At 40.2% G+C, this 60,948-nt stretch overlaps 2 protein-coding genes across 8 annotated transcripts; one reads left to right on the top strand and one right to left on the bottom strand.

Moving 5' to 3' along the window:
* Positions 1 to 593: 593 nt before the first annotated feature.
* Positions 594 to 44,782, top strand: POGZ (pogo transposable element derived with ZNF domain). 7 transcript variants are annotated; one of them, XM_058539155.1, is made up of 19 exons: positions 594 to 876; positions 15,313 to 15,437; positions 16,442 to 16,600; positions 23,572 to 23,747; positions 24,714 to 24,822; positions 26,078 to 26,368; positions 26,477 to 26,668; positions 28,823 to 28,929; positions 30,117 to 30,454; positions 30,845 to 30,999; positions 35,746 to 35,846; positions 36,389 to 36,535; positions 39,016 to 39,150; positions 39,256 to 39,428; positions 39,587 to 39,727; positions 40,213 to 40,269; positions 40,472 to 40,584; positions 40,851 to 40,875; positions 41,006 to 44,782. In XM_058539155.1, exons 2-19 carry the CDS (start codon positions 15,314 to 15,316, stop codon positions 42,675 to 42,677), a joined length of 4,215 nt encoding a protein of 1,404 aa, XP_058395138.1. In that variant the 5' UTR covers positions 594 to 876; position 15,313; the 3' UTR covers positions 42,678 to 44,782. The 7 variants fall into 7 exon arrangements, with proteins under 7 accessions (XP_058395138.1, XP_058395141.1, XP_058395139.1 ...); XM_058539154.1 differs by having other exon boundaries at positions 595 to 876; positions 26,450 to 26,668; XM_058539158.1 differs by lacking the exon at positions 16,442 to 16,600.
* A 1,197-nt stretch (positions 44,783 to 45,979) lies between these two features.
* Positions 45,980 to 48,389, bottom strand: PSMB4 (proteasome 20S subunit beta 4). The gene is made up of 7 exons (XM_058539152.1): positions 48,225 to 48,389; positions 47,802 to 48,008; positions 47,384 to 47,530; positions 47,123 to 47,204; positions 46,598 to 46,714; positions 46,289 to 46,377; positions 45,980 to 46,097 (listed from the first exon to the last, which is right to left on the bottom strand). Exons 1-7 carry the CDS (start codon positions 48,362 to 48,364, stop codon positions 46,085 to 46,087), a joined length of 795 nt encoding a protein of 264 aa, XP_058395135.1. The 5' UTR covers positions 48,365 to 48,389; the 3' UTR covers positions 45,980 to 46,084.
* Positions 48,390 to 60,948: the final 12,559 nt, after the last annotated feature.

Genomic DNA, 60,948 nt, shown 5'->3' with positions numbered 1-60,948 from the left:
ACATACATGAATCACCTTGATAAGCAATCATGTGTGACTTCTTTCCAGAATCCAGAAAGGTTCAGGGTAAAAATGGTTTTTAAAATTTCTTCACTTAAGGCTACTGCCATAAGACTACTTGGTTGAATGTCTCTTGAGGAAAAGTGAGTGCCATTTTGCTGCCTTTGTTCCAATGACAGTTCTTGGTGCCATTGGGCCTCACCATCTGGCCTGTGGCATGAAGTTCCCCTCTTGCTTTGAGTGGAAAGTGGGGAGATTCCCAAAATTTCCTGGAAAGTCCAGGCAAGTGAATTGGGGAATATTTTCTTTAGAAATTCCATTTTTCTCACCCAAACCTAGATATTGTTTCTGAAGCTAATTATTCTTTATTTCATTTAAAAAAATGTTTTTATTTATTTATTTATTCGCAGCCCCAGACAAACTTGACTAGAAAAGAAGCCCGGGCAGGGGTTAGGATGAGCCCATGACGTGTCATGCGCTTCAACCAATTGAAAGGCCACGAAAGGGGGAGGGCGGAAGTGACGAGCCGTATCCCTCCGCGGGGCGAGAGGGTCGGTGGGGGGAGTCGGCGTCTCTCTCCCCCGCGCCAGCTCCCGTACACGGAGCCGCATTCCTTGGCCCCCCCACCCCCCTCCCTCGGGGCCCCCCCCCCGCCCCCCTCGGGAAAAAAATCCACCCCAAGTCACTCGAACCTGAGGGAGGTTTCCTTTCACCCTCCGGGAGACGAGCTTTCAACGGTTCCCTCTTCTCCGTCTACCCCCAAGCCCCCGTCCCCTCCCCTGCTCCCACCCCCTTCTCCCGGCGCCGGGTGCAAGGTCCCTTTAAGGCGACGGCGCCTTCCTCGGGTCAGACTACCGGCGGCGACGACCACGGGAGGTGAGTGAGCGAGCGAGCCTTCTCTCTCCCCACCCCCTGTTCCCGGGGGTTCCGTTATCTTTTCGCTCGGCGAGGCGTTCCGAGGCGAGACAATGAGAGGGGGATGGGGCGGGTACGAGGGGTGGGGGCGGGGGCCCGGTGGCGCGCCCCTCCGCCCCCCGCGAGTGGCGGCGCGGCCCGCGGCGGCGGCGGGCGTGGGGTGCGGCGCGGGAGCGCGTGTGTGTGTGCGTGTGCGCCCCGGGAGCTGCGGGAGGTGCGCGGCGGGCCGGCCGGGGAGGCCCCTGCCGGCCACCCCCGCCCCCCGGCGCCCGCCGCGGCGCGCGCGCGCGCGCACTCGGGCCCCACGGCCCCACACACACGACGTCCACACGCACGCCCGGCGCGAGGCGTCTCGGAGGAGTGGGCGGGCGCGGGCGCGGGCGGCGGCGGCCCGCTGGGGAAGGGGCGGGGGCGCGGGCGGCGGCGAGGCAGCGGGCGCGGCAGGAGGGGCGGGCGAGGGGGCGAGGCCGCGCGCGGGGAGGGGGGCGGGGTCACGTCCCCCGACGGAGGTGTAGTGCGCGGCCCTGCCGCCTCACCCCCGCCGGGGAAGGAGTGGGGCGCTCTTTTTGAGCGTGAGCAGCAAAATGAGTGATTGGTGAGCCGCTCCCCTGCGTTATGTAATCCCCGCTCGGACCAATCGCACATCCCAAGCTTTAGTGCACTGCAGTTAGTTTACAAAGTCTCCTCCCTCGGCCCTAAAATTTCTTTGGGATGGCGCCGTGATTTATAAAATGGGATGGGGTAGAGAATTTTTATTTTCTGATGGTTATATCCTGCCGCGGTGGGCGCCATGTTTATCCCAGGGACTATTTTCTGGAATCTTAGCACCTACTGAAAAGGAGTGACGTCGCTGATCCACCTGCGGTCCCTCTTTTCTGCGAGTTGTCCTGATTTCCTCTCCCGTTAGAGGCGGGATTCTCTCAAACTGTTGATAACGCTGGACGTTTCTCAGCTCTCTTATATTGGACATTCTTAGCTCAGAAAAGGGTAGAGCTGAAAAGAGTCTTCTAAGTTGTTTAGCCCAGTCTCGTTTTCCAGATGGAAATCGAGATAAGTTGTACTATCTCAGAATAGCTGTCTTCGTGTTGCAGACTGGAGCCCAGCCCTTTACATTCTTTTAAAAAGACACCTCCCACCGCAGCTCAAAACCCCACAGAAACGGAGTTTTACTTTCTAAGGAATTTTCCCATGTAGATGAAAGGGAAAGGACGGGGGCGGGGAGGGTTGCTTCTTGGCGAATGACACTGAATTTGGAATCCGTTGCTCTTGGGACTGGTAGTTGGACTCTGAATTCGAGGTGTTCACAATCGTTCTTAACTTAGGGGTGCATAAAAAATACCTTGTAGATTGCTGGAAGTGCGGTTGTGAGGGCCTCATCCCCAAGTCTCTTTGGGTGAGATGGGGAGGGGGGTGTCATCTTCTCTACATTTAACCTGCAGTCCTTCGTTGAGAATTATTAGTTTAGCATAGAAGTGCTCAAAACATAATCTTAAAACAATGAAATTCAATCTGTGCCCTCTATTTCCTTCCCTTTTTCTGTATTACGGTTATACCAGCTGTGATGTTGGTATATCTTAAAGTAAAGGAACTGACAAAATGAAGAGTCGAGATGCACAGGATTTTATTAGAGTTTCTACACTCACTTTGAACCAATGGTATAATCTAGGAAAGCAGTTCTCAAAGTGTGGTCCACTGACCCCTGGAGATCCCCTTAGACCTTTTCAGAGGAGCCACGAGGTCATATAAGATGCTATTTATTTTTATCACTGTTGTTTGCACTGATAGTCCTAAAGCAGTGCTGGGTGAAACTACTGGTGGCGCTTTAGCACAAAGCAAGGCAGTTGCATGAAACTCTGTTATTAGTTACTTGAGAATGTTGTTGATAAAGCAGTAAAAAATGATTGATTTTATTAAATCTCAGCCCTTGAGTACGTGTCTCTAATTTTTAAGAATCTGTGACCAAATGGGAAGTAGGCATAAAGCGCCTAATGCTGCCTACTCAGATATGAGCCTTGTCATAAGGAAAAGCACTTAGGAGATTGAGTTGAAAGCTGCTCATTTCGTGGAACAGCGTTTTTACTTGAAAGAATGACAAACGACAGTTTTTCACACTTGAGTGTTTGGCGCGTGTTTTCTTGAAAATAAATAAAGTGAGCTTATCACTTTGAGGAAAACACTTGACGGTATTTGTTACCAATGATAAAAATTTGAGAGTGAAAATGAGAATTTTTAAAAAGTTGACATCTCAAGTTTGACAGCTTTATAGCATTTGAAAGATTTTTCTTATAATATCGGTGTTAATTAATGACTGTGATTTTTTAAAAATATTGTATAATGAAATGTATCAACATTTGGAAGATTGGCATAACTCACTAAATCTCTATTTTCCCAATGACCAATGCATGACGTTTTAAAATCACCGTGGGTGAAAAGAACCTTTCAAAATGTAAGATACACCAGTAGATTTTAATGTCACGAAGTACGAAAAGTTCATTGATATGGTTTCAGATCCCAAGATGCAATTATCCTTTAAGAAACTGCCATTTGTTGAGTTTTAGTATTTTGTCAATATAAACAGTTATCTGAAAAGGTTTATAGAATATTTCTCCCTTTTCCTACTGTGTGAGGCAAGATCTTTGTTATAAACTTAACCAAAACAACATATAGCAACAGACTGAATGCAGAAACAGCTATGAGAATGTGACTGCCTTCATTAAGCTAGACATAAAAGATTTGAGAAAATGTAAAACAGTATTACTCTTCTCACTATTTTGGGGAAAAATAGTCATTTTTAATTGAAAATGTTATTTATGTTAACATATAATGGGTTTGTTTTTAAATGTACTGATAAGTGTTTAAAGTTTTTCTGTTTTAATTTCTAATATGGTAAATATCAAAAGATATAATCCACATAAATAAAAGCTCTTTGGAGTCCTCAATAGTTTTACGAGTGTAAAGGGGTCCTGAAACCCCAAAATTTGAGAGTCCTTAGGTCTTTCCTGTGCTTCTGCTGCTGTGATCATCTAAGTCTGCCTCCATTTAGTAACTTCTGGAGAACTGATAAATGTTAGTTTGAGTTAATAATGGAAGAGGCAGTGACTTGGAGAAGAATTCTAGAGCAACAAAGTGTGATTTGAATCCTGGCTGGAATATTTACTAACTGGGGCAAGTTACTTAATCTCTCTAAACCTCTGTTTTGACCTCATCTGTAAAATGTAGTACTTAGGGTATATAATTGTGAGAATTCATGGAGATAATGAATGTAAAGTGCAGAATAATGCCTGGCCATATCACAGTAAAAAAAAATGTAGTCCAGATAGTTTTTCAGTCTTTATTCTCCATATAAGTCTTTTTGTTGAAGGTGGAGATTTCTGATTTAAATCTCAAATCCTAGAGCTTGTTGGTGCCTTTGTCGTAATATCAGTATGGTAAGACTTTGCTAGATTCCTTGGCATTCTGGTTTGTGATGTTAAGCCATATCCACAAAAACATTTTTACATATAATTCAGGGGAGAAGAGGTGGAGGGAAATAGACTAACGTATTGCTAGTATTTGGCAGAGTAAAATGAAATCCAGAGAGTAGAAGTAGAATTGAGACAACATACAACTGTGAGTGAAGAAAAGCTTTTCTTGGGATAGGAACTCCTGAATATTGAACCTTTTAAAAATAGAGAATCTATTGCTTTCTTTAGTTGTTTTAGTAAAGAGCACATAACTAATTTTTGGGTGCTTATTAATAGGAGATTTGCTGCCAGAGAAGTGGAAAGTATTTTGTGTTTGGAAATATTAGCTTATTAAGACTATTTAAGGACCCATTGTGAATATTATGTGAGGTTCTACAACAGTTAGATCCTGTGAGGGACAGAAAGGGCCATGCAAAAGACTGGATAAATAAAAGCTGCTTGTTACAAGTTTAACAATAGTTAGTTTTATAGCCATATTAAGTATTCAGCCCTATAGGTTTTCTGGAATTAGTCCTTTTTTTTTTTTTGGTGAGAAAGATTGGCCCTGAGCTAACATCTGTGCCACTCTTCCTCTGTTTTGTATGTGAGCTGCCATAGCGTGGCCACTGGCTGACAAGTAGCGTAAGCCCCATGCCTGAGAACCGAACCTGGGCCCCTGAAGTGGAGCGCGCCAAACTGAAACCACCAGGCCGTGGGGCCGGCCCCTGGAATTAGTCCTTCTTAAAGCTAAAAAATGGTAATTTGAAAACAAATACCAGTTATTTTGAGAATTATTGTTTTCTCAACCTGGAGCAAGAGAGAGTGGTATTCTTACAATTTTTGTTTGTCTTATAAAACGTTTTTCCTGTTCCAAATGTTCTTTTTATCTTGATTTATGGTCGGGTATGTACTAACGGTGAATTGAAGATGTTAGTTTCTGAATTCCTCATTCTTGGAATTTACTTTATAGCTTTGAAAGAACCAGACAAATTACAGGAATTCAAAGCTTCAAGAGCCAAATCTGTCTGGAGAGTTTTGGTAGAAACAGATGTTTTCCTAATCTTATTTGGGATGAAGATAGGTAAACGTTTGCTGCCCATTAGATATCTCAAAAGTAGACTGACAGGTGTATCTGCAAGATTCTTTCTGCTGCTTTTGAATAACAGATCGTAGAGTCTGTGTGTGTCGTACCTTTTTAGTTATGTAGGCTTTTACTGATTAGCTGATTATGTAGGACCTGCGTGTAAAGTAGAGTTTATTTGCCATATTTACCAGCATTTAAGATACAATCCACTCCTCCCCAGAAAGGTATGTATCTGGTACACCCATATTAATGAATGGAAAGATCAATGCCAAAGACTTAAGACTATGGAATTGCTAATAGTCCTGTGTGAGCTGCAGTGTTGAGTAAAGCCTACTGAGTACACAAAACTCGTGTTACAGTATAATTACTAGTGCAAAATGCAGAAATCAAGTAGGTTACCAAGATGTCAAATAATGGCTTGGATTAATGGAAAATGGCAATGTTGATTATCACATCTTACAGTATCTCCTTGGTAGCCTATCTATATCCCATCTTAGATTCATTTCTTTTTTCTAATATTATGTAATTTTTTTGCTACATCCTAAAAAATCTGTATATATAATCTATGTGAAAATTGCTCCTAGAAATAAGAACATGTTAACAGAAAATTCAACCAACAGGGCTACCAGTTTGATTTAGTAAATGGCAGAAAGAAAATGGCAGAATCGAACAACCAAAATATGAGTAGGTAGTTTTCCCCCCAAGTTTTTTTTCTTTTTTTTCCAATTTCAGCGTTGTTGAGGTATAATTGACATATAAAATTGTAAGATATTTAAAGAATACATTGTTGGGATTTCATATACATAGCGTTGGGAAAGGATTTCTCCCGTCTAGTTAACACATCCATCACCTCACAAATTTTATTTTTTTGTGGGGGAGTGGACATTTAAGGTCTCCTTTCAGCAAATTTCAGTTTACAGTACAGTGTTATCAACTATAGTCACCATGTTTCACATTACGTCCTCAGACCTTATTCATCAGCTTCCCCCAAGTTTTTATTAAGAAAATTTCATACAGGTGAAAAAGGTGAAAAAATACTTCAAGGAGTACCTACAGTGAACCCACCACCTAGACACAACAATTTTTAACATGTTGGCATATTTGATGTCTATAAGAAAACACCAAAATATCTATATATTTACTGAACCAGTTGAAAGACACAGTCATGACATTTCCGCTCAATATTTCATGTATTTGCTAAGAATAAGTACATTCTCCTACATAGCTCTAATACCACTATCCTTTCTAAGAAAATTAAAAATAATTCCCACATATCATCTAGTGTGTAGTCTATATTCAAATGTTTCAGTTGTCCCCAGAATGTCGTTTCTATCTTTTTTATGAACCACAATCCAGTAAAGGTTCACGTTACATTTTGTTGTCTCTTTTTTGTGTGTGAGGAAGATTGGCCCTGAACTAACATCTTTTGCCAATCATCCTCTTTTTGCTTGAGGAAAATTTGCCCTGAGCTAACATCTGTGCCAGTCTTCCTCTCTTTTGTATGTGGGATGCCGCCACAGCATGGCTTGATGAGTGGTGTGTAGGTCTGTGCCCGGGATCCAAACTCGCAAACCCCAGGCTGCTGAAGTGGAGCATGCGAACTTAACCACTATGCCACCGGGCTGGCCCGTTATGTCTCTTTAGTTTCGTTTAATCTAGTTTGGTCTTCTCACTCTGTGTGTGTATGTGACTGATGTTTTTAAAGAGACTGTGTTAGTTGTTTTATAGAATGTTCCATATTTTGCATTTGTCTGATTATTTTCTTATAGAATGTCCTGCCTTCTGGATTTATCCCATTATTTTCTTGTGGTATTGCGTAACTTATTCCTCTACTGCTGTATTTCCTATAAACTGGAAGTTAAATTTAAATACTTGATTTGATTTAGGTTAAACATTACAGTCAATGGCTTTTCTTGTTTGTTTGTTTTAACAAAAGGGCAAGCCACACACCAAACAGCTGATGACAGGTGGAGTTTGGATTATTGGCTAACATTTTTCTATGTAAACTTGTTACTGTCATAACTTTTGGTTTTGAGATATAGAGCTACTTCTGTAACTTTATTTTATTTTATTTTTTGGTGAATAAGATTGGCCCTGAGCTTATATCTTTGCCAGTCTTCCTCTATTTTGTATGTGGGACGCTGCCACAGCATGGCTTGATAAGCGGTGTGTAGGTCTGAGCCTGTGATCCGAACCAGTGAACCCTGGGCTGCTGAAGCAGAGCATGCAAACTTGACTACTACGCCACCAGGCCAGCCCCTCCATCTGTAACTTTAAGTTCAAGCATTACAATAGTACCTTGAGAAAAAACACAGAAATAGGTTTGCATCATGTCATTTTGGTTCACAGCCCTCTGAGAAAATGATTGGGAAGTTGAAGAGGCAAGAAAAGTTGGTATATTTAGCAAAAGCAACCCATAAAGGAATTGTAAAGGAGTCACAACCAGAAATTTTAGAAATGGAAATTAGATTAAAGGACTTTGAGAAATTGTTTTCACAAAAATTATTCACTAGTCAATATTGATAATAACAAATACTGATAGTAACCATAATTTTAGAGGATTAACATCATGATGCTCCAGTTTTATGAGGAGAAATTATATACTTGGGCAAGAACAAGAATGGCACAAAAGTTGTCAGATGGATATGAAGATAAAATCAGGTTTCACAGGTAGATGATTATAGGGTGAAACAAACTAGATGTATATTAGTTTTATAAAAATGTTTTTACTCCATAAGATGTACCCATTTGAACAATTCATAGGAACCTTGCTCTGCTCATCTTTGTTGCAGAGAAGATAAATATTTTTAAAAGAAATGATAGTTCTTTATGCATAGAATGTGGGATGATTTTTTAAAAAAATTTTCCCCTTCAGAACATGGATTCGGTTTGATCAGGGTTTCTCAGTATTGGCACTATTGACATTTTGGGCCAGATAAGTCCCTGGCTGTCCTGTGCATTGTAGGATGTTTAGTAGCACCCCTCCTCAACCCCATCCCTAGTTATGACTACCAAAAATGTCTCCGGACATTGCCAAATGTCTCATGGGGGGCAAATTAACCTTGTTTGAGTATCACTGAGTTGGATAAAATCCACTGGCATGTGTGAAGAAGATTCCTTAGCAATGTCCTTTGTGATCTAGGTTTCCCTTTACGTAACCTACCTACAGCTGTTCAACCCAAGTCCCTTCTGCAGATATGCTGCATAGCTTGGCCTGTGCCTGGTATATGTTGGAGAGCACTGGGATATGATGAAATTTCTTTAGCTTTATTGGAAGTTTTATTGAAGGTAGAAATGAGCTCTTCACTTGTAAGTCAAAGTGTAGGCCTTTACTTTATCTGATCCCTCCCCACCGACCCAGTTTGTTTGGAAAAGGACCTTATTAGCTATGTGCTATGGATAAAGTTTTTGTTAGGAATAGTTGACAAATTTGTTTGATATCTTTGAGGTCATCTTTGAGGTCTATATCTTGGCATTCAAGAAAAGACAGTCTTTAAAAAAATAGTTACTTGCTAAAGGGCTTGCTTAAACTTAACGTGTCCTCTTTGTTAACCTTTGGTTGTCCTTAAAAATTTTTAACTATAGGGCTGGCCCCGTGGCTTAGCGGTTAAGTGCGCGCGCTCTGCTACTGGCAGCCCATGTTTGGATCCCGGGCACGCACCGACGCACTGTTACTCCAGCCATGCTGAGGCCGCGTCCCACATACAGCAACTAGAAGGATGTGCAACTATGACATGCAACTATCTACTGGGGCTTTGGGGAAAAAAAAGAAAAGGAGGAGGATTGGCAATAGATGTTAGGTCAGAGCTAGTCTTCCTCAGCAAAAAGAGGAGGATTACCATGGATGTTAGCTCAGGGCTGATCTTCCTCACATAAAAAAAAAAAAATTTTAACTATATGTCAATTCTACCAATCAGGAAAATGATCTAGGCATCTTGTTAGGGGAAAGGAAAGGGAATACATACAGGTGGGGTAGAGTAAGAGTGGAAGTAATGAGAATTATTTAATAAATATAAGTTACAAGACTGAAACATCTCAAGTAAGAATTTCAGGAGAAAATAAGATTTTGTTTTAAGTTTCTAAGACATATTATTTGTGGATGTGGAATTTTTCTGCCAAAGGAGTAAAATTAAAGATAGTTGACTAATAATAGTTGAGAGTTGATATGGAGATAATTTTATATTTAAAATGAGCAGAAAGGCCCCTAGCATCTAGACTGTGGTCTTGGAGTATCATTCCCCACCAAAAGGAATCAGGGTTCCTTGGAGAAATGGCTGATTCTAGTTCTGGGGTAGGAAATGTATGAGATGAGCCTGGAATATTTTGTCTATCAGATAGCAAGGATTTTATCAAACGCTGCTAAGAGTTGTGTCGGAAGGACTCAGTAGCCTACTGAAGAAGTTCCCACTGGCCCAAAGTAGGAGACTTTGAGTATCGGTAAAGATAACTGTAGTGGATCAAAACACATCAGATACATTTAAATCGGTGGTGTCATAACAGTAGTTAAAGAACAGGCTTATTAGTCACTTGGGGGAAATGCTAATGAAATGAATCTTTTTTTTTTTTGTGAGGAAGACCAGCCCTGAGCTAACATCCGATGCCAATCCTCCTTTTTGCTGAGGAAGACTGGCCCTGGGCTAACATCCGTGCCTATCTTCCTGTACTTATATATGGGACGCCACCACAGCATGGCTTGACAAGCGGTGCGTCGGCGTGCCCAGGATCCAAACCTGTGAATCCCGGGCCACCGAAGCAGAGCACGCGCACTTAACCACCGCACGACTGGGCCGGCCACAATCATTATTTTGAAAACTGGCAGATGAAAGGAAAAAGAAGCAAGATATTTTCTATGAACTGCACTACTGGGTAACCAAATAGTATGTTTTGTTTTTATTTAATAGAAGTGTTCTATTTAATAAGTGAAGAAGGAATGATAGATTTAGAATGTCTCCTCATGGAAGAATACATCACCCTTATGGGTAGTCTTAGGGAAAAAAAGTTAAACCTGTATTTAATCATGCCTCTAGATCCAACTATCAATTTCAGGATATACAGAGGACAGAGGCATATATTAAATGCCATGTGTATATGATCAACAATATCCAGACTGTAGAAACTACAGGAGGTGACCTGGTTCTTCAACAAATAAATTGCAAGGGGAAAAAAAAAAGATGAAGGAGGACTTATAAATTAAAAGAGACTTAAGAAGCTTATCACATAACTGTAGTGTGTAGACTTTATTTGGATCCTAATTCAAACAAACATTTAAAAGTATAGTCTTTGAGAGAATTTGAAATTTGAATGTTGACTAGATATTTGATGTTAAGGGACTATCAATTTTTTAGGCATGTAATGGTACTATGATTTTTTTTTTTTGTATATGTTCTTTTTGTCTTTTTTATTAGATATCATCCACATACCGTAAGATTCACCCTGTAAAGTATACAATTCGGCGGGTTTTAGTATCTTCACAGACTTGTGCAGCCATTACCACATCTGACTTTAGAACTTGTTCATCACCCTAAAAAGAAAGAAAGAAACCCTATACAGCTAGGAGTCATTCCCCATTCCCCTCTCCTCCTTGCCCCTGGCAACCACTAATCTACTTTCTGTCTCTATGTATTGGCCTATTGTGGACATGTAAGTGGAATCATAGGATACATAGTTTTTTGTGACTGGCTTCTTTCATTTTTTCAAGGTTTATCCATGTTATAGCGTGTATCAGTACTTCATTCTCTTTTTTTTAACGTATTTATTTAATTCGGGTAACATTGGTTTATAACATTATATGTTTCAAGTGTACGTCGCTATATTTTGACATCTGTATAGACTACATCATGTTCGTTCACCACCAAAAGTCTCGTTACGAGGTATATGATCTTTTCAAGTCCTTATCTTTTAGAATTACATAGTAAAATATTTACGAATATGATATTAGGGATTCGTTTCAAAATAATATGAGGGAGAGGGGGTGTAGATGAAACAAGGTCCGTTTTGAGTGATTTTTTTTTTTGCTGGGGAAGATTCACCCTGAGCTAACATCTCTTGCCAGTCATCTTTTTTTGGCTTGAGGAAGACTAGCCCTGAGCTAACATCTGTGCCAGCCTTCCTCTATTTTGTACGTGGGTCACCGCCTCAGCATGACTGAGGAGTGGTAGGTCCGCGCCCAGGATCTGAACCTGCAAACCTGGGCCACCGAAGTAGAGTGTGCTGAACTTAACCACTGTGCCATGGGGCCGGCCCCCCTTGAGTTGATAATTTTTGAAGCTGGGTGATGGATGCATGTCTACTTCCATATTTCATTAAAATTTATATCACATTTTATTATTATTTTTTGTGTGTGTGAGGAAGATCAGCCCTGAGCTAACATCCGTGCTAATCCTCCTCTTTTTGCTGAGGAAGACTGGCTCTGAGCTAACATCTATTGCCAATCCTCCTCCTTTTTTTCTCCAAAGCCCCAGTAGGTAGTTGCATGTTATAGTGGCACATCCTTCTAGTTGCTGTATGTGGGATGTGGCCTCAGCATGGCCGGAGAAGCGGTGCGTCGGTGCACACCTGGGATCCAAACCCGGGCCGCCAGTAGCAGAGCGCGCGCACTTAACCGCTAAGCCACGGGGCCGGCCCTATGTCACATTTTAAAACTAGTGGAAAAGGAATCACTACAGTCTTGTTTCAAAGACTCGTAACTGTAATATGATCAGTGTTTGCCCCTTCGCTTGGCAACAGTCTGATTCTCAAATTTACTGCCCATCCAAGTTTTCATCTTGATGTAGCACTGTGTTCCCTATGTGCTGGCCTTTGATTTCTGAAATTCACATTTTTACTTGACAATTTTTTAGAAGGAATGAAAATGTCGCTTAATTGACTAAGGATTGAATTTCAACATAAGTTTGTTTTTTGGTGAGAGAAGTATTCAAATCTATGAGTACATTTATCTTTTTTTTTTTTTTTTAAAGATTTTATTTATTTTATTTTTTCCCCCCAAAGCCCCAGTAGATAGTTGTATGTCATAGCTGCACATCCTTCTAGTTGCTGTATGTGGGACTCAGCCTCAGGATGGACGGAGAAGTGGTGCCTCGATGCGCACCCGGGATCCGAACCCGGGCCACCAGCATCGCAGCGCGCGCACTTAACCACCAAGCCACAGGGCCGGCCCCACATTTATCTTTTATAGCAAAATAATAGGGAAGAAAGAAAAAAATTCCAGGTGTTTTTTTCCTTATGAGAAACTAAGTTAAAGCTTTGGTGTGGAAAGAGGTTAAACATGAGTAGAATGATAGTTTGGGAACATCTGTACATTTTAGTACTGCATATTTAGTAATTCCTGTCTTCTTTGATCAAAAATAGTTGAAAGGTGACTACATGCCATGCATCACTTGAAAGACCACAGAGAATGGTGGTGTTTCTTTCTTGAGCATCTTGGTAGAGATATTAAATACAGCATTTTATCATATTAGTGAAGATTTCTTTTTGATAACTGGAAAACTACAGGAAGGATGCTGTATTTTTATTTTTTGTTTTTAAAATTAGCAGAATATTTAATTTAGATTGATATATCTATTGTGGCATGGCTGGTCTTTTCAGCAGAGTTAATTTTTTGGCCCTGAGCTATAGATCAGCATGTGAAATTAATGATCACATTCTGAGATAACAGAGTCTAGGTCAGAAATGAGGACTGTTTGAAAAACTTGATTTCAGTGTCTTTCAGAGATGTTTTGGGTGTAAGTCTGTAAAATATGCTCAGTCAGCAAATTTATTATTTTCTGGGTTGACAAGCCTTAGTGGTTAACTCCATCTTCTACACTTGTAAAAAAACTTGAAAAATATTTTCTAAGTTGGATTTGTGTTCATTTTGAATCTTTTAATTTACGTTGGTTGCCTTGGCAGAGCATATACCTGAGGAGTTATTTTTCTTTCTCATTTGGTAAAAAGTAGGACACAAACATCGTTCTTTGCCATCTTTTCAAATATACCCTTCCCACTCTTTCTCTTTCTTAAGAGTACGTTTTTCATGGGAGAAATAACATAAATTTGACTTTGGTCAGAAAGAAGAAACTCACAATATTCTTATTAAAATTCATTGTTTCCCCAAGTAAAACACAACTCAGTTTCCTAAGGTAATATAAATAGTTGAGATAAAAGACCAGCCTTCTGGATATGCTATTAAAACATCCACAGGCATGACATTGAAAACCACAGTTTGCATTCAGATAGCTCTACTTATTCCGAAGGAAAGTTTTCTACAGATTGTTCAGCATGTGTATGGAGAGTTTGCTTGCAGTTGGTCAGAGCTGAAAGAAGGTCCTTGAAAACCATCTGTAGAGGTTATCATCCAAAGTTTATATTCATTCTGCTGGGTGTTTGATATTTATGCATTAATTATCTGTTAGCTGTGGGCTCTAAGAAAGTTACATAGCAAAGAACAATAGTATAAAATTAAGTAGAAGAAAAAGTTATTTAGAATGTTATCTTTTTCAGTGGAACTAGACTGGAAAATACAGAATTGTGTGTTGTGTAGTCTTGCCTCAAAGAATGCCTGTGATATGGATTTGGCTTCTTTTTAATTCATTTCTGGCTAGCATTGTCTTTCATATATAAATTAAATGTGAAATTAAGAAAATGTAAGTTGATATCTTAAATCTTTTTCTCAGCTTGCTCATAACTTTTCCCCTTTGTGGTTTTGGTTTGGGAAGACAAATAATTAAAGTAGAATAGTAGAGACCAGTTAGAAGCAAATTAAGCACTTTACCCATTAAAACTGTGGGCACTTGGCTATAGCTAACTCTCTGGAGGCATTGCTGGAATATTTTAAATTTTCAAGGGAACACTGCCATCTGTTGGGCACCTCTCAAACTAATACTATCAAATTGTGTGGACCTAATTAAATAGAACGGTTAGGTTGGTGGTTTTGTTTTGTTTTTGGCTTAGAAGTGAGGTGAAAAAATTTCTGCGATACTAAGGGCACTGAGAGCCTTTTTGTTAAAGGCTTTGTCTGAACATTGAGCAGTAGTGCTACTTCCCCTCTAAGACAAATTGACCTTTAGTCAACTAATATTGGAGGGCAGAATAGCTAGCAAAAGCTCTTTCTTTGCGTTGCAAAGATGTAGGCTTTATTTTTTAAAAGAAGCATGTAATTTAGGCAGTGTTTTCAAATTAAAGGCTGACTCCAAAATCGTGGTGGAGTACAAGGTAGTAGTAGGGCCAGGACTAGAGTGTGACAAGGGAGGTTCTCATTTGGGTGCAAAATTTAAGGGGTTGCAAAAAGGCTCAGTAATCAAGATATGTAGTATTTTAATTTAGCATTTTAAAAACATCAATATTAATGCAAAAAACTTCATAATGAACAAGATAGCGATTTTAAACAAAGACAGGATCTGATCCTGCACTCGCATGATTAGTCTAATCTCAGCACTGGGTGTTATAGATTAAACTTTTATAATCCAAATTATTAAATAATGTGCTGTGGACTTTTCCACAGTAATTTTTTTTTTTTTCGAGAATAAAAATTGTAATTCTGGAACCTTGGAAGTATAGAGAGATTAGGGAAAATGATAGAGGGAGCAGTAGGGAGTGGGTTCCAGTATATTCAAGAATCTGATTCCAGGCCTGGCTCCATGGCCTGGTGGTGAAGTTCAGCTTGCTCTGCTTCAGTGGCCCAGGTTCGGTTCCCAGCGGGGACCTACACCACTGGTTGGTGGCTGTGCTGTGGCAGCGACCCACATACAAAATAGAGGAAGATTGGCACAGATGTTAGCTCAGGATGAATCTTCCTCAACAACAGCAACAAAAAAGAAGCTGATTCCATATTTTGTATAAAACTATTTCTCCCATTCTGAGGTTAATATCTTATTTAATCTTTTTTTCTTGTAGCATGGCGGACACCGACCTGTTTATGGAATGTGAGGAGGAGGAGCTGGAGCCATGGCAGAAAATCAGTGATGTCATTGAAGATTCTGTAGTTGAAGATTATAATTCAGTGGATAAAACTACTACAGGTAACAAAAACTCTTTTGATCTTCGATTGTTGTTTAAATGGACTCAATTGAATGGCACTTTTGTTAAGAAAGTGTGAGGTGGAGAAAGACTTTAAGAATCCAGAGATGCCTGCACTGGTGCTACCTTTTTTTTTTACCATGCTGTAGTCTATAAATGCCTCAGTTTCCTTATACATAAAGCTAGAAGCACTATAGTTAATTCATTAAAACATTGGGAGTTGGATTAACCAGTGTTTCTCAAACATCTAGCAACCCTCTTACCAAATGATGTATGAATGGGAATGCGAAGTGGTGGTGTGTGTCAGTGTTCATTTATGTACCCAGTCAAAAACAGGTTCCTGTAGTCTTGTGGTTTTTTTTTTTGTTTTTTTTTTGCTTTGTTTGTTTTACTTGAACTTGGATTCCTTTGTGAGCTGAGCAGAATTTGCTTTGTGTCTGCCTTCCTGGACAGTTTACAAACTTAGGCTTGTTAGCTTCTCTTTCAAAAAAGTGATGTTGCAGGGTCAAATTCTAGATTGCCCTGAATTTAGAATGTGGGTGGTAGTTCTTTTCTCCCCTAAATTGTATCTGTTGCTCTCTTTATTTTTATCTTCCCTGCCTTGAGATCTGAAGATGGCATTGGTTCGGGCTGAAATAAGACACAGTTCAGGGTCTTGTGGATGGCTTATTATGCATGGTTATGAATACCAGTAGTGGTGATAATAAACCTTTGAGTCTAGAGGTTTGCTTGTGCTATATAAGCAAAACGTTAAAATCCCGGTGCAGTGAGCTTGTGATCTAACTTAATTAACCAGGAAAAGTGAGACAAAGAAGGCATTGTGTCTAATTGGTGGAGTGAGGGACAAGTAGGAGGAGAAATCAGATGAACAGTTGGATTTATGAATAAAGCAGGAAACTTTTTGGCCATAGAGACCAACAACAAGTTGAAAAGGGAAGATTAGAACAGTATCCTTTAGTGTCATCTGTCCCTGTCTCCAAGTGACTGTGCCTCCCCTTCCCCACAGTTTCTGTGAGCCAGCAGCCAGTCTCGGCTCCAGTGCCCATCGCTGCCCATGCTTCTGTTGCTGGGCACCTCTCTGCATCCACCACCATTAGTAGCAGCGGGGCACAGAACAGCGACAGTACAAAGAAGACTCTTGTCACACTAATTGCCAACAACAATGGTAAGTGGGATTATTGGGAAATTCTTCCTGGGCTAGAGGGGTGAAAGAATAAAAAAGGTCTTAGGAATAGCTGTACCTGTTTAGTTTTAGATACTGATGTGGTTCTACTAGTTAGAGTGAATTTAGTAATGATTCTCTGATATGGAAGTAGCTGGTGCTGTTCCATCTGAGTTAGTGCTGAATTGATGCTGGTGTTTCAAGTCAGAGGGCAGCCGATTTTTGCTGCTGATAATTTCTAGGAGAGGAAACGTAAACCCAAAATTCCTGTTAAAGAGATCTGGGGGTTTTTTTTCTTTGATTGTTTTTGTGTTTTTAATTAGAAGAGCCCTACTAGTTTGGTAAGAAGTCTCCCAGGGCAGCTTTGTTCTGTAGTTTTTCTGGCAGATTCATTTGGTTATTGGTTCCTGGGTATGGAAAGTAGGATAGGGTTGTTGTCTACCTGGAGGAAATGGTGAAAGAGTAGTGTTTTTAGTGTATTTATTGACTAGAGGAGCTATGTAGTATTGGTTTCTATTTCATTTTGATGACTGTTTCTACACTGTGAAGATGAGTTATTGGCAAGTTACGTGTCAAGATTCATAACTAAAATAAGTACTTTCATAGAACCATTGCGTTGCTGCAGAGGACTTATTTTTAATTATTTTATTTTCTTTAAAAATGAAATAGCTTTATTAATACAAGAATAATATGTGCATTGTAGAAGAAGTAGACAGTAAAAAATAAATAAATAAAAGAAAAAATTTTTAACTGTAATCCCACTTCCTGGAGATAACTATTTGTAGCTCTTATTCCATACATATGTGTACCTTTATACTTCTATATGCTGTATGTAATGATTTACTTTTTAGAAACATGGATCATCCAGACTCTACATTACGCTTTGCCTGCTTTTTTTCCTTAATGTGTAGTGAATATTTTCTCATTTTTCATAAATATTTGTCTGTAACATTTTTGATGACTTTCCCATTGTTTGGTTAACTATTATTAACAATAAGTTGTAAAGGGGTATATTGCTACTTTAAAGAGCTACTGTGAACGTCTCTGTCTCTGTCTTTTCTCACATCCTTCGTTAGTTTTGAGAATACATTTCTAAATGGCAAATTGGTGGATCAAAGGTCATCACAATTTTTAAGGATTTTGATGGATGTTTTTCCTGGATGGGCCATTTAGAAATGTTGTATCAGTTTATGTTTCTGTTAGAAGTGCATATGGTGTTCTTATTTTTGGATATAACCATTTACTCCCCTATTGTTGGACATTTATTACAGTCTCAATTTTTTGTGATTACAAATGGTGCTGTGGTGAACATTCTCAGGCATTGTATCTGTGCTCACTGTGTAGCATATTTGCAGTAGAAAGTGGGATTGCTCACTCAGGCATTAACAATTTGATAGACAGGGTCCATTTACCCTAAAAAATTGCTCTAAATAAGTGCCCATCAAAAACTCTTTCCCTGTATTGTTGCCAACTTCAGGTATTATCAAACTTAAATCTTTATAATTTCCATAGATATTTTTTTCAATCTTTGGTTACTGAAAATATGGTTTTTATCACATGGAAAATCCTTAGAATTTTTTTTGAACTTATAGAGACCCTCGTATATATAAAGATGAGGAACCACTATCTAGAGAATTCTCTCATTTTATAGTTGTGGAAATCAAGGTCTAGAGAGTCTAAATAATGTACTTAAGGTCAAATAGTTGGTAAGTAACTAAACTGGATTTGAATTATCTAGACTTCAAAGCTTGTGGCCTTTCCGCTGTATTATATTGCTTTCCTGTGTTTCTCTCAAAATAATCTGTCAAAGTGCTGTTAGCAACCAGTGTAGCTAAATTTTTCTTTGATCCCAGGATTCCAAGGCCCATGATGGGCATCCCATGACACACTGACATGACCTAGTCCCCTTGACTCCTTGAATAGGCCCTTGATTTCCTGAGCCCGCCTAGGGCCTGTGTACAAATTCTTAAAAATATATATACATTAATTTTATTTACTTAAAAGACATCTAGTATTCAAATTAAAATGTTAATTCACGTTCATGGTTAAAAAAGAAATGGGTATAGACTGGTAACCACAGTTAGATATGTCTTGTTATTCTTCCAAAAAATTATCATGCATAGAGAGGCACACATTAGTAGATCCTATTTGGCCCTTTTATTTTTGGTATGATACATATCAATTCTGTAACATCTTTATCAGATACTCTTGAAACGCTAGCCTAGGTGTAGGGAATGAGACTTCAGAATAGAGTGAATAAAAATGTTCCGTCTTACAACCCAGTTCCTCTATAAGCCTTCAGTTTAATTGTATTGGTATATTGTCTGCTTATTACATTAATAACATAACAAGGGAGAATAACTTTTAAGCACTTTAGTATTGTTTTACTTAGTGTACTAGGTTCTTTAGAAAGTTGAAAAGTTGTCTTTTTTTCAAAGGGCACAATCAGGAAAGTGAAAACATAGCCCATAGAATGGGAGAAAAATTTTGCAAGTAATGTGTCTGATAAGGGACATGTATCTAGAATATATAAAGAACTACTACAATCCAATAATAAAAAGAAAAATAATCCAGTTTTGAAAATGAGCAAAGGATCTGAATAGACATTTCTCCAAAGAAGATATATAAATGGCCAATAAGCACATGAAAAGATGCTAAACATCCTTGGTCATTAAGGCAGTGCACATCAAAACCTCAGTGAGGTACACTATTTTACACCTACTATGATGGCTATAATCAAAAAGATGGACAGTAACAAGTGCTGGTGAGAATGTGGAGAAATTGGAACTATGTTGAGAATGTAGAGTGGTGTGGCCACTTTGGAAAATAGTTTGGCAGTTTCTCAGAAAGTTAAACATAGAGTTATCATATGACCCAGCAATTCTACTCCTAGCTATATACCCAAAAGAATTGAAAACATATGTTCACACACAATCTCGTGCACAGATGTTCATAGTAGCATTATTCATTATAGCCCCAAAGTAGAAACAACCTAAGCTGTTGAATGGATAAACAAAATGTGATGTATCCATATAATGAAATATTACTGGGCCATAAAAAGGAATGAAATACTGATATATGCTACAACATGAATGAACTTTGAAAACATAATGCTAAGTGAAAGAAGTCAGATACAAAGGCCACATATTGTATGACTCCATTTATATGAAATGATCAGAATAGGCAAATCCATAGAGACAGAAAATAGATTAGTGGTTGCCAGAGCTGGGAGAGAGGAGAATGGAGAATAAACGGCTAATGGGTACAAGGTTTCTTTTTGGGGTGATGAAAATGTTCTGGAATTAAATAGTGATAGTTGCACAAATCTTGTGAATGTACTAAAAACCTCTGAATTATACACTTTAAATGGGTGATATATATGGTATGCGATTATCTCAGTAAAGGTTTTTTTTTTTTTTTTTTTAAGAAAGTGTCAATAATAAAATTTTGGAACATTTTTGTTATTCTTTTTGCTGTTTTTCAGAATCTACCACTCAGCATTTAATAATTATTCCTATAGTTCTGACTGATCATGTGTTTTGGAAAGAAACATTATGCAGTGAAATAAACCACTGCTTAGGGCCAGGCGGGATGGTCTAGTGTTCAAGTTCTGTGCATTCCGCTTTGGTGGCCTGGGTTTGGTTCCCAGGTGCAGAACCACACCACTTGGGCATGGAACCACATCACTCGTCGTTAGTGGCCATGCTGTGGCAGTGGCTCATATAAAAAAAAAAAAGGAGAGAAAGATCGGCAACAGATGTTAGCTCAGGGCACATCTTCCTCAGGAAAAAAAAACAAAAAAACAAAAAGACACTGCTTAACTCTGAGCTGTGAATGATGTGAATTTAACATTATAAATTTCTTACTGTATAACTACTTATGATTTTCAATCCTGTTTAGCCTATTTCAACTCCCTTTAGCCCTCTTATCTCTGGGTTTAAAGACTATGTAAGTAAACTTAAAAGAATGAAGGACAAAATCAAGACCTTCAGATTTGTAAAACCAACGGAACATGTAGTAAGAGAAGCTGCTGAATCTCCTTCCCTTATTTAGTCAGTTTATGGCTATGGTAACTAGTTTATTTGAGAGCAAACGTAGAGGCAGGGAATTGGTTGGATAATTCTTTTAAAGGCTTTTTTAAGCCTCAGGATTCTGACTGCCTCTTTCATCCTCTGGAAATAGAACTGCGTAAGACCTTTGAATTATCAGAATTTCTTTGAGGAAAGACTTAATAAGAATGCAGAAACCATTAAAAATAATTCATTCATTTGAATTATTTGGATGAATTCTATCAATTCTATGAATTCATTCAAATAATTCATTATAAATAATTAAAAGTAATAAATTAATAAGTATACTTTACCTACTGTGACTTGTCATATGCTGGCTTTTGCTTTCAGCTGAATTGTGAACGTAATTGGGCTTAGAAACCCAGATTTTTTTGTTTGCATTATATTTTTGGAAAAGTCCTAAAAATTCACCAAAATTCAAACATGACCCTGATGTCAGAGAGAATATTTGCAGAAAATGCAATGTTAACGTTCTTTATAGTAGTAGACTATGTCCAGATTTCATGGGAACTGGATCTTTTGAGACTTGCTAATGCTGGTTGATTTCACATAAATGCAAGAAAATTTCCATCCTTCCCTTCCTTTGTGTAGTTGGGATGTTGAGTCAGTGATTATCTTAAGAATTTTTAGGCTTAGGTAAATAACAGTTTATTTTCTTTTACTCTAGCAGTTAAAATAATGAATAGAAAATATGTTTTTGCTTAGTCGATATTTTTCAACCATAAATTCCAAAGGGATAAAAAGAGATGGATGAGGAACCCATAGATTAAAAGAGACTTGAGATGGGTCTGTTAGTTGCACTTTGTGAACTCTTTTGTAACCTGATTCAAACAAGTCTTTAAAAAAATACAGACAGTTGTCAATTTGAATTCTGACTGGGTATTTGGTATTAAAGAATTATTTTATTTATTTATTTTTTTAATTTAATTTATTTATTTATTTTTCCCCCAAAGCCCCAGTAGATAGTTGTATGTCATAGCTGCATGTCCTTCTAGTTGCTGTATGTGGGATGCGGCCTCAGCATGGCCGGAGAAGCAGTGAGTCGGTACGCGCCCGGGATCCGAACCCGGGCCGCCAGCAGCGGAGCACGCGAACTTAACCGCTAAGCCATGGGGCCGGCCCTAAAGAATTATTTTAAATTTAACTTGATTGAGGTATAATTGACAAATAAAGTTGTAAGATATTTAAAGTGTACCTCATGGTGATTGATATACGTATACATTGTGAAAGGATTCCCACCATCTGGTTAATTAACACATCCATCACCTCATATTATTTGTCTTTTTGCGGAGGGCATTTGTGAGAACATTTAAGTTCTACTTTCTCAGCAAATTTCAATTAATAGTGTTATCAACTGTAGTCACAGAATTATTATAATATTTTTAGAAGAGATAACGGTGATGATATCCTCTCTTTTTTTAAGTTCTTATCTTTTAGTGATACATATTTAAATATTTATAGGTGTTATGATCTGGAGCTTGTTTCAAAATAATGTGGGTGCTGGTAAGGGGGGTGGGAGGTATTTTTTGAAACAAGTTGGCCATAAGTTGATAAATTGTTGAAGTGGGTGATGAGTACATGGGGGTTCATTATAGTGTTCTATTTTTATGTATATTTGAGTTTCTCCATAATAAAACATTTAAATTAAACAAATATATATATAGTCAATAAATTGCCAGTATTGTTAGTATAGATAGAATTTGTTGGAATTTTTGTTTGTTTTTTTGTCAACCTCTATAATCACTAGTTTGCTGGGCCAGTAATAGCTGTGAGGGTTTAGTCCACTGATGGGCTCTCAGTGTCTGGGAGAATGTAGGACAAGCCACTGTTAGCCCATTAGTAGCCACCTATGTACCCACTCTGGTGGTTTAGCTGTGTAGCTAACTACAGTGACTCCATCTGTCAAGTGGAACATACAGTTCAGAGGAGTCTGTCCCATTCTCATGATTTGAAGTAAAAAGCTGAGGCAATATTTTGCTTGAATCTTTGATTTAGGTATATTAGCTCTCTGAAATTTTCTGTCTGATTTGGAGTATTCTTTGTAAATCAAGAAATTTAGTATTAATGATTTTTTAGTTAGTTGTATATAGAGGACTTAAAAACATTTACAAAATTACTTTTCTCACAAATGAAAAAGAATTTAAAATATTTCAATAATTAGCCAGTTTATTAATATTTATTTATATTTATTAATATTGATTCATGAATGAATCATTATCTTCTGAAGTCGTATCGTTTGTATGTGGTGTTTGTTAGTTTTTGACCAGGTCTTTTCTTTATCAGTTCTGATGACATAAAGACAAAGAAGGTAGCCTGTCAATTCCTGTATTCCCGATTCTATAAAAGACAGTGGTTGTTTAGAGAATCTGTTGCATTTCTGAGATTTGACTCATTAGGAAGAGATGCCATTCTTTAGATTCTGTGTACTTGCTGAATTAATGTTTGTTGATGGATATTTCTCTTTTAAAAAGATTAAGGTGGATTAGCTAACAGCAGAATACATTCTGACAAAGTGAGTTTTACCTAGTTAAAAGATGGAAAAAGAGTTTATGTGTTATTTTGCTTTGCTGATTTGGTATGGGGAGATTATGTATGTCACTTAAATCATCAGAGTCAAAGTGATAGCCACGTCGAAGTCTTACTGTGGTAAGACATCCCTAGTTAAGATATATGGGGGAGATGTCAGTGAACCTCCCCTACCTACCTATTTCTCTGTTAGTTGTAGATTTGGGTGAAGCTTAAATTTTTGGTGAGTTTGGTGACATCAGACCTGAGGTGAGTGACAATCTTGGATATTTTGATATCTGGGACGCGATTTCTTATCAAAGACCATAAGATTTCTTATAAAACGTGGGTTTGTTTTCTCTTACATTCCTTTTTTTTGCCCTTCCTTTTCCCCTTTAGCTGGCAATTCTTTGGTCCAACAAGGTGGACAGCCGCTCATCCTAACCCAGAATCCAACCCCAGGTCTGGGCACAGTGGTTACTCAACCAGTATTGAGGCCTGTCCAGGTCATGCAGAATGCCAATCATGTGACTAGTTCCCCTGTGGCCTCCCAACCAATATTCATCACTACACAGGTGAGTAGGACTCTGAATTTTCGGACTTGGTAGAGAAGGGGAGAGACTATGTGAACCTTTGGAGGCTCTGGCTTAAAGAGTCTTTAGCATCATTAGAAATGGTTCTAAGTCCTGTCTTTTGACCTGGTTTTCTCATTTGCTATTTTGTAATTTGATGCAGACTTTTGTAGAAAGCTCAGTATAGCATACAGCTGGGTAATTTGCTGTTCCTACCCCTTAGAGGGCTATTAAGTGATTTGATTGCGATCTGGGCAGACATTAGTGGGAAAGGAAAGATTGGATTAGGAAGCCTTAACACTTGGCCCTCAGGGCTTCTCGCCCTTTGCTTGGGCTGTTTTTCTTAAAATGGGGTGAGTTAGTGGACTTGTGAAATCTCGATGTGTGAAATTGGTGAAGTGCGGGAGATCTTTGGAAGAGAAGGAAGATGACTTATTTGATATGTAATGTGAATTGAAGTGGAAAGCCTAATGCTGAATGTGGAGTGTAAAGGCAAATGCTTCTCTTTGCCTGTGGCTTCCTGAGTTACAAACTCTTCTCTTACAAATTTGCCAGAGGTTTATGGCCTTTGAAGTGGACTTTGGGAATGATTTCTTACAATTGTTTGTATCTTGAATCACTCCAGTGAATACTGTTAGTGTCATTTTTTTTTTCCCTTCTATGCCTTTAGCAGTTTAGGGGCCAGTCTGTGGATGAGGTTTTTGTTAAGCTGAGGTTCTCTTAGGACAGGAAGTAGGTTTTCAGTTTTGCTTCTATGTACCAAAGCTTATTCTCCAGTTTTGATAATTTATCGCTCAAAAGTTTGCCAAAATTTCTAAATTTCTCCATCTCAGTCATTTAAAAGCTTTAACTATAGAGAGAGAACCATTAGGTAAGAATGTGGGACTTTTTTTGAATGTAGGTCTTACTGCAGTCTCTGCTAGTGTTAGCTGATCTCCATGTTAAAGATCATTTTGCTTTTTAATGCAGGGATTTCCTGTAAGAAATGTTCGGCCTGTACAAAATGCAATGAATCAGGTTGGGATTGTGCTGAACGTACAGCAAGGCCAAACGGTTAGACCAATTACACTAGTCCCAGGTAAGGAAAAGTGTCTGTCCATTTGGAATAAACTGGCATCCAGAGATTTGTTTTTATTGTCTCAAAATACTCTAGGTCATTTAAAAAGTGTATTTAAGGAAAATATTAAAATATAAAAATCATATTGATTTAAGCCCAATTTTTAAAGAACTGTTTCTAACCTTTGGCCAGGGTGGTGGTTTTATTTATTTATTTTTAAAACTTTTTACCACCCTTCATGACGTAGTAAAACGGCATTTATATAGTCATTTTTCTCTTTCTGGTGTATTAGCCAGCTGTTCAGTTTGTTATTCTGAAGGAGTATTATTAAGGCAAACTCTCAAATTCCATATTCCTTATAAGTCTACTCACTTACATGATGGGATTATAAACTGTATTTTGCTTTAATTTTGTACCACAGATTTTAGATATAAATTAAACAAATGACATACCCTTTGAGGATAAATATTGCCGATGACTAGTTAGTATTTTTTTTTAATTGAATTGAAAGATAATTTTTAAAATCCTGTAATTTTCCCCCAGTTCTTTATTTAGTGTCTGTAAGTTTATTACAATTCAGACCAAAAAAGAATGTCTCAATTTAGTTGTTGTAAGGGTATCTCTGTAGCTTGTCTTCCTGAGTTTTTGTTGTTGTTGTTCTCAGAGCCCACAGAGATTTTTGGCCTTTAGTCTGATGAGCTTATTTTATCTAGTTCTGATATTTCTTAAATATTTGTCAGTGGAATTGTCTTTAGCTGAGCCAGGAGGCTCACCTTTGGGATAACCTAGTAGAATGGCATAGTTGCTCTTCTATTGGAGTTAATGGAAGAGAACGGAAGACTTTTTTTAGTATTTTGAGAAAGAAAGATCGCTTTTTTCAGGACCAAGTCTGCCCGTTGGCCTATATATACCTATACTGCCTCTCACTCCGTACCAATCCTTTCTTTCAATACCGAGGTCAGGCTACTCCTGATTGTATTCTTGGAATAGAAAAGGCAGTGTGGTAAGGTGTTTTGGGAAGAGTTGATGGGAATCTTCTTTCTTTAATTTGATGTTTTTAGGGCTGGTTACCTAGACTAATTTCTTTTATCAACTTGCACACCTGTTGTCTTAGACATTAGAATCTGTGCTATTCTTGGTAACCTCTGATGGTCACCAGTCAGTTTGGGGAAATAATCTTTTCCTATTCCAGTATTTCCAGTAAAGACAGGGGGAATATATTATAGGTAAGCTCATTGACCAAGATTTGGTACTTTTTTGTGTCTCTTTTTTGAAGCCCCAGGTACCCAGTTTGTTAAGCCGACAGTTGGAGTCCCACAAGTGTTCTCTCAGATGACCCCAGTGAGGCCAGGCTCCACAATGCCTGTGCGGCCCACCACCAACACCTTCACCACCGTCATCCCAGCCACTCTCACCATTCGAAGCACCGTCCCACAGTCCCAGTCCCAGCAGACCAAGTCCACTCCCAGCACTTCCACCACTCCCACCGCCACACAGCCAACCTCATTGGGACAACTAGCTGTTCAGCCGCCAGGCCAATCCAACCAGACCCCGAATCCCAAGCTAGGTGAGGCTTGGGAAGAGGAGATGACAGAGCTGGGACAGGGTGTTGGGTGGAGAACAGATGATTATCACTTAGTCAACATAGCTCCCTCCTTCCCCTCTCCACCTGCAGTGAGCATTGCCAGCTTTGTCACTGTGAAGCGACCTGGGGTTACAGGTGAAAATAGCAATGAAGTGGCCAAACTGGTGAATACCCTTAACACCATCCCTTCCCTGGGCCAGAGTCCTGGGCCAGTTGTGGTATCCAACAACAGCTCTGCCCATGGCTCTCAAAGAACCAGCGGACCTGAGTCTTCAATGAAAGGTACAATAACCTGAAAGACTTTGAGCAGCCAGTCATTCAAAAACGTTAATAAAGTATTTGTTATATCAGAACTCTATACTATGAAATAGAGAAAATCAAGTATAGTTGCTACAGTCTGTTCTTACAGAAGATCTAGTATAGTAAAGGGGGGATAGTCACTGGTGAAAAGTGTAACTAGATCACCTACAAGGAATTCTGTGTTAATTGTGCTTTGGAGATTAGTGAAATGGATTGATCAGAGATGGGTAAGGTAATCAAAAGATAGCTTCATGGAGAAGACGGATTTCTGAACAAGGTTTTAAAATTAGGATTTGATAGAGAGGTTTTCAAGTGTAGAAGGGTGTAAGCATGAGGGTTTTCAATGGTCTAGAGCAGGGGTCAGCAAACTTTTTCTGTAAAGGACCAGATAGTAAATATTTTAGGCTTTATGCACAATATGGTCTCTATTGCAGCTACTCAACTCTGCCATGGTGGTGCAAAAGCAGCCACAGACAGTATGCAAATGAATGAGCATGACTGTGCTCCACTAAAACTGTTTATGGACTCTTGAATTTTGAATTTCATATAATTTTCATGTGTTAGAAAATCTTTTTCTTTTGCTTTTATTTCAATCATTTAAAAATGTAAAATCTTAACAAATGGAGATGGGAAAACTGGATATCCACATTTAAAAAAATAAAGTTGGACCCTTACCATACACTAGGTACAAAAATTAACTCAATGAATCAAAAATCTAAACATGAGAGCTAAAACTATAAAACTCCTAGAAGAAAACATGGGGAAAAGCTTGGGGAAAAGCTTCATAACATTGGAATTGGCAATGATTTCTTGCACGTGATACCAAAAATATGGGCAATGAAAGAAAAAGTAGATAAATGTGACTACATCAAATTTTAAAACTTTAGGGCATCAAAGGACACTATCAACAGAGTGAAAAGGCAACCCATTGAATGGGAGAAAATATTTGCAAATCATATATCTAATTAGAAGTTAATACCCAGAATATATAAAGAACTTCTACAAGTGAACAATGAAAGAACAAATAACCCGAATAAAAAATGGGCGAAGGTATTGAGTAGACATTTCTCCAAAGAAGATGTACGGATGGCCATTAAACACACAAAAAGATGCTAAATGTCACTAATCATTAGGAAAATGCAGATCAAACCACAATGAGCTACTACTTCCTACCTATTAAGGTGGCTATTATCCAAAAAAGAGAAAATAACAAGTGTTAGGATATGGAGAAATCGGAACCCTTGTGCATTGCTGTTGGGAGTATAAAATGGTTTGATGGTCCCTCAAAAAATGAAACATAAAATTACCATATGATCCAGCAGTTCCACTTATGGGTATATACCCAAAAGAATTGAAAGTAGGGACTCAAACAGATATTTGTACATCCATGTTCATAGCAGCATTATTCACAATAGCCAAAAGGTAGAAGCATCCCAAATGTGTATCAGCTGATGAATGGATAAACAACCTATAGTATATGTATACAATGGTATATTGTTCACCCTTAAAGAAGGAAATTCTGACACATGCTACAACATTCATGAACCTTGAGGACATTATACTAAAGTGTTGAAATAAGCCAGTCACAAGAGGACAAATAGTCGATGATTCCACTTATATGCGGTACCTAGAGTAGTCAAATTCATAGAAATAGAAAGTAGAATGGTGGTTGCCAGGGACTAGGAGAAGGGGGGAATGGGGAATTGTTGTTTAATGGGTATAGAGTTTTAGTTTTGCAAGATAGAAAGAGTTCTGGAGATAGCTTGCACAAGAATGTGAATGTACTTAACACAGCTGCACTGTACAGTTTAAAATGGTTAAGAGGTAAATTTTGTGTTATGTATATATTACCACAATTAAAAAAACTTACATTAAAAAAAATGTAAAAGCCATTCTTAGCTCATGGGTAAAACAGAAACTGGCAGCTGGCTGGGTTTGGTCTACAAGCTGTGATTTGCTGACCCCTGGCCTAGAGATAGAATAACAGTAAAAGGAATGTGCCTTAGGGTGATCTTGCATGCTTGCTTATGAATCTTAATATGCCCCACAGGGAGTGTTTAACCTTTTTCCAAAAGACCAGTAATCTTTTTCCAGTATCATCTTATTAATCTTATGAATGCTTCTCATTTCTTCCAGTTACTTCTTCCATCCCAGTGTTTGATCTCCAGGATGGTGGACGGAAAATATGTCCCCGGTGTAATGCTCAATTCCGTGTTACTGAAGCTTTGAGAGGTCACATGTGTGTAAGTGATATTGCCTGTGATGGGGATCCAGCTTAAATGCTTAGATGTCTACAACTGTATACCTCCTGTAGCATTGGGAGCTTGTGAAGCAGGGCTCTGAAATGACTTGGAAGCTTTTTAAAGGGTTACTCTCTCTTTTGACCTGTTTTAGAAGAGGTATGTGCTTCGGAATGTGATAGGATACATTTAAAAAACCTCAAATAGATCAGAACGTGTATGACCTTAATTCCTTAGTTGTGGTAGATTTTGAAACTGCACAGAAGGACAAGTTTGTTAGATAATCAGAACTCAGGGTCCGGCCCGGTGGAGCAAGCGGTTAAGTGCGCGCGCTCCGCTGCGGTGGCCCGGGGTTCGCAGGTTCCGATCCCGGGTGTGCACTGACGCACCGCTTGTCAAGCCATGCTGTGGCGGTGTCCCATATAAAGTGGAGGAAGATGGGCATGGATGTTAGCCCAGGGCCAGTCTTCTTCAGCAAAAACAGGAAGATTGGCAGACGTTAGCCCAGGGCTGATCTTCCTCACACAAAAAAAATATATATATTTCAAACCAAGTTGGCCTTAGTTCATTTTTTGTTTATTGTGTCATTGGATGAATCAGGAGCTGTTAACTAATTCCCATTTCTAGGCTTTTCATTTCTTGGTATTAGTCCAGATGCAGAGGCTGGGACTTCTTCCTGCCAGGGAGCTCAGAGCCAAGTTACACTAGTGAGTGGTTAAAGGATCTAAGTCAGGGGCCGGCCCCGTGGCTTAGCGGTTAAGTGCGCGCGCTCCGCTACTGGCGGCCCGGGTTCGGATCCCGGGCGCGCACCGATGCACTGCTTGTCCGGCCATGCTGAGGCCGCATCCCACATACAGCAACTAGAAGGATGTGCAACTATGACATACAACTATCTGCTGGGGCTTTGGGGGAAAAATAAATAAATAAAATTATAAAAAAAGAAAAAAAAAGGATCTAAGGCAGAAAGGAGAAGAACAAGGTATGGTGTTGAGAGTGGCATATGGCCGTAAATATATATACTCTAGAAAAAGAGTGAAACTTGGAAACACTATAGAAAACCAAAGGGCGAAAGCTGGATGAGAATACCTAGAACCAAACTGTTACTAAGGAATGTTAGTGAAGTTGGGGAGTTAGCACATCCTAGCCCCCAGGATAACCACAATGTGATCAGGTGTCTTCTTTCTTTATAGTACTGTTGCCCAGAAATGGTTGAATATCAGAAGAAAGGAAAGTCTCTGGATTCAGAACCCAGTGTCCCATCAGCAGCAAAGCCCCCATCCCCTGAGAAAACTGCTCCTGTTGCTTCCACACCGTCTTCTACACCTATTCCTGCTCTGTCACCACCTACCAAAGTACCAGAGCCAAATGAGAATGTGGGTGAAGCTGTCCAGACCAAGCTCATTATGCTAGTAGATGACTTCTACTATGGACGGGATGGTGGCAAAGTAGCCCAACTCACAAACTTCCCTAAGGTTGCCACATCTTTCCGATGCCCGCATTGTACCAAAAGGCTAAAAAACAACATTCGGTAAGGGTTTAAGAGCCTTGGAGGTTACCTTGGATAAGAGAAGACTGAAATTTTCTTATATATTTAAGTTTTTCTCTTTGGAGAATGGTCCTATTATTCAGTCTGGCTAAGGATTATCGTTAAATCAATAATTAGAACTGTAGAAGGAGGTATTGTGGTAATAAACAAAAAATAACTTTGGGTAGAATAAGGTAGACCAGTGCATCTCCTTCCACAGAACTCTCTTAATTTCAAGAACCCTTTTCTGGGCTCAGAAAAGGACTGTCCCAAGCAGGAAATTGGGGGAAGGGGGAGCACATAATGTCTGTTTTGTGATTCTGCTGTTATATTTCTCCAGGGCTACTGATTTTTTATATGTTTCGTGTACTTTCCCTTTGTGCTGTGCTACAGATTCATGAACCATATGAAACACCACGTAGAACTCGATCAGCAGAATGGTGAGGTGGATGGTCATACTATCTGCCAACACTGTTATCGCCAGTTTTCCACTCCTTTCCAGCTCCAGTGCCACTTGGAAAATGTTCATAGTCCCTATGAATCAACTAGTAAGTTTAGAAACTCTTAAAACTCTAGGGGTATGCTTTGCTTTTCATTCATGAATGACACTGGGGAGAGCCCATTATATTTATTTGTATGTCATTAACAGTGTAGAGAAGGTCTGCATTATTTGTAGTTGATTCCTTACTTCATTTACCCTATTTTCTTACAAGCCAGACTTATACTCTGTTCAAACATGAATTTAGTTCAGTGCTAGATCCTGAATTATTAGGGGTTTTAGTTCAGGGTCACTATAGAGAGAGATCAGTGTAATAGATTTATTACCTAGATCTTTTTATAGAAGGAGCAGTCATCTGTATTTGGACCTCTACTTTAGTTAGTACCTTGATAGGTTTTATGTAGGATATTATAAAGTACTTTACCATTAAGACAGTGCTTTCAATGAAATATGAGTTGGAGTGTTATCTTCACTGTACATCTTACAGATGAGGGAAACACAGGCTGAACACAAGCTCAGAAAAATTGTCTTTTACTTAAGAGCATACACTTGTGGTAAGGTGACATTGTGAGGATTTGAGCCCAGTCTTCCTAGGCTATTTCCTATGTCCTTTAAGGGATTTCTAGTTTTGTTGAAGAGACAAAAATTAGGTAAATATAGGAAAATGTGAGAACAAGACAGTATATTTATTATAAACATATGCATTGTGTGATACCAATGATAGGTGAAATAGTTGAGAGAAGAGAAGAGATTCTTGTGGCCAGATTTCACAGAAAAGCTTAAACTTTTAGGGTCTTTAAGTATAAGAAGGATTTAGATGGACGGAAAGTAGTAAGAAAAGCTTTTAGGTGATGGAAAACAGCTTGAGAAACCCATGAAGACAGAAGTATTCGTATTATGCGGATGCTTTTGCTGCAAATTTAAAACCTTGACTAAAAGTGAATTAACCAATAAAGACATCTATTATATCATTTAACTGAGAGGACTCGATGTGGAGGAAGCTTCAAGCCCAGAACTTGAGTGTTCTGCTACTCAACAATTCTCTTTTCTCTGGCTGATAGCAGGGTGGCTGTGATAGTCTTAGGCATGACATTCAGAGACAAAATTGTGCAGACGAAGAAGAGACCATATCTTCCTTTGTCTTTCCTGAATCTGTTTCTTATAAGGCAGAATTGCTTTCTCTTTATATCTCCTTGACCTTGGTCATATTGGCAAGGGGAGTGGGATTGCTATGAGTGGCTTCGACTAGTCCTGGTCAATAGAAATATAATATGAGCTACATATGTAATTTTAATTTTTTTAGTAGCCATTTTAATTAAAAAAGTGAAATTAATTTTAGTAGTATATTTTATTTAACTCAGTGTATCCAAAATATCATTTCAGCATGTAATCAAAATTTTAAAATTAATGAGATAGTTAACATTTTTTTTTCTTATTAAAAAAACAGATTTTTTTGAAATCTCGTGTATATATTACACTCACAGCAAATCTCAATTTGGGCTCACCAATTTTCAAGTGTTCACTAGCCGTATATTATTGATGGTTACTGTATTGGACAGTGGAACTTTGGACTAATCATTTGGGGATAGAATGGATATTGGAATCAGTCATCATAACACTATAGTGTGGTGGCAGAGTAGCCAACTTGCTCTAGGTTAGGACCCAAAATTCTTCACTGTCAGTGTTGGAAAGCTGAATAACTCATCTGCACCTCCCAGTGAAAGCACCTAACTCATTTTTATACAGAATCCTATGGGTGGGTTTTGTTACTCCATTTATATATGGATTATATGTAGGAAAGATAAGTTTTTCCTTATGGAAGAAGACAGTGCAAAACCTCATCAATCCTGTTCTCTTGCCTTACCAGTCTGTTATATGACTTTTAATTTTTTAGTATCTTATGATTTAAAATTTACATTGATCAAAAACCTGAGAAATTATTAACCCAAACAGGTAAATACTTTTCTATACTTTAGTATATATCAATTTTATTCTTGGATTTTTTTTTGTAACTCCCTTTTTTTGCACCAATGGCAGATCTTGCATGAAGGTAGCTTATTTTTTAATGTTAATATTCTGGGACCCACTGCCTTCTTTTTAATTTTGGAAAAAAATTTTTATTTTATGAAGTGTTTTTAAATTAAATCATAGACATAATGATATTTTACCCATAAATACTTCAGTATGTTTATCTAAAAAATAAGAATGTTTTTCTCCCGGGCGGCTGTGAAGTGTTGCGGCTTGTGAAGGTGGCTTTTTTTCACTCCAGAAGGGAATTTCTGCCTCTTCCATCTCAATTAGGATTGTCGTTTGTTGCAGAGGTTCCTCTTATCCAGTTTTCAGTTCTCTCTTAGGGGTAATTTTCCCAAGAGTAGTTGTAAATTGGCTGTGTCTGTGGGAGGAGGTGAGTTTAGAGTCCACCTATGCTGCCATCTTGACTTGTCTCCTATAGGATGTTTTTCTGTATATAGCCATAGTACCTTTGTCATGATCTAACTGAATTAATCATAAATGCTTAATATCATCTAATATCTAGTCCATTTTCAAATTTCCTGAATCGTTCCCAAAACATCAATGAATCATTATATTTAATTAAGGTAACAGTACAATCTTAATAGCATTATGTTTTTCTTCACACTTGTTGAAGGGCAATAGACTGAAGAAGAGGTAGGATTGAAGGAAAGATGCTTCGAGAGGCTAACCGTGTTCATGTGTCAGGAGGATCCTGTGTGGAAAAAGACTTGAGAGGGAGAACTAATTGCTTGATAAAGTCTTGGAATACATGGAAATATGAGGTTAGATGAGCCTTAGAAAGGCATAAGGGATCTGTCCTTCCATAATTTGGAGAACAGGAAGCAGGAGCTTTAGTAGTTCACGCCTATTTTCTCAAAGCAAGAGACTATCTTAGGTGTTCAGGAGATGAGGGTGATGGTGCTGGGAGGGACAGTGTTAGGATAGCCACTTGGGAAAATCAATTAATTCTCCCTCTTGAATCCTTTTCCACATCAGCTCCTTCCCCTATAGAACAGATGTGAAAGGTTATTAGATCTCTTAAATCCACTGATATCTTAGGTTCCTATCTCGCTGATTTTCTTGGTATGAGATGTTCTAATGCACATCTTAGCATGGTGTGCATTAGAAATTGCTTAATAAATGTTGTCATTGATGATGTGTGACAGCTATAACAATAGAGCTCACATATAAGTTGTAGGAAAAGCCTTCAAGATTGAATGAGATTGCCCAGGGAAAACAGAATAAGAAAGGCTTGGACAGAAGGTAGGAAAATACCAATGCTTAAAGGTGTTTTAGAATAGAAAAAAAGTAATTAAAGGTGGTGAGCGAATTGAATTGAGAGATCAAGAGGAAAAAACAGGAGAAAATATTGTCACGCCACTAGTTACTGTTTCTCAAACATGTCATGCACTTCGATACCTCCATGTCTTTGCTCCTATTCTTCTCTTGGCTCCTCTGTCGGGCAAACCCCTGTTCTTCTCCAGGTTCAGCTTATATAGCTTACAGCTTTTCCTGCTTCCTTTAGGCAGAATTTTTTATTTCTTTATCTGTGTCCGCATAGCACCTAACATACCTCTAGGCAGTGGTTCTAAATGGGGTACAGACCTCTTTGAGAATGAAAACAAAACTTGTGAACCCTCTTCCTGGAAAAAAATACATTTTACTCTTTTGCAAATAATTTCAGGAGATAGCTGGGTTCCCTGAGACCTCTTCCATGGACCCCAGATTAAGAATCCCTGGCTTTTATTTGTTTTACTTTACAGAATTATTTCAACTTCATTCTTTTTCGGGGGGCAAGGGTTAGACATTGTCCAATAAGTGCTTAAAGCTTCCAATTTACAATTTTCATATTTTCAAAAACTTGAAAGTAATTCCAGACAGTAAGAGAAATGCAAATAACTCTGTTTATTTTGCCTGTATAATTCAAAATATCTAGCAATTAAAATTTTTACCAAAAATTCAGAATTGCAGCCCAATAAGCTTGACAAAATGACCAGTTTCAAAGTTTAATTATCTCAAATTTGTTAATACTGAAATAATACAGTAACTCATAACAAGGCAAGAACTTCTGTTCATGATTTTCAGTCTTTTTGAGGACAAATTCTTATTTGTACTCATTTAGTAGATGTTCAAAAAAATGTTTGTTGGATTATTCATGGGAGGGAATCATTGTCTATCCTTGAGCAGAGGAATGAAGTAATGTAGTATTTTAAAAGAATTCATTTAGCAGTGGCATGTAAAGAATAAATATGTTCTATATTTATTGGAGAGATATAGGAGATATTGATCGGAAGCCAGCTGATTAGCAGTAGGAAATCTTAAGGGCTTCTACCAAGATTTTGCCTGTGAAAAGGATAAGTAACAATTCCTAGATGCACTTTGAAAGAATGGTGACAGAACAGAGGGGTTTGGAGTCAGAGATAGTGCCTAAGTTTTGAGCTGAGGAAGAGGTTGGGAAATGAGAAGGGAAACAATGGAAAGTAGGAAGATGCTGAATTAAGTTCGAATTGATGACAGAATATCCAATTAAAAATGTCTTGTAGACAGTTCAAAATCTAGAATGGAGCTTTGGTAAGAAATCTGAGCTAGAGACATAAAGATAGTTGTTATCGGCAGCACAGAGGTTAAGGTGGAACTATTTTAAAGAAAGAATAGAAGAGACTTAATGATTTGCTAACTATTGAAAATGAAGATATAGGAGTCAGAGAAAATAAAGATTATGAGTCAGCAGGACTTTGGTCTTATTTTCAGGTGGATTTATTGATTATTTTTCTTCTTACAGCCAAGTGCAAGATCTGTGAGTGGGCATTTGAGAGTGAGCCACTATTTCTCCAGCATATGAAGGATACTCATAAGCCTGGAGAGATGCCTTATGTTTGCCAGGTATGGCCTTTTTCTCCAGGGAGCTCTAACCATTTTGCTCTTAGACTGAATGCAAAGAATCCACTAATGACCATTACTGAATACCTGCTGCACACACTCAATTTTAGGAACACTGAGGAGATACAGAAGAAATAGTAAACATAGTTTCTGTTTCCAGTTTTTTCCATGCAGAAGAAAAACATAAAGGAACACATGCGTGTACCCAGCCAAGGAACCCAGTCAGGGAACATATGCATATACTAAGGGAGTGTCTGTCTCCTGAATTTGCCCTTTAGAGATGGACAGAGAAAATTTTACTCCTCTTAGTCATAGAATCTGGCTTATTCTCAGACTTTCCTGTCCTTCCCTATTTTTATCTTAATTCACAGCTGAATTTATTGCAAACATAGTTCTGCATTACAAAGTCAGAAAAATAATTTGATTTCTATACATTTAGGAAAAATCCTTTTTTTTCATATTTCAGAATTTTTGTTGCTACCTCTTTTTTAAGGCTTCAGTTGTTCACTTTACTCTTAGCTTATTTTCTCTCTCATGTGACTCAGGTGTGTCAGTATCGCTCCTCCCTCTACTCTGAGGTAGATGTCCATTTTCGGATGATCCATGAGGATACTCGGCATCTCCTCTGCCCTTATTGCCTGAAGGTCTTCAAAAATGGCAATGCATTCCAGCAGCATTACATGAGGCACCAGGTACCAGGCACCAAGCAATTCCCGTATTCTCATTTTTTAAATTTATGGATGCTGGGGCCAGGGCTGAGCTAGGGTAATAATTTTGGTAGAGAAGATAATATACATGTGTTAGTAAAAATTTATTGAATGTCAATTATTTGCCATGTGTTGGGCTAGTTGCTAGACATTTATTGGTAAGATAATTAAACTGGATAATAAAGCATGAAGAATGTTGTGTTAGGGGAAATACAGGATACAGGAAAGCATATACCTATTCTAGGAGCCTAGTAAGGCTTCTAGTAAGAAGGATGTTCAAGATTTGGAGGATTAGTTAGGATGAGCTAGGTGAAGTGAGAGAGAAGAACAGTGTGCTGGAAGGTAATAGGGCAAGAGTGGAGGTTCAAGGAATTGAAAGAAGTTCAGTGTGGTTGGAGTGTAGGGTGCAAGGGGGAGGTTGGAAGTTACGGAACAGATCATGGAGAATCTTATAAGCCATGAAAATGAGTATAATAAGTTGTTGGGAAGCCATTAAAGGAGTTTTTAAGTCTTGGAGTGATGTGTTCAAATTTGCTGTTAGTTATGATTACACTGGCTGTACTAAGGAGAATGGATTGAAGGAGATTAAGACTAGAGTTAGGGAGCTTAGCCAAAGGCTTTTTCAGTAATTTAGATGAGAGACGATAGTGGCTCTTGGCTTTTGAGATGAGAAAAAAGAGGATCAAGTTGAGAGGTTTGGAGAAGATAAGTGATATTTATGATGTAGAGATAGATTAGGTAAAAGTAGCAAGGGAAGGGAATAGTTAGTGCATAAGATTCTGTTTTGGGAAATTGGATGAATGGTGGGACTATTTTTTGAGATAGAGACACTGGAGAAAGTAAGTTTTGGGAGGAGGATTATAAGTTTGGATATTCTGAGTTAGCAGTATCTGTGGACATCAAGTGTAGTTGTCTGTTAAACAGGTAATTGGATATATAGGTCTAAAGCCTGGGTTGTGGAAAAAGATACCTAGGGATCATTATATAAATCCAGTGGATTTTAAACTTTTAAGTACCTTGCTCCCCTGCCCCTACCTGAGAGTAGGATGAAGGCTTAGGACCCTTGAAGTCTCTATCCACAAAGCCAGGACCATAGTCCTAGGAGAAAAGCTAGAAGAGTCTTGGTGTCAAGGAAGCTGAGGAGAGAAAGTGTTTTGAAGAAAAAGCTGTGATCAAAATGTTATAGGAAGGTATCAAGCAAGATAAAAAGTTAGAGGCAGACCTTTGGTTTAGCAACATTGATGGGAGTCTTTTTGTTGGTTAGTAGGGTGGAAATCAAATTTCAGCTGGCCAAATGAATGAAGGGTAAGGAAATGGAGAAAACTTACTTAAGTTTATTTAGGAAGGGGAGGACTGGGGGTGGTAGATCCAGGGGAAGAGGTAGCAAGGGAGAATTTGTTGTTCTTATTGCCTCTGTTGTGTTTTGTTTCTAAAATGGAATAGATATGACCTTGTTTTAAAATGCTACAAGAAAGGAGCCACTAGACGAGGAGAGTGAAGGTACATAAGAGAGGGCACAAAATGGAGAGCAAGATGGGTGGTGCACCTGTGCATAATGTTCCCAGGTGTATGCGCACAAACATACCCACACTGTCACTTGTAAACACCTGTTTAGGCTCATACACTCCTTTGCACAGTAATCACTGCTGATAATCTACCACAGATGTATTTCCAGATACCAGCATGGAAGTTGTCTCTTGTAACTCAGCTGAGGTTATAGAGCCTTGCTCTCCTAGGGAAGAAAATCACAGGCATGGGTCCTTGTTTTTGAAGGACTTCAATACTAGGCAGACTGAATCCTCCAAAGGGTCCCACAGAAGGCATATCTGCATATATTGATGGGTTAAGAAGAAAGACAACTAGGTGTAGAAAAATAACTATCATTTGTGTTAAAAGAAAAAGAAAAAAAAAAAAAAAACAGGGAGGTGGTGATTGGAGACATATGTTTGTTATATGGTTCTGTGCATAGACTGTCCATGAAAGAATACCCAAGAAACTGGTACCAAGTTGTTTCTGTGGAAAGGGACTGAGAGATGGAGTCGAAGGCAAACTTACAACATGAAGCAGTATAGAATAAAAGTATGATTTTTTTTTAACCATGTACATTTTGTTGTGTTTAAAAAATAAGACAGCAGAATGTCCAGAAGTAGGCAGCACGTCCACACTGTAGAGACAAAGCAGGGGTAGGTAAAGCTTAAGCCGCTTGTCCAAATTGTTAAAGCAAGTCAGGAAGAGATGGTTTGAGGACCCAGTTGTCCTGGCTTTGAGTCCACCTTTCTTTGGGAATGTGGGAGAGGATGATTCTTAGTGGTAGGTTTTGGTGTTGTAGTGTGTATTTCTTTCCTACTCTCTTAAATTTTGAACAAAAAGGTGGAAAGATTTGCATTGATCTACCTTTCTTCTCAGCGAAGAAAATTCAATGGGACCCTTTAAGGGATTCTGTCTCTTTTTTTTTTCCCCTTCAGAAGAGGAATGTTTATCACTGCAACAAATGCCGGCTGCAGTTTCTCTTTGCCAAGGACAAAATTGAACACAAGCTTCAACACCATAAAACCTTCCGTAAACCCAAGCAGCTGGAAGGTTTGAAACCAGGCACCAAGGTAAAGGGTTTGTCAATGTTTTCTTTATAGATCCGAGAGGGGAGGAATGGAGATGTTCAGTATTCTGACCTAGCATGTCTAATTGTTCCTTCCCTTGCCTCACAGGTGACAATCCGGGCTTCCCGAGGGCAGCCACGATCTGTTCCTGTATCCTCCAGTGAGGCACCTCCCAGCACTTTGCAGGAGGCAGCGCCACTGACTTCCTCAGCGGACCCTCTGCCCGTCTTCCTTTATCCCCCCGTCCAGCGCAACATCCAGAAGAGAGCTGTTAGGAAAATGTCAGTGTCTTCTAGAGGCTAGGGGCTGGGTGGGCACGATTGATAATTCCTGATAGCCAGTGTAATCTGGTAGCGTTTTACCAGGATCTGTTATCTAAAGCCCCTACAATTTGGGGACCCCTGAGGCAGTAATGAAAATTTTCCTTGTTTCTTGACAGGAGTGTCATGGGCCGGCAAACATGTCTAGAGTGCAGCTTTGAGATCCCGGATTTCCCTAATCATTTCCCTACTTATGTTCACTGCTCGCTTTGTCGCTATAGCACCTGCTGCTCTCGAGCTTATGCCAACCACATGATCAAGTAAGTCATGATTAAACCTGTGTCCTTCTTTGGGAGTTTAGATTCTCTGGAACTCATCTCATTCCCTCCCCTGCTTCTAGTGTGTTTCTTCCTTCAACCCTTAGAGCTGTTTTTCCATCTCTCCAAGCAGAGTAAGAGGCCAAACCTATGTTCATTTGGTCTTGATGGTCTGTACTCTGATTTTGTAGGACCTTGCTACTCAAAGTATGGTCCAAGGACCAGCAGCACTAGATGGGAGCTTGTTAGAAATGCAGCCTCTGGGCCCCACCCCAGGCCTACTCAATCAGAATGTGCATTTTAATAGATCCCCCAGTGATTCATATGCGTATTAAGGAGGTATTAAAGGAGAGGAAAACTGTCTTGGGTTGAGGTTAGGATGGATTGAAGAGGCAACTCGTTTGTCAGGGCATTGTCAGTGTCTGGTGATCTCTAGTTTAGCCAGCAGAACCTTGTAACTTGTACCACTTTTTCTTTGTCTTTCTCAGCAATCATGTTCCACGGAAGAGCCCCAAGTATTTGGCTTTGTTTAAAAATTCTGTGAGGTAAGGAAAAATTTATTGATGGTCTCTTATTTTCAAACTTTTACATTAAATCCTTCTAATTATTTTGGGGGATGGGTATGTGAATTAATTTGAGAGAGAGGAGAAAGAAGGGACACTCCTTTTCTTTATTAAGCCTCAAAGCTTAGCTCTCTCTAGTGTCACTGCTCTGTCTGTCTTATATACGCTTGACTCTCTTTCTTAGTGGAATCAAGCTGGCCTGCACTTCATGTACCTTTGTTACCTCTGTGGGAGATGCCATGGCCAAGCATTTGGTATTCAACCCCTCTCACAGATCCAGCAGCATCCTGCCACGGGGTAAGTAGGGGAGATGGGGGTCAGTAGGGCAAGGAAAAAAAAAAATAAGGATACAGGTCATACTGCATGAGTCAGGAGCATCCCTACCTGGCCTAACCCATTCACTGTTTAGACATTCTTCACCAAATTGGAAGCATTCTAACCTGAAGTTTATCTAAGACTGGGAAGGTAGTAGTTTTGCTATTTTGGTTGAAATCGAAGGACACTGTCTTTGGGGCTTGTTTCTTCACTGAGGTAACGGTTTTTTATTGTCTCATTTTCCATAGGACTCACTTGGATATCTCATGCAAGGTAACAGAAACTCGCTTCATGGTTTAGTTTCTATTTTGCAGTGTGTTTGGTCTTTATTATTATTACTACTACTATTATTATTTCATTTCGTTTAACTGAGTCTTCTCTTGCTTCCTTAACTACTCTTTAGACATGGCCAGAGTCGTGACCGAGTGCATGACCGGAACTTGAAGAATATGTACCTTCCTCCTTCCTTCCTCTCTAATAAAGCGGCCACTGTGAAATCTGTGGGGGCTACCCCAGCTGAACCTGAAGAGCTACCAACTCCCATGGCCCAGGCACTCCCATCACCAGCCTCAACTGTAACCCCACCACCAACCCCCACTCACCCCCAGGCTTTAGCCCTTCCATCCTTAGCTACAGAAGGGGCTGAATGTCTGAATGTTGATGACCAGGATGAAGGGAGCCCAGTCACCCAGGAACCTGAGCCAGCATCCGGGGGCGGTAGTAGCAGTGGAGTTGGCAAGAAGGAGCAGCTGTCTGTGAAGAAGCTTCGAGTGGTACTATTTGCCCTATGCTGCAATACAGAACAGGCAGCTGAACACTTCCGAAACCCCCAGCGACGCATCCGGCGTTGGCTTCGGCGTTTCCAGGCCTCCCAGGGGGAGAATCTGGAGGGCAAATATTTGAGCTTAGAAGCAGAAGAGAAACTGGCTGAGTGGGTGCTGACCCAACGAGAGCAACAGCTACCTGTAAATGAGGAGACCTTGTTCCAGAAGGCCACCAAAATAGGACGTTCTTTGGAGGGAGGGTTTAAGATCTCGTATGAGTGGGCTGTGCGTTTCATGCTACGGCACCACCTGACTCCCCATGCCCGAAGAGCTGTGGCCCACACCCTACCTAAGGATGTGGCAGAGAATGCAGGACTCTTCATTGAATTTGTACAACGGCAGATTCACAACCAGGACTTACCCTTGTCTATGATCGTAGCTATTGATGAGATCTCCTTGTTCCTGGATACAGAGGTGCTGAGCAGTGATGACCGAAAGGAGAATGCCCTGCAGACAGTGGGCACAGGGGAACCTTGGTGTGATGTGGTGCTGGCCATTCTAGCAGATGGTACTGTCCTCCCCACCCTGGTTTTCTACCGTGGACAAATGGATCAGCCAGCTAACGTGCCAGACTCGATATTGCTAGAGGTGAAGGAGAGTGGCTACAGTGATGATGAGATCATGGAGCTGTGGTCAACCCGAGTGTGGCAGAAGCACACAGCTTGCCAGCGCAGTAAAGGCATGCTCGTGATGGACTGTCATCGCACTCACTTGTCAGAAGAGGTGCTAGCTATGCTGAGTGCCTCTAGCACTTTGCCGGCAGTGGTCCCAGCAGGCTGTAGCTCCAAAATCCAGCCATTAGACGTATGCATCAAACGAACTGTCAAGAACTTCCTGCACAAAAAGTGGAAGGAACAGGCTCGGGAAATGGCAGATACTGCATGTGATTCTGATGTCCTGCTTCAACTGGTGCTGGTCTGGCTGGCTGAGGTGCTGGGTGTCATTGGGGACTGTCCAGAGCTAGTTCAGCGGTCCTTCCTTGTGGCTAGCGTTCTGCCTGGCCCTGATGGCAACATTAACTCACCTACAAGAAATGCTGACATGCAGGAGGAGCTAATTGCCTCCCTAGAGGAGCAACTGAAGCTGAGCGGGGAACAGTCTGAGGAGCCCTCAGCTTCCACTCCGAGACCCAGGTCATCTCCCGAAGAGACAATTGAACCTGAAAGCCTTCACCAGCTCTTTGAGGGTGAAAGCGAGACCGAGTCCTTCTATGGCTTTGAAGAAGCTGACCTAGATCTGATGGAGATTTGAGTGTTGGGGTCATGAGGGCGTGTGGAGTAGGGGTGGGAAAGTGTGAGGGAGGGTAGAGGGATTTAGGGAAAAGGGGGTATACCAGGTGGGGTATTTGGTTTATATTTTTTAATTTTATGCCACCACTCCCCCCTGATATTGACTTATACTTCCCTGTGGATTTGTGGATTATTAGGAAAACCAATAGTGATCACATCTGAGCCGAGGAGCTGGCCCATTGGTCATTCACTTCTGCTAAAAACAGGTTTTTGTGACTTTTTTAAAAATTTAAATCACTGTGTTTGGTATTTTTCCGACAAAATCAAGAAAAAGAAAAAAAAATCCTTTGTGGGCGAATGTTAACTGTTTTGTTTCCCCTTTTACCTCAATTGTATCATAGTACATCTGGGTTTTTTTTGTTTGTTTGTTTTACTGTGTGGCCAATGTCTTGGGGCATGATGCTATCCAACCATTGTCAATGTGAGAACATTTCTGAAGATGGGAAAGACAAAAATATGTAGCTCACAAACTGGTTTATTATATATACGGATAAAAAACTTTTTTCATTGTGGTCTTAACAGTTTTATATAAAAACGAAAATGGAAAAAAAATCCCACTGAACTCTCTCTTCCTTCTCCTTACTTTTCCTTCCCTCTCCAGAGATGTTGGTTTCTACAGCAACTCTAGATATCAAATTGTGGCTTTAAAAATGCATGAAACCATCTTGAATCATCCAGAATGATGAATAGATTTGCTTTTCCTCCCCACCCTCCTTCCAACAAAAACACGACAAAACCAATATTCTTTGCACTTGTGATCCTTGGCCCTTTCCCCATTCTTACACCATCACTTGGGACAAAGGATCATACATGTCATTAGCAAGAGGTACTGAGGTGATCACACAGAGTGACAGGGTGGAAGCCATTCCCAGTGCCTGGGTGTTCATCCTGTAAACCCCTAGAGGCAGTCCCTGCTTTGTTGAACTTCATCCTGTTGAGTGGACAGCATGCCTGTTCAAGAGATCACATGTCCTACAGCCAGGAGCTAACTGTGCAGGAAGTTGTGTTGAACTTTAAAAAGAAAAGACCACTTGTTGAAATTCTGCTTTCCTGTGGCTTTCCTCTATTTCTCTTAATGCTTAGAGAAAAATCTGACCTGAAGAAGAAACACCACAGGGGTGTGCACAAAGAAAAAGACATGAATCTTTATTTTTCACTGCCACCTTCAAGGAAAAGAAAATTTTTTCTACAATTTGCATGAGGGATTTTTTTTTAATTGTACGTATTCATGGTTATAAACTGAAATGTGTAACATACAGAGAAAAGGAGGAAAAATCCAAGTCCACCTTCCCCACAGCTACACCATTCTGTCCATCCTGAAGCTTTCAGCAATGTTTTCCTCCTGTGAGCCAAGGAGGCAACCTGCACAGGCTTGTATATGGTTCATCTTTAAAATGTACATAAGTGGAACATTTAATTAAAATGAGGGGAAATGGATTTATAAACAATGTGGTTTTTTTCTAGGTGACCCTATTTGTTTTAATAGGCTTTCACAGACTGGGAGATGCTCAAGATGTGATGGGCCTGATGGTACAGGTGTGACGTTTGTTACTACCTGTTTCTCCTCACCCGTTTTTTTTGTTTGTTTTTTAACCCCCAGCACACTATAATATAGTGAACTGGAGTGATTCCTCCCAGAAACAGCTTGGCCAGCTTTGGGAACTCGTGGCATCTGAAAACTGAACTGAGGATCCATCTGGGCTTCTCTTTCCCAGCTTTTTTGCCTGATTCCATTTTGACAGAACATGGACTTTGAATTCAACCCTTTGCCTTTCAGCAAGTTCAGGAACTACGGTCAACTCAGTCTACAACGACCTACTCCTTCTCTTTGGTAGTCTCTGCAGCAGCCCCAGCCTTAGCAGAGCTGCATTCCTGGCCTCTGCACACTATGACTTTCTTGATGGGTAATTTTTTTAAAATCATAAAACCAACAGTGGATCAGCTGGGTTTTGGCCAGGAAGTTATCTTTGTGGATTCCACCCGCATGGCTTAGTAGTAGAAGGAAGTTTTTTTTTTGTTTTGTTTTTTATAATTCAGTTTAATCAATAAACAAGTATTTATTGACTACTTTGTGTGTTGAGATTGAATGTGTGGAAGATTCAAATTGATTAAAAGCTCATGGGTTTCTTTGGCTTAAATTTGCTAGTTTGTTGTAAATCATGGATAATACAAATGAAGGGGTGTTTTGATTTCTTTCTCACCTCTCTCACCTCACTAAATTTCTCTAATAGTTTTTGAGTTTGCTGCCTATACTAGTTTCTCAAAGAGGGTTTAGAGAGGCTATGCATCAAAATCACTTAAGATATCCATTTCACTTAGTGATATACAAAATCACTTAGTATGTATGGATATGGATGTATGGATATATATCCATACCATCACTTAGGGTATCCATTTTTAAAATTTAGGTTTACCACCATTCCAGGGATGGAAATTTGACTAATACCCCAACTGATCTGACTCACAGCTACTTAGGACTTACTGATGAACACACAATACTTGTAAGAAATTTTCTGACAGTGCTAGAAATTAGTAGATTTGTATAACAAACGTTTAGGTTAAATATTGAAATTACTTAGTATTCTCCATATGAAGGGTGAGGACGCTGGCTGAGTGAGGGATTGAGGCTGTCAGTTCCAGCTTGGGAGTAACCTTATACATAGCAGCTCCACTAGATGCTACATTTCTATCTTTGAAATAGTGTTTTATATAAAATCTCATTTGCAGCCAACATTTACCAGAAAATCTGTATTTTATTTATTTTTTATAATTTTATTTATTTTTCTTCCCCCAAAGCCCCAGTAGATAGTTGTATGTCATAGCTGCACATCCTTCTAGTTGCTGCATGTGGGACGCGGCCTCAGCATGGCCACAGAAGCGGTGCGTTGGTGGGCGCCCGGGATCCGAACCCCAGGCCGCCAGCAGTGGAACGCGCACTTAACCGCTAAGCCACGGGGCCGGCCCAGAAAATCTGTATTTTAGAATCTAGTGCCTGGATAGAAATGTTGAGGAAGAATGTTAAACATAAAAGCCAATTATGTTATCACACAAACATTAAGCTTGCTTTTAAACAAAGCTGCCCTCGGTACAGACCCAAATGAACACCAGTAGTGGGTCTTCTGTATTGTCATGCAGAACATTCTATATTTGCTATAAAAACCAAGAGCCAAAAGGTTCCCTGACCAGGCAGGGCCATGGCATATGGCAGTATTTAGCAGTTTCATTCTTGGTGTGACGTCCTCAGACAGAAACCACTCAGCAAGCTTTTCAGAGGATTGATTTATTTTACAAAAGAAAAGTCTACCTTTGAACCAGCCAAGTTGAAATTTAGAAAGGTACAACTTCAGTTCTGGATAATGCATCTGCATTTCATTCAAAGCCACTAAAAAGGAAGAGCATAATAAAACTGTGAAGCCACAGGGAGAGGAATCAGTTCCTAAAAGCAGCTCTACCCTCAACCAAAACCCTCTCCACCCAGAGAATTTTTTCTCAGAAAAACCAAGTAGTGCAAGCCAAGGGGCCTCCCAACTTTTCTAACATATTTTTTTCTACTGGAATTTTAATTTCAATCACCTGATCATGTGGGCAATATCCCAGTTGGTCTCTGCAGACAGTGGTCCCTCTATTTCAACACCTTTTTCGGTTACAGTGGCGATTTGAAACTGAAAGAAAGCAGACTCAATCAAAATGCAATTCCCTACATGAGAGAAGTCCCTGGGGCCTGGTTAAAGGTCAAGTAGAGGGTCTTCCCCTAATATGAAATAGAAGACACCGAAATGGGGACACCTGTTCTTCAAAGCATAGAGACCCAGGGATTGCAAGTATCCACCAGAACCTGCAAATTAGACCCCCATTATCTTTATTATTCACACTCCCCCTCACCCGGTTATAAGAACGGGCATCTCGATAGTACAGCACTCGCATGCAGCGTTCCACTAGCTCCCGGGCCTCGGTCTGGCTCAGCACTGGCTGCTTCTCCAGAATTTCCCGCAGCAGAGGCTAGGGAGATTGGAGAAAAAAACATGGGAGATCTCAAGGGCTGAATACCAGACTATTTGTCTCAAATCCACAGTGGAAAAAGAAGCATAAACGACTGAAAAGGTGACATTCCAATACTGCCTCGCCAGAATGAACTTGGCTTACTTGTGCTAAGACCCACTTGAAGGGGAAGTTCTAGGGTGTCCTCACTTTGCACATGTCTCCTGACTCCCAGACGTACCACCTTCTTGTTGGAATCTAAGTGCCAACACTTACAGCCTCTGGACTACAAAGAAAACCATCTGCCCAGCAGTAGGGATCCTAGCCTGATCCTCATGTCAGAATTTCAAAAGAAGAACAAGCAGATAATCACTAACTCCCATTGCCTTCTGTCTTTCCCTCTCCCCCACCTCTCAACTGACTACTTACCTGAGCCAAATATGCACCATAACCAGTGGCCACCGAAGGGGCTTCATAGGCTACACCAAGCATGTCCACATAACCCAGGAAGCTAACAGAACACAATAGACAAAAGAACTCATTTCACCTTAGGTTTCTGTATCCTAGCTGAACGATGGGACCACGGGGGTCTAAGTCAGAAGTAGGAGTGACTCATGGGAACAGACTGACACTACACAGGCACTAGAAATTGGGTGGTCAAAGTAATAAGTGATTTCTATTCAAACCAACCTCTCTCCATCAGCATAGCCTCCAATGACCATGGTGTTCCACAGGGGGTTCATCTTGGAGCGGCGGCTGTACATAGCTCTGGTCAGCCATGAATGAATAGCTTTAGGACTGTAGCTGTGTCCATCTCCCAACAGCTCCTCATCAATCCTTAGAAACAATTGGTTGTGAATAAAGGGAGAGAATGGAAGTCAGCATTTCCATCCAACCCCAAAGACGTTAACACAATCTTCCCCATTTTACACCCGCTAATGCTGGAAACTATTCATCACAAACACTCTCACACCTTCCACCCCCAACAATTCTCCCTGTCCTCTGCTGCAGTCTCAAGTTCTTCCACCTCAGAACTTCTTAAAAGGACAAAAAACAGTGGATTCCCCTCCCCACTTGGGAACAACTCCCTATTCTCTAGAAGACTTACACCATCTGGCCGAGAACTTGCTTCAAATATTGGAAATCAGCGTAGTCTCCGGAAGCACCCAGCATGGTGCTGTTGTTGACTCGCATAATGCGAGAGATGTTGCGGAAACGAGCCAAGGAGCCGTAGGAGCCCAGCATGTCTGCTGCGATCACCACTCCGCCATCAAACTTAACGCCTAGGACCGAGGTCCCGGTCACCATGGGGTTCCTGGAGAGAGAGGCAGGTCTGGCCAGGCGGCGCGGGGGGAGGGCCTGAGTCCTCTCGCCGCGCCGTGGGTTCCGCTTCTGCTTTTCCCTGACTCCTTTCCTTCTCCGGGACTCTGCGCCCGGGTCCCCGCCTCGCCTTCCCCGGCTCCCTCGGAACCGGCCGGCCGCACCAGGCCCCCAGGCCCTCCCCCCGCAGGCAAAGGCGCCGAGAGCTTACTGGGTGCGCGTAATCGGAGCCCCGTACAGCGCGGACGCCGGGTCCACGAGGCAGCCGGGAGTGGGCGGGATGCGGTAAAACTGCCCGGGGGCCGGACCCCCGGCCGAAAGTTCGGACCGCGACTTCAAAAACGATCTCATCTTAGTCACGGTAGCACAAGAAATGAAAGCGCTTCCCCAACGGAAGCGGAAGCGAGCCTTCAGTGCCACACCTTCCTTCTTCCGGAAAGCCACCTCCAGCTGCCATGTTGATGAGGTCGCGGCCGACCGTACCATCGTCCTGGGTGGCCGCGAGACCCAGCGAGTTGGAATTGCCCCACGTCGCGTCGCGTCGCGTCGCGTCGCAGTCTCGACTAGATCACAGTGTTCTGACTCACAAATTCAAGGAAGGAAGGGTGGTGTGGGAGGGAGGTGTGGGGGGCCTCTTTCAAGACGCTGACTCGGAGCGAGGAGGCGGAAAGTCTCGTGTGCTGTTTGGATCCTTATCGAAGAGACCCGCGTGAAACAACCGGTGAACCCAGGATCTCTTACATCTGTACTTCTCAAAGCAGCCCCATATGACAGGCATTATTCGACCCATTTTATAGAGAAGAAACCGAGGCTTGTGGTGTAGTGATTTACCCGGTCACACAGCAAGTAATGGTAGATCTGAGTCTTCAAACCCACAATCGAAAAAGGAATCAGACAGTCTTGTATACCCAGGGGCATATGACATCTCAGGGGGATCACTCGCTTTGTAGGACCTCTGGCAAATCTCTGAAAGTTTCCTTATTGTCAAACGCTTTTGCCCCCCTCTTAAGCAGCGGAAAAATTCCGTGGACTGTGGAAGTGAACCTAAGTTCCCCGGGTTCCCTTCTCAACGTGATTCTGTAGCAGAGGCTGAAAGCAGTGTCTAGAATCAAACTGATGAATCTAAAACCACTACTTTGCCCCTCCTCCCTACACAACTTGAATGTAAATTTTTTACTTAGCAGGAAACCAAATCAATTTTGCTTTTAAAATTCCCTGAGTTAATTTGAACCAAAGCAGTGCATGAAATGTTAACCTAATTGAGATAACAAAATATTTTATTAGGTCATGAAACCCTGGGAAGGGAATTGTCCAGATCTTGTTAGAAACTCCCTACTGACAGTCTTTGTTTCACCTTTTGGTGTTGAAATAGCTATTCCACTTTTTCCTCTAATTAATAGCCACTTCCTCCTCAAACCCTCTATTCCAGGTGACTCTTGGGTCACTTAGGGGCTTACTTGTACAAACAGCAGGTGCTCAGTTGTGATGACAGTGGGCTCGCTGGGATTCTTCCAAAACCACTAAAATACCTCACTCCTCGTAGCTACCAGCGCCCTCATCATGTAAACTTTAAATCAATCAGCCAGCAGTTAACTGGCTGTCTTCTTTAGAGATGGAGTTTACCAGTGGCCTGAGGTAGCTGGCTGGTTTCTGGTCTCACTCCTTTTTAGGTCCCTAGATTAAGGCTCTGGTAGGGCCAGTGCCAGTTCCGGAGATAAGGCAGGTTGTCAAATTCCATAGGGTCTAAAAAGAAGAAAAGTGAAAGGACCTAGAATAACCCAGCCTGAGAGCAGGATGACAGAGAAAGTAAACCACTAACCTTTGACAATGCAGGATTCAAAAGAAGTGACCAGCATGATATTTGGTCTAAGGTGAAAACAACAAGACACAAGTTAAACTGAAACAAGGGAAATTTAGGCAGTTTCTTTCTTCTCTTTTTAAAGCAGGTCTGGTATTATCTAGAAAATCTTTTTGTGTGTGTGTGTGTGTGTGTGTGTGTGTGTGAGGCCCTGAGCTAACATCTGTTGCCAATCCTCCTCTTTTTGCTGAGGAAGATTGTCCCAGAGCTAACATCTGTGTGCCCATCTTCATGTATTTTGTATGTGGGATGCTGCCACAGCATGGCTTGATGAGCGGTGCCTAGGTCTGCACTGAGGATCCAAAGCTGTGAACCCCAAGCTACTGAAGCAGAGCATGTGAACTTAACCACTACGCCACCAGGCTAGCCCCCTGGGAAATCTTTTTTAAGTGTGCCCAGTTTGCTATGGTTGGCTATACTTTGAGTTTAATTAGCATATAGTTCCCACCAAAGTTCAAGCTTTTAAGTCAGTAATCCCCGGCCTGGTTTTGTAACATGTCAGGATATCCTTGGTTATAAGAGATGTCCTGAAATTCTCAGGAAAGAAATAAAACTAGCCTAAATTGGAATTAATAACCACCATCACCACCACCTCACAGACATTTTCACCACACTTTTTAGGAGAAATGGAATTTGAAACTTCAACTCCAAAAGAGTTAAGGATCATTTCCTGACCTGCTCAGGGCCTGGCCCCAGGGACTATAATGGGAAGATGAGAATGAAAACATGGCCAGGTTGTCTGTGGCTGCACTACTCTTGTAGGCCTTCCCTGAGGACTTTTGCACTTTTGCATCCTCTGTAATTCAATTCTACAATATCCCTCTCACAGCATGCATCACGCTTGTCTGAAGACTGTCTGCCTTGCTAAACTGAAAGTCCCACAAAGACAGAAACTGAGACTGTCTTTCAAGAGTGTTCTCTGATGCACAGAAGTTTCTAATTTTGATGTAGCCATATTTATCTATTTCTTTGTTGTTGCCAAAACTTTCGATGTCATATCCAAGAAAGCATTACCACATGCAATGTCATGAAGCTTTTCCCTTATGTTTTCTTCTAAGAGTTTTATAGTTTTAGCTCTTGTGTTCAGATCTCTTATCCATTATGAGTTAAATTTTGTATGTGGTATAAGGTAAGGGTCCATTGTTTTGCATATGAATATCCAGTTTTCCCAAGTGCATTGATGGGAAAACTGTCTTTTTCTCACTGAATGATCTTGGCAGTCTTGTCAAAATCATTGATCATTTGTGTGAGGGTTTATTTCTGAGTTCTCTCTTTTATTCCATTAGTTTGTATGTCTGTATTTGTGACAGTACCACACTGTTTTGATTACTGTAGATTTGTAGTAAGTTTTGAATCAGGAAGTGTAAGACTTCCAACTTTATTCCTCTTTTACTGGATTGCTTTATTTATTTATTTATTTATTTATTTATTTATTTATTTATTTATTTATTTATTTATTTATTTATTTTCCCCCAAAGCCCCAGTAGATAGTTGTATGTCATAGATGCACATCCTTTTAGTTGCTGTATGTGGGACGCGGCCTCAGCATGGCCGGAGAAGCAGTGCGTCGGTGCACGCCCGGGATCCAAACCTGGGCTGCCAGCAGCAAAGCGAGCGCACTTAACCGCTAAGCCATGGGGCCGGCGCCTGGATTGCTTTAACGTGAAGGTGACTTTTTAAACTTTTATTTTTGTGGCATTTTTTTCTTTGGTATAGAAATTTAGGTTGACAGTTATTTTCTTTTGAGGCTTTAAAGAGGTTATTTCATTTTCTTCTGGCTTCCATTGTTTTTTGTTGGGAAGTCACCTGTTTGTCATGCTGTTGTTTCTCTGAAGCTAAGTGGCTCTTTTTTTATGACTTCTTTTAAGATATTCAGTAGTGTATTTGCTGTTCAACAGTGTTACTAGGATGTGCCTAGGCATGGTTTTATTTGTATCTATCCTGCTTGGGTTTTGCTGACCTTCTTGAATCTGTGGGTTGATATCTTTCATCAGTTTTGGAGAATTCTGAGCCATTATCTCTTTGACCATTGCCTTTGCCCAATATCTCTATTCTCTCCCTCAAGACTCAATTATATGTATGCTAGACATTTGAGGATGTCCCCCAGGCTTCTTACTTTCTTTTTGTTTTCCATTCTTTTTTTATCTCTGTGTTTCAGTTTGATATTTTATTTTATTTTTTGGAATTATTGATTTGTAACATTGTATAAATTTCAAGTGTACATCATTATATTTCACCTTCTGTATAAACTACATCATATTCTCCACCAAAAGTCTAGTTGCCATCCATTACCATACACATGTGCCCATTTACCCCTTTCACCCTCCCTCCACCCCTTCTTCCCCTCTGGTACCCATCAATCTATGTTCTCTGTATCTGTGTTTGTTTTGTTTGTTTTTAATGTTCCACATAGGAGTGAAATCATATGGGATTTGTCTTTCTTGGTCTGACTTATTTCGCTTAGTGTAATACTCTCAAAGTCTATTCATGTAGTTGCAAATGGCAAGATTTCATCTTTTTTATCGTTAGTATTCCATTATATGTGTATACCACGCCTTCTTTATCCATTCATCTGTCAGTGGGCACTTAGATTGTTTCCAAGTCTTGGCTATTGTGAATAAGGGTGCATTGAACATAGGGGTGCATATATCTTTTTGAATTAGTGTTTTTGTGTTCTTTGGATAAATACCTGGAAGTAGAATTGCTGGATCATGTGGTAGTTCTAATTTAATTTTTTGAGGAATCTCCATACTGCTTTTCATAGTGGCTGCACCAATTTACATTCCCACCAGCAGTGTACCAAAGGTTCCTTCTTCTTCACATCCTCTCCAACACTTGTTATTTGTCATCTTTTTAATAATAGCCATTCTGGGGCCGGCCTGGTGGCGCAAATGGTTAAGTGCGTGCGCTCTGCTGTGGCGGATTCCAGGTGCGCACCGACTGCTTGGCAAGCTGTGCTGTGGCGGCGTCCCATATAAAGTGGAGGAAGATGAGCACGGATGTTAGCCCAGGGCCAGTCTTCCTCAGCAGAAAAATAAAAACAAAGAGGAGGATTGGCAGATGTTAGCTTAGGGCTGATCTTCCTCACACACACAAAAAATAATAATAGCCATTCTTATGAGTGTGAGGTGATATCTCATGGTAGTTGTGATTTGCATTTCCCTAATAACTAGTGATGTTGAACATCTTTTCATGTGCCTGTTGGCCATCCTTATATCTTCTTTGGAAAAATGTCTGTTCATATCTTCTGCCCATTTTTTGATCAGGTTGTTTGTTTGTTGTTGAGTTGTACAAGTTCTTTATATATTTTGCATATTAACCCCTTATTGGATGTATGATTTGCAAATATTTTCTTCCAAGTGGTGGGTTGTCTTTTTGTTTTGTTGATGGTTTCCTTTGTCATGCAGAAACTTTTTAGTTCAATGTAGTCCCATTTGTTTATTTTTTCTTTTGTTTTCCTTGCCTGGGCAGACATGATATTCAAAAAGATCCTGCTAAGACCGATGTCAAAGAGCATACTGCCCATGTTTTCCTCTAGGAGTTTTGTGGTTTCAGGTCTTACATTCAAGTCTTTAATCCATTTCGAGTTAATTTTTGTGTATGGTGTAAGATTACGGTGTGCTTTCATTCTTTTGCATGTGACTGTCCAGTTTTCCAAACACTACTTATGGAAGAGACTTTCCTTTCTCCATTGTGTGTTCTTAGCTCGTTTATCAAACATGAGCTGTTCATAAACATGTAGGTTTATTTCTGGGCTGTCAAATCTGTTCCATTGATCTGTGTGTATGTTTTTCTACCAGTACCATGTTGTTTTGATTACTATAACTTTGTAGTATATTTTGAAAGCCAGGACTGTGATATCTCCAACTTTGTTCCTTTTTCTCTGGATTGCTTTGGCTATTTGAAGTCTTTTGTTGGTCCCTTAATTCTTTCTCTTTAATGACTTTTAAGATGATTTTGCACCTACCATTTCTAAATGTGACCAGTTAGTCATATTTTGTATTTTTATGAACTCATGGATTTAAACATTATTCATTTTGATGCTCAAATTATTCCAGATTTGCCCAGTGTCAGCCCTTTCAGGCTTGCTCCTGGGTTCTTTTAACATGTCTCCATTGTTATTTGAGCACATCCTTATGTTTTGGCACAACAGGATGTACCTGGCTCATCTTGTACTTTCTCTGCACTAGCCCTGGAATCAGTCATTTCTGCATCTTAGGAGCCTTGATTCCCTTTAATGGAGAGTGGTATTTAGAAACCAAGCTTTGGTCCCTAGGTGAGCTCATTACTATTGAGATGTTGCTGTTCCCAAGACTTCTCAGTAGAGAGAGCTGTGTACCTACATTTACATCTATATTAATTTCTGTACATATCTATATATGTTGAAAACTATAAGTTTACACCAATATCTCCAATTCCAATCCAACACCACTGAGTATATTATAATTTTCTCCCTTTCCATATTTGTAATTCCCTTTTCTGAAAGTGAGAATCTTGGCCCTCATTATCCTTAGTATAGATATAATTTTTTAAATCAATTTTCTTATGTGTGACCAATCTCCCATCACTGCCACCATCTCCAGCCCTGTACCAATGTTCTCTTCATCCTGCCCAGGCTTCAGTACTCCTCTCCGTGCCATTGCTGCACTGCCCCACACCTGTGCCAACACCCTCCTCACTCTGCTTTGGCTCTAACAGCCAAACTGAACCATCCCCTCATGATGATATTCTCTGTACCCCACTCAGGCTCCCACACCCCACTTTGGGCCATCTCTCCAAGTGCACACCCTCTTTAGCCTACTGTGGCTCCAACAGCCCACCTCAGGTCACTGCCACTGCCGCCTCGGTGCTTGGATGTCCTCCTCACATCCCATGCTAGGCCACAGTCGCTCTGCACTCATCTCTGCTTCACATGGACGCCTACCTTGCCTGGCCCCACCTAATGGCTTTTGGACTGAATTGTTCACAAAAGGAAAGGATAAGGGAAGAGGAAGATATATATATATACATATATATGTATGTATATATGTATATATATGTGTGTGTATATATCTATATAACAAAATGCCTCATAAATTCACACTGATACTTCCACTTCAAATAAAATACAACAGGCCTTTACTTAACCTAGTATATATTATATCTGTATCTCTTTTCTTCTACAATGAGAAAACAGTCTGTTTTCTCGAGGACTTAGGAGGTTATAGAATTAAAATATCACATTATTCATATATTTTCCCCACATTACACATACATCAGTCTCAGGATAACAATATTAATACCGCTGCCAAGAATATCATTTCTGAATGATATCTTTTTTGTATTTGTTCTTCCCAGTCTCTGCTTATTTTAATAGATGTACTATATCCACATTGTCAGATCATACAGCCATTATACCATACTCTTGTCCTGCTAACCCCCGTTTATTCTTAGGTCTACAAGTAATTTGCACATGTGTATATGGCTTACCACCAGTCCTCTTACGTTGATGTTGTTCTAGTCGTTTTGTTTTTCTGAAGTTTTTTCTAGATCCTTCAAGGAGGGCTCATAGAATCTACATTCTCTTGGTTATTGAATGCTGGTAACACTTGTCTGTGCCCTTCAAACTTCCGTGTCCATTTTGTTGCATATAAAATCCTTGACCCACATTTATTTTCCTTGAGTATATCTCAGTTATTTTACTCTATTTTCTTCTGACATAAATCATTCCTGTCAAATGGTCTCATGACAATATAATTTTTCCCCTTTTATAGGTCACTTGCCCTTTTTGCCTAGATGACAAAATAATTTTTTTCCTTAAAGTCCCATAATTTTACTAGAACATGACTATGTTGGTCATTCTGAGTCAATGTTCTCATATAAGTGATACGTTATTTCAATATGTAGTTTTTTAACAAAATTCTTTCCCTTGATTTACAGCTTTTAGTATTACTCTCTTCCCCTGTTTTGGTTTTGCTCTTTAGGGTTACTATTATCTCTGTTAGAGCTTCTGATCTTCTTTACTTATCTTTAGTATTTGTCACTATCTCTTGAATCTTAAATATCTCTTCATTTATTTTCAACATAAAAATGTTTTTACCTTCTATTTCTCCTAAGGCATTATCTGTTGTATTTATTCAGTCTTATACTCTTTTTAGTTTAGTCTTTATTTCTGAAAAGATTTTCTCTTTTATTTCCAGTTCTTTCCTGAGTTTAGTCAGCTCATAGCTGCATTTTTCAGATTCTGACTTATGTTGTTCCTTTCTTTCTTGTATCATTTTCTCAGTATCTTTCAGCTCATTTTGAAATAATGGATTACAGTGTGTTCTGCTGGTGGGCATGACTGTCTGGCATGCTTTCATTTGTCAATAGGGATGTTATTCAGCTCCTTATTCTTTTTTCTTATAATAACTTTGTGTAGATTTGCTCTCGATCCTTTTCTGTCTCTCATTTCTTTTGGAAACATTTGTTTTCCTGAACTTTCAGTAGGCAGGGTTCAGGATAGCTTTTCTAACTTCACAGAGCTCCCTCTGCTGTTGTTTCTGTGTCATGTTTCAATAAACATGTCCGCTTGTAAGATTTCCTACGTTTGTTCCCCTTCTCCACCTTTATTTAGACCTTCTCTTCATTTGACTTTATTGTCTCTCTTGTGATTAATTTTTATTCTAATTCCAGCAGTTTTTCCTCAGTGTGGACCTCTGTCTTAGAAGGGAGCCTTGCTGGTCAGTTTGAGAGTTCCTAGGACCTTTTCTACTCCAGTCCCTTCAGACCTTACCACAGACCCCTTGCATTTGTCAGCTATTGGATTGGGCAAAGCCCTTCTCTGTTTTAACTGCTTCTTTCAGATTAGTCTGTTGTGCTTTCCAGTGAATGCCTGTTGGCCCTTTTGGGGTCTCTTGTTCTCAGGTGTGTCAGATGCCCCATTGTTTGCTCTGCTGTCTCCTACACAAATGCTGACACCACACAGGTCGATTGGCTGTTGGTGTTTTGTCTCCACTCACTTATTTTTGGGTGGTATGGGGATACCTTTGTTACTGAGCCCTGAGGGACCAGTGACCTGCAAGTGGGTCCTTTTGCCTGCGGTTGCTCATGCCAATAGAACAAGAATGGGTTCAGGAGAGCAGAAATTTTATTTGTCATTCAATGAATGGAGGAGGCAGAGTTTGTGCTGTAAAACACCTTCTCCCTGAAGGGAAGGTAAGCAGGGTTCTCATGGGATGTGAAGCGGGAGGGGTCTCTGCATCATCGGTCAGGGTGGAGGCCTTTGGAGCATGCACAGATCTTCCCTTCTTGCACACAGCACCTGTTGTGCATGTTTCCCTTTGTGCATGGCACCCCATTGCCATCTTGGACCTTTCTGGTTTGGACTGGTTCTGCAGTTTGGCCATTTAGCATTGTTCTGCCTTGGTTCCTGTAAGTAAGCACAACTTAAAAACAAAGCATTAGACATGGAAAATGTTTTAGGGACTTCTCTGAGTGCGACCTTGTCACCTTATTTTGTAAATTTTGGAAATGCTGTTGATGGGATTTTGGTTTTGCTGTCTAGTTCTGTTTTTGGTTGGTTTTTTTTGTCAGGAAGATTGGCCCTGAGCTAACATCTGTGCCAGTCTTCCTCTATTTTGTATATGACATGCTGCCACAACGTGGCTTGATGAGGAATGTTTAGGTCCACAACCAGGATCCTAACCCATGAACCCCATGCTGCCGAAGCGGAGCGTGCAAACTTATCCACTACGCCACTGGCCTGGCCCCTCGTTGTTGTGTTTTATGAGAGAATTCGGTGAGATTCAAAAACTGTGCCACCACCATGTCCCTGAATCCTGTGATTCATTTTTACAATGTAGAAATACAGAAAAGTGTACAGTAGAAAACAAACTCACCCATTAGTGAACATTAGTGTACATAAATTATACCTCAGCAAAGTTGGTTTTAAATGTTAAAAACACTGGGGAGAAGTCAAGATGGCAGCATAGGCAGATTCTGAACTCACCTCCTCCCATGGTCACAACAGACTTACAACTATTCTTGGAAAAATTACCCCTGAAAGAGTACTGAAAATTGGATAAGAGGAACCCCTGCCACAAATGACAGTCCTGACTGAGGTGGAAGACGCAGAAATTCCCTTCTGGAGAGAAAAAAAGCCACCCTCACAAGCCACAGCACTTCACGGCCACCCAGGAGCAATCCAAGGCTACGCAGCCTTCCCTGGAGGAGTGGGGGACCTGAGCCAGGAAGTGTTGCTGCTATAAGCATTTTTTGGACCCAGCACAACCGACATGAGTGTCATAATATCTGACTTTGCTGGCTAGTAACAACCATGGAGAATACCCCCAGAAAAGCTGGGACATAAGGAAATTAAAGGCGGCCCTTAAAGGGCCCATACACAAATTCCCCCATTTTGGAGAGCAACCTAAAATCACCAGAAAGAAAGATGCACAGTCCTTTGGTGAAAAGAGACTCACCAGGTAGGCTCCGGGTGCATCTTGGTGAGAGGTGAGACCTCTCCACAGACTGAGCCATTGGCGGCAGCCATTGTTGTGACCTGGTGCAGGCCTGCTGACACAGATGCTAGCAGATGCCATTGGAGTTTCCTTGGCCTGCTAGCCCAGGGTCTGCCTCACCCACTAGAGCATGGATTTAATCCAACTCAGCCAAGGCAAGCAGCCTGCCCTAGAGATGGGCCCCACCCAACAACAAGCCCTCAGGCCACTTGTGAGCCTGCATAGGCTAGGTGCTTGGATTCTCTGCAGCCAGGCGAGTGGGTTCACCTCTGTGGACAGGGCATACTCGAGGAACGGGGGACATTGGTGGAGTGTGTGGGGCCTCTGCTGTGGCGTGACTGGGTCTGCTTCAGGGGGTTGGGAGGTACGCACAGGGCAGGACTGTGTTGACAGTGTGTCTGGCCCTGTAGGTGGTGGGGCTTGTCAGCTGCAGAAGACTTGTGCTTCTCAAACAGCCATATAGCAGATCAGCCCCACCTTCCAAACCTGAAACAATTGGGTGCTCCTATGCCTGAGACCAGGCCCACTCAGCTGCTATCCTCAGAGAGCTGACAAGAGCTTAACTTAACTGCTACACCACTGGGCCAGCCCTTCAATAACTACTTTATTTATTTATTTATTTATTTATTTATTTATTTATTTATTTATTTATTTATTTATTGTGTGAGGAAGACCAGCCCTGAGCTAACATTTGATGCCAATTCTCCTCTTTTTTCTGAGGAAGACTGGCCCTGAGCTAACATCGTGCCCATCTTCCTCTACTTTATGTGGGATGCCGCCACAGCATGGCTCGACAAGCAGTGCATTGGTACGCACCCGGGATCTGAACGGGTGAACTCCCGGCCGCTGCAGTGGAGTGCACGCACTTAACCGCTTGCGCCGCCGGGCTGGCCCCTCTATAGCTACTTTAAATGTCAATGGACTAAATGCTCCAATAAAAAGGCATAGGGCAGCTGACTGAATAAAAAAACAAGACCTACATATATGCTGCATACAAGAGACACACTTCAGACCTAAAGACACTCACAAACTGAAAGTGAAGGGATGGAAAAAGATACTCCACACAAACGGCAATGAAAAGAAAGGTGGTGTAGCAATATTTACATCAGACAAAATAGACTTTAAAACAAAAACTGCAACAAGAGACAAAGAAGGGCACTACATAAGGATCAAGGGAACAATCCAACAAGAGGATATAACACTTGTAAATATCTATGTACCCAACATAGGAGCACCTAAATATATAAAGCAATTATTAATAGACATAAAAGGAGAAATAGGCAGTAACACAATAATAGTAGGGAAATTTAACACTCCACTTACACCAATGGATAGATGATCCAAACAGAAGATCAATAAGGAAACATTGGCCTTAAACGACACAATAGACCAGACGGACTTAGTAGATATATACAGAACATTCCATCCAAAAACTGAAGAATACACCTTCTTTTCAAATGCACATGGAACATTCTCTAGAACTGATCACATATGAGACCACAAAATAAGTCTCAATAAATTTAAGGAGATTGAAATAATACCAAGCATCTTTCTGACTACAATGGTATGAAACTGGAAATCAACTATAGGAAGAAAATCAGAAAAGCCACAAATATGTGGAGACTAAACAAAATGCTACAGAACAATAATTGGCTCAATGAAGAAATCAAAGGAGAAATTAAAAAATACCTGGAGATGAATGAAAATGAAAATACAACATGCAAGAATTTATGAGATACGGCAAAAGCGGTTCTAAGAGGGAAGTTTGTAGCAATACAGGCCTACCTCAACAAACAAGAAAAATCTCGAATAAACAATCTAGCAATACACCTAAAGGAAATGGAAAAAGAAGAACAAACAAAGCCCCAAATCAGTAGAATCATGGATATAATAAAAATCAGAGCAGAAATAAATGAAATCGGGACTAAAAATAAAACAACAGCAAAAATCAATGAAACCAAGAGCTGGTTCTTTGAAAAGGTAAACAAAATTGACAAACATTTGGCTAGACTCACCAAGAAAAAAAGAGAGAAGGCTCAAATAAATAAAATCAGAAAGGAAAGAGGAGAAATTACAATGGACACCTCAGAAATACAAAAGATTATAAGAGAATACTATGAAAAGCTATATGCCAACAAACTGGAGAATCTAGAAGAAATGAATAAATTCTTAGAATCATACAACCTTCCAAAACTGAATCAAGAAGAAATAGAGAATTAGAATAGACCAATCACCAATAAGGAGATCAAAACAGTAATCAAAAAATAAAAGTCCAGGACCAGACGGCTTCCCTGGTGAATTCTACCAAACATTCAAAGGAGACTTAATACTTATCCTTCTCAAACTCTTCCAAAAAATTGAAGAGGAGGGGAAGCTTCCTAACTCATTCTACGAAGCCAACATTACCCTGATACCAAAACCAGACAAGGACAACACGAAAAAAGGACATTACAGGCCAATATCACTGCTGAACATCGATGCAAAAACCCTCAACAAAATACTAGCAAATCGAATACAACAATACATTAAAAAAATCATACAGGGCCAGCCCCATGGCTCAGCGGTTAAGTGCGTGCACTCCGCCACTAGCGGCCCGG

Source organism: Diceros bicornis, chromosome 4 (genome assembly GCF_020826845.1).
Source record: "Diceros bicornis minor isolate mBicDic1 chromosome 4, mDicBic1.mat.cur, whole genome shotgun sequence".
Taxonomy (NCBI): Eukaryota; Metazoa; Chordata; class Mammalia; order Perissodactyla; family Rhinocerotidae; genus Diceros; species Diceros bicornis.
This window is presented reverse-complemented; position numbering and strand designations above follow the sequence as displayed.

Bases quoted from the DNA above. Each gene is read 5' to 3' on its own strand.
- POGZ (XM_058539154.1), top strand. From the start codon at position 15,314: ATGGCGGACACCGACCTGTTTATGGAATGTGAGGAGGAGGAGCTGGAG. The intron at 39,728-40,212 runs GTAAGTCATGAT...TGTCTTTCTCAG, and splicing joins TATGCCAACCACATGATCAA to CAATCATGTTCCACGGAAGA. The intron at 40,876-41,005 runs GTAACAGAAACT...ACTACTCTTTAG, and splicing joins ACTTGGATATCTCATGCAAG to ACATGGCCAGAGTCGTGACC.
- PSMB4 (XM_058539152.1), bottom strand. From the start codon at position 48,364: ATGAGATCGTTTTTGAAGTCGCGGTCCGAACTTTCGGCCGGGGGTCCG. The intron at 47,531-47,801 runs GTAAGTCTTCTA...ATTGTTTCTAAG, and splicing joins CAAGTTCTCGGCCAGATGGT to GATTGATGAGGAGCTGTTGG. The intron at 46,715-47,122 runs GTAAGTAGTCAG...CAATCTCCCTAG, and splicing joins ATGGTGCATATTTGGCTCAG to CCTCTGCTGCGGGAAATTCT.